At 38.9% G+C, this 62,515-nt stretch overlaps 1 pseudogene; it reads left to right on the top strand.

The window, feature by feature from the left end:
• The first annotated feature begins 7,546 nt into the window (after positions 1-7,546).
• On the top strand, positions 7,547-23,818 carry LOC113926356 (annotated as a pseudogene).
• Positions 23,819-62,515: the final 38,697 nt, after the last annotated feature.

Genomic DNA, 62,515 nt, shown 5'->3' with positions numbered 1-62,515 from the left:
GGAGAAGCAGACTCCCCGCTGAGCAGGGAGCCCAACACGGGGCTCAATCCTAGGACCCTGGAATCATGACCTGAGCCGAAGGCAGATGCTTAACCGTCTGAGCCACCCAGGTGCCCCCCGTCTTTGCAATTTTTATAGAGAGAGTAAATATGGGCTTTAATTTAACTTTTTTTTAGTAACTCATTTTTAAAAGAAACTTTAGATTATTACCACGACCATAAATAGCATGACAGTATTACTTGTCATAAATAGAATATAGGTAGCAAAATACATTCAAGGAAATAAAATCACACTCTTGAATCCTAGCTAGGCATCTTTGCCAGGTAAGGACCCCAGCCTGAGGCTGCTGATTTTAGGTAGACACTAGCTCCAGATTGAGATGTTTCCCTTATATAATTGGAAGGATTGAAAGAGAATAACTTTTTCTACATAAGTCAGTATCAATTAAAACTATGTCCAAGAAGTACCTAAAATGACCTCGTCACATTGCTGTGCATCTCACTTCATGGAAATCCCTGAATAAGAACATGGCCTTAGGAGTGAGGAAGTGGACCCAAGATCCATTTAGGAGGCTCAAATCATAAAAACAGGGGTCAGATTAGAAAGGCTGCTGATTTCTCATGTCAAGCTCCCTTTCCTTTTTCAGATGTTGGAGTCAACCTAGTTAAAGAAAACTTTTCAGCAAAACAATATAAAAATTGAAAGATATGAAAGAATAATAGTCATAATACACACATATTATATAATATATATAATATTTTTCTGTACCTTATCCACAGAAATGGCCAGGAAACAGTTCTTTTACATAAATACATTGCCATGGTTAAGGATCTAAAAGAAGGTGATAACAATGACTACGGGCCCCAAATTCTTTGACTCAACCTTGATTTTAATCATAGTTAAAACTAAGAATCACAAGCTTCTCACTTGAAAACCTTGACAAATGTGTTTTTAGCAATACAAAAAGGTACATTGACCATTACTTTTTGTTTAGAGAGGAAAGAAAGGTTGTTTACTATTTACTCATTATTATTAAAAAATAGGTTAAATCTCTAACTATTCTATGTCTGTGGGTCTCTTTCCTTCTTTTAGCTCATTAAAAGGACAAAAAAAATTTAAGATTTTTTATTTATTTGAGAGAGAGCGTGAGTGGGAGGGACAGAAGAGAGAGAGAGAATCTCAAGCAGACTCCACGCTGAGCATGGAGCCCCACTTGGGGCTCCATATCACAACCCTGAGATCATGACCTGAGCTGAAACCAAGAGCTGAACACTCAACTGACTGTGCCACCTGGGTGCCCACCCCAAAAAAAGAATTTCATAAAAATAGGTTTACCATGGGGCACCTGGATGGCTCAGTCATCTGCCTTCGGCTCAGGTCATGATCCAGAGGTCCTGAGATCGAGCCCCACGTCCAGCTCTCTGCTTGGTGGGGAGCTTGCTTCTCCCTCTCCACCTGCTTGTGTGCTCTCTCTCTCTCTGTGTCAAATAAATAAAATATTTTAAAAAATTAAAAAATGAAAGGTTCACCTTAATAATTTCAAGGGTCTATAACCTTAAGATTCTGATTGTTATAAGAAACTACATTTTAAGCACATTGGTTGTAGGAAATTTTGTTTGTTTAAAGTTATAAACAACCTTTTTCTCAGGAGATTAATTTTCATAACATAACATAACTTGTCATGATGAACTACAAAGACCTCAAAGATTTTAAGAAGGCCATTAATTACATATAGTACAGCATTTCTTATGAGTTAGGAACACCTAAAAGTATACCTTATAAAAGCTACTACTCAAGTAAAATATATAAATACTTTAGCAAATTAACTTGAATACCCAATGAAAAAAATGAAAAAAATCCCAAACTAAAAGAGAACAAAATGGAAAGAGGTGCATAATCTCAATAATCTAAACTGAAATTCATTCAACCCACTTTTCCTTCCTAACAAGGAAATACACTGCAGGAGGCTCTGGATTTCAGCCAGTTGTGTAGGAAATGACAAGGGAGAACTGGATCCTGACCCAGCCCAGGAGCCCAGTATTTATGGTGCTGCTGTGGCCAGAGTATGAAAGGGAGATGGCTGAGCCACACAGAAGGGCCGTGCAGGTGATGCTGCCCTGTGGGGAGGAAGTCTGGTTACTTCCCCTGCAGCACCTGAGCTAGGGCCTGGGGCTGCCCCATTGCAGGGTTTGTTTGTTAGAAGACCAAAGGGCAGAAAGTTGCTACAACAGTGAAAGTGAACCAATTAAGCTCATGTATCTCAAGTCATGCCAGGAAACTGTTTGCAGGAATTAAAAGTCAGTTGCTCAATGAGAGCTAAGTACTTGTCAATTTCTTTCTTTTTTCTTTTAAGATTTTATTTATTTATTTGAGAGAGAGTGTGTGCATGAGCGGGGGGGAGGGGCAGAAGGTGAGGGAGAAACAGACTCCCTGCTGAGCAGGGAGCTCGATGTGGGGCTCGATCCCAGGACCCCGGGATCATGACCCAAGCCGAAAGCAGATGCTCTACCGACTAAGCCATCCAGGTGACCTTTGTCAATTTATTTCTGGAGACGAAATTGAAATGCAGTCCCATCTCTAGATCTAGGTGAAAGGGACTCAGACCCTGGGACTACCCTGTAGGCCCTCCTTTGGGTTCCCCCTCCTCACAATCTAAGCATGAGGAATAGAATTCCTTTCCCAATGTGCCTGCTCCTTTTCAGAGACTTGCACTTCTCTCCCTTGGGTCTACTCTCCAGAGGGTGAACCTGGACATCAGTCTGTGTCCTTAGGCCTGAGGGGTGCCCTAGTGGTGTCCTGTTGCCAGGTCATGGACTTCAGGGTGACAGGGGAAAAGGAGAGGCCCCTCATTCCACCATCACATTCCAGGGGGCATTTGGGTGAGTCCCAGATCTGGAACTTCACACCTGGCCCTCTCCTTCACCGTTTGGAAAGGTCTGAAGATAGGACATACATCATTTAACAGTTTTACCTTGATTTATCACTTTAACTCTTTATATATTTCTACTATTGCCCCTGGCCACACAAAAGTAATGGAAATCATGACAGAGTAAGTTTAATACATTAGGTTTGATAATGAAGGTATGAAAGGAATCCAGAAAAGTGAAATCCAAATAATAAAAAAATTGTGTCAACAGGTCAGACTGATCTGAAATGGAGGCATCTGAGTCCAGTGATCCTCAATCTAGAGAGGAACCCAGAAACAGGTGTGAGCAATTCAGCATCTACCCTGGTCGTTAGTTTGCTAGGACTGAGGTATTAAAATTCCACACACTGGGTGGCAGGAACAAGAGACTTATTTTCTCACAGTCTGGAGGCTGGAAGTCTGAAATCAAGGTGTCGGCAGGGTTGGTTTCTGTCGAGGCCTCTCTCCTTGGCTCGCAGACAGTTGCTTTCTCCCTGTGTCATCACAGGGTCTTCTGTCCATGTGTACCTGTGTCCCAAACTCCTCCTTTTATACAGACCCCAGTCATACTGGATTAGGAAAACCCATATGGCTTCATTTTATTTTAATTACCTCTTCTAAAGACCCTGCCTCCAAATATAGACACATTCTGAGGTATGGAGGGCTAGGACTTCAACGTGAATGGGGGGGAACACAGTTCAACCTCTAACACCTAGCTTCAGGAGATTTTATCTTCAGCATATGCAACACCTTCTGTTTTCATTCTCTACTCAACATGAAACTCTGTGATGCAGACTTTTGTCTTCTGGTGTCATTCCTCGGAAGGAAAGAGCACCACGTGCAAATGACAGTTATCAACCCATCATTAAAAAATAATCGACTGATATTTGGGTAACTTTCAGATGGTCTCTTTGAATTTCAATGGGATTCCTAGATCTAAAAGTCCCCAAATAAAATAATACATATATAATATAATAACAAAATAATTCCCAAAACTGCCCTGTGGAAGACAGAACCCTAATCCCACTGCCCCCAGGTTATGTTCGAGGAGAGGGTTTCACACAGACTGTTCTGCAAACACCCCCATCCTGCAAACACCCCAGATGTACCAGGCTGCCCACATGCCCACCCTGCTGGCCAAGCAGATGCCCCCCTGAGCTGGCCAGCCCCTTCCCTTACACTGATTCTTGCCAGTCTGTTATCCCTGGCGCTGTCAACTGCCCTCCCACTCAGAAAATCAGTTGCTGTGAACAGGCCAGAGGGAAGGAAGACAGGAAGGGAAAGCTAGCTCTGTCAATGTGGGCTGAGGAAACACTGGGGTACACTGATCAAGTTGAGGCCCCTCATCCCTGAGGCTGAGCGATAAGGCTGCCTCTGGAGAGAAGAGTGGAAGGGACACCAACATTGGCATCACCAGACCAGTGACAGGTTCAAAACCCACTCTGCTACTTACCAGCCATACAGCTTCAGGTGTGTTCATGTGCATTTATAGCCACGGCTTTATCATCTACAGGCGCGCTCTTCAACACTTTGGCCACTAACCCTGGGTGGTGTTGAGCACTTGAAATGTGGCTAATCCAAAAAGAAAGAAACTCTAACTATAAATACACACCGGATTTCAAAGACAGTACAAAAAGGAAGAATATATGGGGCGTCTGAGTGGCTCAGTCGTTAAGCGTCTGCCTTCGGCTCAGGTCATGATCCCAGGGTCCTGGGCTCGAGCCCTGAGTCAGGCTCCCCGCTCGGCGGGATCCTGCTTCTCCCTCTCCTTCTACTGCTCCCCCTGCTTGTGTTCTCACTCTGTTAAATAAATAAATAAAAATCTTAAAAAAAAGAAGAAGAATATGGAATAGCTCATGAACAATTTTATGCGGATTACCTTTGAAACTATAATATTTTGGAGATACTGGGTAAAAGATATTACTAAAATTAATTTCATCTGTTTCTGTGGCTTTTTTAAAATGTGACTACTAGAAAATTTTAAATCACCTATCTGACTTGTCTTATATTTCTACTGGAGAGCACTGATCTATAACATGAGTTGGATGGCCATCTGTCCTGGTCTGCCCAGAACAGTCTTAAATCATGCCTAGTGTCCTTATGGAATGATCCAGTTTGGCACTTTTCCTGGATTTTTTTTTTTTTTTTTTAACGAAGTAGTACTAATAGTTGCATTAAAATAAGCTGGAATGAGTTTGCGGATCCGCATGCTAATACCTCTGGCTTCTGCTGTGCTCTCGTTTACGGGTAGAGGAGACGCATTTCGCAGGGAACAGAGGCTGACGTGTGGGCAATTCCTGCAATAACTTACGTCTTTTCCTGACCCTTTCCAGAAGCAATTTTACTTGCACCTCCCTTCCAAGGACACATGCAGGCATGGGTAGATTAAATAAGATGCACTCAGAAACAGGCCTATTTACAAATCTTGTGCATTTGGACAGCTGCAGCTTCTCTTTATGTCGGAACACCACCACAGCTGGTGTGGACACACTGTGAATTATATCCGCATCACAACCGAATCCAAGTGCTTCTCTGACCCACAGTTTTCTTAACTTAGTAAGATCAACATTGTTTGATCTTACTGTTTCCAGGCCTCTGCACTCCACCCAGAACGTTTGGTATTTTCATCCCCAAACTAATATCCACCACATGGCAGAATTTACTCTGCCGTTGCTAAATGCTTCAACATCTGTGGAGAGTTTTTTCAATTAAAAGTATTCCAGTCCATAGAAAGAAGTCAACGGAAAGTACCAATAATTCCCACTTTATTAACTCCAGATGGAACTTTGAAAAAGACTGCAGGCAATTTTATTTTTAACAATTTTAAATAATAACTATATTGAAAAAAATATTTTCAGAAAAATACCAGCGCCATGGTGTTTAAAAAAGAGATATGTCTTAAAAGTTGATTAAAGTATTTGACTATAAAGCATTACAGTATTTGAATATATAGCAAGAATAATGATTCTGTTATTTTAATGATCAGATAATCAATATAAAGTCATTTAAAATTTTTCTTCAGTATACACAAATACACGCTATTTTCATTTTTTAGAAAGAATAGGTATTTGCAAAATGATTTTTGAATCTAATTATTTTACAGATCTGCCACATAATAAATCAATGTGTTGGTTAATACATTGATAATTCAAAAAAATTTTTTTTTAATTTAAGGACTCTTTTTTATTCTCAGAAGTGTCCCAACTCGGTGGTCTACCATTTGGTCACCCAAGCCTAGAGACATCATTACCCCTCCCCCTGGGGCTGTGTCCCAGGTCTGCAGGCTTCTGTGTGAATCGTTTTGCACATATATCCTTCCAGATACATCAGTCCTGCCTGTGGCTTACAGGCCTCCTAAAGCTTCCCATGATATTCCTGTTCCCTCCTTTCCATCCTCACCATCTTCAAAAGCCTCGACAATCAGTGGTGGTATTATCACACTCCATTACTGTGTAAAAGTAGCCATTGGCTAAGAACTGAATCATTAGCATATAAAACTTCTCACCCGATGTGCCTGTTTTAAATAACTCTTTTTTGGAGACTTTATGATATAGTATGGAACCAAAGAAAGTGTCCTTTTCTTTGAAATGACTAAATGATCTCAATTTATAATTTTTATTACCTAACAACTGTACCTTTCAAGTTAGGAGAATACTAATTAAATCAGAGACCTAGTGGTATAATTTTTAATCATTACCTACCTAACTCACCAATATATGTTTTAGCGTTAAACAAAATATAAAGATTAATTCATTATGTTTTAAATATGTTAATTATGCTAGTTCACTGTCATTGTAGGAGCAATGATGTACTGTAATTTCATTTTAATGTATTTTGATTTATGATTTTTTTAAATGCTTGTTTTAAGACATTTCTAAATGTAAGCCATTTTCCAAAAAAGAAACTTTATTTTCAAAAACCTATTCGCTAATCAATTCTAATCTTGGAAAAGAAAAAAAAGTAGAAGGGCAGTGGAGGGGAAAACATTAAGAATTCATTCATTATTCCTAGGGTATTTTCAGAAAGTCTAACCCTTTCATTACTATGTCAGGTGGTTGAAATTAAACTCTCTGATATTAAATAAATAAATAAATAAATAAATAAATAAATAAATAAATAAATAAATAAAATAGGGACGCCTGCGTGGCCCAGTCCGTTAAGCGTCTGCCTTTGACTCAGTCTCCTGGGATCGAGTACCGCATTGGGCTCCTTGCTCAGCTGGGAGTCTGCTTCTCCCACGGCCTGCCGCTCCCCCTGCTTGTGCTCTCTCTCTCTGACAAATAAATAATAATAATAATAATCTTAAAAAAAACAGACATCATCATACTTAAGATGACTTAAGAGTATATAAATGAAAAAGATGACAACATGCTCAGGAAGGTTAAAAGCAAATGTCTTTTATCATTTTGGGTTTAGATTTACATTTTCTAACATGTGGTCTTCCCAGATATTTTATTTCCACACTATTATTTACAATATAAAATAAAGGCTAATAAATCAGTAAAAAAAATCTACCCTGCCTCAAACTCTAAAGGTCACAAGTGACTTCAGAGAAAAAGAAGAATCAGCGTGCTTCTTCCCTTTCCTTCAGTTGTGCTTTCTAAGCCTCTGCTCGGAAGCCTCTGCGCAGTGCACTGCCGCATGGCTGGGGGCGCGCGGCACCGAGGTCCCCGCCAGCCGCCAGCAGCCAGCCTTGCCAGGACTAGCCGTCACAGAGTTCCCCTGGCAGTTCTACGCCAGAGGCAGCGGTATCTGGGAAAGTGCAGAATTTCTGGACCTTTCTACAGCTGTATTCTTTCATGAACTGCAGTCACTGCAAGCTAGTGAAGGCGAAGCTCACTGCTGAGGGGAAAACAGAGGTCCTAGTGAAAAATGTAAAGCAATCTGTGATCTGGGAAATGGTGGTTCAAACTTTCAAGAAAAACTGTCTCGGAGTGACATCAGCTTCATGGCCGCATGAGTCATCCTTTTTGTACCTCCACCTCCATTTCCAACTAGCCAGACAGCCACCAGGACACCTGAGAGATCCATTTATCTGTGCCGGCGGGCGGGTGGGACCTCGTGGGGGCTGCAGACACAGAGGAATCTGGACGGCAACAGGGGGGCCCCGGCGGCGGCAGCAGCGGTAACAGTGGCAGTGGCCCCAGAGGGGGTGGCCCCAGAGGTGGCAGCGGCAGCAGCAGCAGTGGTAACCCCCCAAAGAAGGTGGAGGGTGAGAACGGTGAGTGGACGGTGCCTGGCACCACAAGCTGCAGCTGGAGGGTCCGGCTGCTCTTCAGTAGCGCCCAGATTTCTGAGCGGAGGCCCCCCACGGCTGGGGAGGGGGAGGAGGAGAGGAGGAAGGCAGCCCGAGAACTCTGGAGGAACACATTTCCTGCTGTCAGCCCGGGGGCTCAGCAAGAGGCCCTCCCAGGACCTCTGGGACTCCCCTGCTTGAGGATCCCCGCACTAGGCGGTGGCACACCCAAAGCCCCAAAGGCTAAGCACATGCCTCCCCCTACTCTGCCAACAGCCTTTCTTTTTTGTTGTTGTTCAAATATTCTTTTTAAAAAATAATTTATCGGTTTTTCTTTTCTTATGCCCGCTCCCAAATACAGAGGCCACACAGTTCAAGTAAGAGAAACTAAAGACTTGTGCTAAAGCGCCACCTGCTGGAAAACAAAAGAAAGGCTTCTAATTGCCAACCTGTTGAACTGTCAGAATCCAAGTGAACAAAACCTGACCTAAATAAGAAAATGCGTTCATTATTTCAAGGGCAGCGGCAGAGACCCGTTTCATCAAACGCCAGGTGTCACAAAAAGAAAATGAAGAAAATTCTTCAGCAACCAAACAAAGACAGGGAATATTGTGAACTAACTCATATTCAACAGCTGTTATGAAAAAATTCAACAAGCTAAAATAAAACTCAGAGAGGCAATTCAGTGAACTCAGGGATAAAATTTATGAACAGGAGTACTTTACCAAAGAGACTGAAATGCTAAAAAAGAACCAAACAGAAATCCTGGAACTAAAGAACTCAATAAACAAGATGAAGAAATGCATTAGAAAGCATTGGAAACAGAGTAGATCAGATGGAAGAGAGAATAAGTAGTCTGGAAGATAAGAATCTAGAAATGATTCAGGTGCAAGAGAGAGAAGAAAGATTTTTAAAAAGTGAAGAAATCCTTTGAGAACTATCAGACTCCATTAGCAGAGTCAACATAAGAATAATGGGTATACCAAATGGAGAAGAGGAGGAGAAAGGATCAGAGAAGTTATTTAAAGAAATAATGGCTGAGACTTTCCCAAACCTGAGGTAGAAACTGGATATCTGTGTCCATAAAGCTAATAGAACACTTTATTACCTCAAGGCAAAAAGACCTTCTCCTAGACATGTTACAATGAAGGTGTGAAAAATCAATGATAAAGAATTTTAAAGGCAGCCAAGGAAAGAAAGAAAGTAACTGACAAAAAAGCTCCCACTAGGCCATCAGCAGATCTTCAGCAGAAACTCTACAGAATAGCAGAGAGTAAAATGACGTATTTAAACTATTGAAAGATAAAAACTGTCCATCAAAAATATTCTGATTAAAAAAAAATTTTTTTTTTAAAGAATGGCTTATCCAGTTAAGTTATCCTTCAGATATGAGGAGAAGTAAAGGCTTTTCTCCAGGCAAATGAAAGCTAAGGGAGTCACCACCACTGGATTTGCCTTACAAGAAATGTTGAAAGGAGCTCTTCAAACTTAAATGGAAAAACAAAAGTGCACAAACTTTAATTAAGGTGATAAATAGGCAGTTAAACTTTTAAAACTGTAACTGTATTAGAATAGAGTGTTAATTGTAGCATAAAGGTTAAAGGAAAAGAGCATTACAAATAACTATAGCAACTACAATTTGGTAACAAAATTACAGCATAAAAAGATAATTTATGACATTAAAAATATAAAAAGAAATGAAAAGGATGAAACTTTATAAGTGAATGAAGATAAGTGCCTGTCAGCAGAAAAGGGACTATTTTATTTATGAGATGTTTTACACAAAACCTCATGCAAACCACAGAACAAAAACCTAGAGCAGAAACAGAAACATAAAAAAGGGAGACTGAGAAAATCATGGAAAACCACCAACTCACAAAGGTAGAAAGAGAAGAAAAAAGAAACAATGGAGATACAAAATAACTAGAAGGCAGTAGTAAGTCCTTACATACCAATAATCATCCTAAATGTAAGGGGATTAAATTTACCAATAAAAAGGCACAGAGTGGCTGGATGGGTAAAAAAAGCAAGATCCATCTATATGCTACCTACAGGAGACTCACTTCACCCCTAAAGACACACATAGGTTCAAAGTGAAGGGATGGAAGACAATATTCCATGCAAGCAGAAAACAAAAGAAGGCAGGCATAGCCATGCTTATATCAGACAAAATAGGCTTCAAGCCAAAAAATGTAACAAGAGACAAAGAAAGTCACCATATAATGATAAAAGGATCAATACATCAAGAAGATATAACAATTGTAAATATGTACCTTCCCAGAATCTGAGCACGGAAATACATTAAGCAAATGGTAACACATCTTAAGGGAGAAGTAGACAACAAGACAATAATAGTAGAAGATTTCAATACCCCACTATCAGCAGGGATAGACCATCCAGATGGGAAGTCCACAAGGAAATATTGGACTTGAACCATGCCTTAGAACAAATGAACTTAACAGGCACATACAGAACATCCATCCAACAGCAGCAGAACACACATTCTTCTTACAAGCACACAGAACATTCTCCAGAATAGATCATATGATGGGACACAAAATAAATTTTAGCAAATTTAAGATTAAAATCCAATATGTAACTGTATCAAAGTAAAATGTTGTACACCTTAAATTTACATGTTTATTTTAAAAATGAAAAAAAAACTGCCTTACCCTGCTTTTAACCTAAAATACAGTAACATTGTTTTTTGCTAGTTTATTTAAGTACCATAAATTATGCTAAAGTTGTTGAAAGTGAACTGAGTCAATGAATTGATATGAATTGGTATAAATATATTATGTATTACTATTCATTATTGCATATTTTATTACAAACAGAAGAAGACTGTATCTTAGATTTGAATCCTGGCTCTGCTACTTACAAATTGCATGATCTGAGGCAACTCCTATATCCATAAAGAGTTACAGATTATGCCTGGTTACATATAAAGGAAACCTGAAATGATTGGCTTAAACAAGATGGACATGTATTTCTATCACACATAAACTCCCACAGTCATTTGGGATCCTGAAACTTTCTCTTTCTGCTCTTTCATTTTCAAGTTCTAAGTCCAGTGGCTTTTACCTAAGACTACCTCATAATCCAATATAGTGCCCAGAGCTCCATCCATCACTTTTGTAGTCCAGGAGGCAGAAGAATGAGGGTCAGAAGTCCAACCAAGTTAGGTTCCCTTAACGTACTTCCCAGAATTCCCACACAACACTTACAATTACACCCAGGAAATAGAATGTAGTCTCATGGTTTCACCTAGCTTTAAGAAAGGGTAGAAATTTAAGCCTTTAACTAGGTACACTGATAGTCGCAAATGTAGTAAGAATTACACTCCTTAGGAAGAAGACAAGAACGGATTTTGGGAAGCAACTATCTCTAACATTATATTAATGTTAATATATGTTAATATATTAATAATGTAAATATATTAATATTATATATATTAATATAAAATGGGGTAAATAATGGCTAACCAAATGGTGGGAATCCAGTTCAGGTCTGACGGCCTGAGAACCAGGAGCATCGAGGTAAGGAGAAGATTGAAGTACGGCTCCAGTAGAGTTCATTCGACCTCTCTCCACCTTTTTGCTCTATTCAAGCTCTATTCAAGTGGGTTGAAGGATGCTCACCCACATGGGGGAAGACAATCTGCTTTACTGACTTCACTGATTCAAATGCTAATCTCTTCCAGAAACACCTTCACAGAAACACCCCAAAATAGTGTTAGAACAGATATCTGGGCATCCTGTGGCCCAGTTGAATTGATGCATAAAATTAACCATCATTCCTGCGGAAGCAGCTTGCCTTCCAGAACACGAATCAAGTAAAGCCTTCCTTTACTTAAGATGCATAACAAGCTCACTTAGGGTAGTTTCCACATGAGGGGAGGCCTATTTTCCTTAAGATACAACTCAGCTACCTCTTGTTGCCACAAGACCCAAAGCTGGTGTCATGTATCAGCATCTCCAGGGGGAGCACAAAATCTGACTGCAGGAAATAGTTTGTGCACCAAAGTAATTGCAAGATTTTGCTAATTTATGTTGTCAGAAAGCTGAGGAATCTGTATAAGAATGGATTCTCATGATGTTATATCAAGGAAGATGTATTAAAACACCACATAGAACCAGAATTGTTGAAATGGGTGCACCTGCCGGAAATTCTGGATTTAATGTGCTAGCTCATGCTGTTGTAGATAGCTCTGACAGTTTATTGGGTTTTTGTTGTTGTTGTTGTTGTTGTTGTTTGTTGTTTCATTTTAGCATAGTTGATACATGATGTTATATTAGTTTCAGGCATACAACATAGTGATTCAACAACCATATGTGTATTGCTATGCTCACCATAAGTTTATTTGGTTGGTTGGTTGGTTGGTTGAACCCTGAACTTAATGGAAGCTTAGAGAAACTATATCACTCCATGACCTGTATACCCATCCACCCACTACATCCCCGAGAGGAACCAGAGGACCTTCCCTCCATTAAGACATTGAAAAATGCATTAGGGAGGGGGGCACCAACATCTTTGCAAAGCTCTGTGGTGACTGCCTTCTGTACACCAGATATCAAGGAAGGAAAAGCCACCATTGAGGTGGACTCCCCAGTTTCAAAGGGTGTAAGTGACAGTGTACTAGAATGGCAGAGTTCAACTGGCAGTCCAAAGACAAAGAAGGTACACTAACCATAATGGGAAAGGGATGAAGTAGTCATGAAAATGTTTTGACCCATTGGCATCTTTGGCAGTAGCTAATTGACCATGGTGTCCCTACAGTGAAAGAGGGAGACAGCTTACTAAAATGTTACTTGATCTCTGTAACAGGGAAGTTTCCAGGCCTGTGGCCAGAATCTGGATTTAAGACACCACAATGGAGGGTCATCAACTTTTATCTAGGTTCCATTCACAAAACCAGAGTGCCTTGACTAAAGTATAGGCAGATCCCCTTGAAGAAGGGACCCTGCAGCACAAATACAAGTGTATAAATGAGTCCTTTTTTATACTTTCCCAAAAGTATCTGTGGCCATTTAATGAAGTTACTCTATCCTGGAGAAAAGGGGAAATACCTAGATCTTTGGGGAATTACTAGGCATTGGTTCCAAAGTGACATTATTTCCTGGGCACCCAAAAAAACCATTATGGAATTCCACTGAAAGTAGGGGTCTATAGTAGTGAGATGATAAATGAAGTTCGGGCCAAAGTTTGAATCATGGTGGACCAATGGATTCATGAACCAAACTTATGGGTATTTTCCTATTTTGCAGAATGTATGATTAGAATAGACATTCTGACTTTTGAAACAAGGTCCATTATGATAAGAAAGACAAAGTAGAAGCCCCTAAAACTTCCTCTCCCTATCAGTATACAAACCAATGACAATACACTTGCAGGGGATTTGCAGAGATTTGTACCATTATCAAAGACTTGTACAATGTACGGTACATGCCTACATCTAATTTGCCTCTTTTTCCTATGCAAAGGATGAAAAAGGTGTTCCAAGAATGACTTTGGATTGTCATAAACATAATCAGATGATGGCTTTAACTGTAGCTGCTCTTCCTCACTGCTATCTTTACTAAAGCAAATTACATAGCCCTGGATACACAAGTATTGATTTGTCAAGTGCTCCTTCCTCTACACTAGTTAATAAGGACCACCAGAAGTGGTTTGCTTTTTCCTGGTAGGACCAAGAGAAGATCTTCTCAGTCACATTTCAGGGGCTCATCAACTTTCTTGCTGTCTCCCATAACACGTTTCACATAGAGATTGATCATCTTGATATTCTACAAAATATCACACAGGGCCACAGTATTGATGATTTTGTGATAATTTACTGAATGAACAGACACAAGCGGTATTTTGAATACCTTAGTAAGATAACATGTGAACTAGAATATAGGAGATACACTCCATGAAAATTTAGGACCCTAGCATTTCAGTGATGTTCTGGCACCCAGTGATCTAAAAGCATGTCACTTTCATAAAACAAGAATGGCAAGATATTGCATCTTGCATGGTTACCACTGAAATAGAAGCATAATGCCTGGTAGGCCTTTTGGATTTTGGATTTTTGTGGGTAGTTTGTAGTAGCATTTGAGTATGCTATTCTGACCCACTTATCAAGTGAACCAGATGCCTGTCAGTTTTAAGGTGGGAATCAGAGCAAGAGAAGATTCTGCAGCAAGTTCAGGCTATAGTGCAAGGTGCTCTCCTACTTGGGCCTATCACCAAGGAGATAAAATGATACTTGCAGCATCTGCGGATGTACAGAGCCTCTGGAAAATACAAATAGGGAAGGCATTGCTCAGATCTCTAATGTTTCATAGTAAATTAAAGTCTTCTGCAAATAACAATTTTCTTTTGGAGAAATAGCTTCTGGTTTCTTCCTAAGCCCTAATGAAAGCTGAATATCTAATGATGCTTCATCAAGTGACCATAAGAACTAAGCAGCCTGTCATGAATCAGTGATATCTGACCCAACAAACCATGAGATTGGATATGGATAGCCACAATTTATTATCAGGTGGAAAAGGATTGAAGATCTTGCTTGACATTTTAAATCATAAAGATACAAGTTATAGGGCCAGATAGATAAGACAACTTTCATCAACTGCATTACCTCCTTCCCTTCAAATGATACCTGGAGCCTCAGGGTGGGGGGCGTTCTTTACGACCTGTTGAATGAGAACGGGGGAAACTTGGGCCTGGTTTGCAGATACTGTTACTGAATATGCTGGCTCCAACTGAAAGTGAATGTTTACACAATTATGGGCCCACTCAAGAATTGTCTTGCAGAAGAGTAGTAAAAAGAAATCTTTCCAGTGGAAAATGGGCTTATGTCTATGGAATTAACTAATATCATCATAGATACCATCACCTAGATCGGTTGGACTAATATAAAAAGAAAAGAGCCTAATGATGACACAGTTTTAGTGCCAACTGGGAGAAAACAACCCTGAAAGCATGGGCTCGTAGCTTACAGAATACAGTAAATGCTTTGAATCCATGACCAATAAATGATGCAGTCCCTCCCATAAAATATATACTGGCTCAGGAATCAAGGGGGGTGAAAACGGCAATGGCCCTTCTCACTTTTATACTTAGTAACTCACTCATAAAATTTTCATTTCCCATTCCTGAAACTTTGAGCTCTGCTAGTTTGAAGGTCTTGCTTCACAGAATTCTTTCACCAGACCATGATAATAATTCTATTGAAACAGAAGTTGTGACCACTATTTGGCCTCTTGGAATCCTCATACCACTGAAACTAACAGACAAAGAATGGAGTTATTCTCCCAGTTGTTTGATCCTAGATTCTGGGGAAAGTTTATTCTCCTTCATGGGGCAAGCAAAGTGGATTATGTCTGGAAAATGGGATTCACTCAGGGCTCTTCGTACTTCCACATCCAGTAAGAAAAAATTACAGGAAAACTCAAGCAACAACAACAATGCAGAACCACTAATAATTCAGGGAATTTAGCAATTAAGTTTTGGGTCATTCCACTGGGTAAAAAATCCCAACTTGCTCAGTTCCTGTAAAGGAAACATAGACTGAGCTGTGGAAGAGGGAAGTTATAGGACAGTGACAGCTATTGTCTTTCTTACTTATGAATACATATTAAGTAATTTATTTTTTCTTTTTATAAATTTTTTTTATTTATTTGTTTGTTTATTGAGAGAGAGAGAGTGAGTGGGAAAGAGAAGCTGAAGCAGACTCCATGCTAAGTGCAGAGTCTGATGCAGGGCTTGATCCCTCAACTGCAAGATCATGACCTGAGCCAAAAACAAGACTCAGATGCTTAGCAGACTGAGCCACCCCGGTGCCCCATTTTAACTAATTTCTTAAATCTTCTCCCTTCCCTTAATTTGATACACAATCTTTTGGTAATGGTTAGCGTTCCAACTTGGTGTGTAGATAACAGAGTATTCAGATAGATCTGTGACTGAATTTAAAGAGTAATAACAGCACCTGGAAATACATAGGATCACTGTTGGCACCTTGTGTATCCCTGCTCTGGGGAAAGAGTGAGAAACTCTTTGTACAAAAGATAACTGCAGCTCATTAGGAAGATGTATGGAGTTGTTTTGGATGTAGTGTGGAAGTTCAAACATGTATGAAAAGGCAATTATAAATTGACTGTATCAGTGATTAAATGTACTTTCTCAGCTTTGAACCCATCCTTCTAAATTTTGTTGGGACTCTGCAGACCACATTTATATTTTGCCCACAGGCTCCATGTTAGGCTCCACCAATCAGGGCACAAAAGGGTGGCCAGAGTTTGAAGAAAGATGAAGGGACACACCATTTCCTGTTTCTTGTTTGTTCCAGCTTCTGCTTCCTGTCATTGTCCCCAAGGCAATGGTTCCTAACTCTGGTTGTGGCAGTTTGTTCCAACAGCAGCACTTGATTCACAGACCCAAACTCATCATGTCTCTTCAGAGATGCCAGCCCTAATTGGTGCTGCCTCTTTGGAGGTCTGGGTCCAGCCCCCTCGAGGCTTCCATGAGCTCAGAGACACCAGGATGGTCAGGCAGCCTCCCTACCTCAAGGCCTCCTCAGTTCTTTAGGGTTCCTTCTCCTAGTGTGTAAGTTCTAATAATCCCACCCACTTCCCTTTGTTCCCACAGCCCAAGAAGTGGTAACTGCTTCCTGAAAATCAGAGTGTCCACCTTTCTTAATTTTCAGTTCATCGATACTAGTTAGCAATTGTTATGTAAATTCTGTTAAAATAACTGGTATGGTTTCTGTTTCCTGACTGTCCCTTGACCTAGTGGACAAAATGACTTCGAACTTGGGGGATTTGAGCACAAAACCTGGGTGCACAACACGTGAGCTAAAAAACTCGGTAAAGACATCAGTCCAAGTGCTGTTACAGAACCTGGGCTGGATCGCCCGATGAAAGAACCAAGCAGCACTTGGAGATCTTGGAGGATAGGAGGTTTATTTAACACTGGTTGGCTCAGAGGAGAGTGATCTCCAAAGGTCTGAGCCCCGAGCACAAACAAAAGGGGTAATTTATACACTTCTACTTCTGCATACTGGGCACTCTTGGCACGTGCGCAAAGTGGGGCAGGGAGAGGAACCTGGATTGGTGCACGCAGGAAGCAGAGCAGAGCAAAGAACTCGGAAGAGCCCCGGGGCAAGGACTGGGACTCTCTTGCTGGCTCAGTCGGCCATCTTAGGACACAGATTTCCCTTATCAGTGTTAGTTCCCATAACTATAAAAATGAGAGAGTAGTATTGCTAAAACTGTGAGGATTAAGTGATAAAATTCAAGTAGAACAGGTTTATTCATGAAAATTACAGCACAGATGTACAGGAACAAAACAAATTTTCTATTATAGAACTTAGTTTAGCTCTGAAACACCCATTTCCATGTGGAAATAACTTAATCTTGCCAGCAAACATGATTACTTCTGAGTTAACCCCATCACTTTCAGATTCACCCCAGTTATGTTCCCTTTTCAAAGAGTCTTTCTTCCTGTCCTCTTTCATGGTCTGACTGGTTAGCTCCTGTACTCTCAGGAAACTTAGGTGAAACATGGCACCAGTCCAGCACATCACATCCTATCCTCATGAGCTCCTCAGAGGCTTTCCATCTGCCTTGTCTTCAGTGTATGATTCTGCCCTTGGTCCCCGCTGTGGAGTTCTGACTAGTTCACCCCATCTGGTTGATGCTCAGCCAATTGGGCCACCTGGCCCCCCCCAACCCCTGCACACATGTGCCACCCAACACCCTTCAATTTTGGTTCTGCTTCTTGGGGTCTCCCAAGCTTGCTAGGCCCTCTGCAACCTGGCCTATGGCTCTGGATGGTCAGAGGGCATGAGATGAGCCCATTGCCTCTTCATCCCCCAACATCCCAGGGGTGTCTGTCCCTCCCTCCTCAAGTCCTCCTCCTGGAAGGACCTCAAAGACACTGTGGCTTTGTAGAAAGAGAATAGGCAGAAACTAATAGAAAGGATTTATTTTCACTGCAAAACACATTGCACTATTTGAATTTTCTACCATAAGTGGGTTGTCTCTATTTTATTTTTAAAATGGTACAGAGATTATCTGGGCAGTAGATTATGAATCATTTTTGCTTTCTTATAATATTTTCTTCTAAAAATGAATAAATACTTGATTAATGTGGGGAGGGGCACATTAAAAACTTTCCACAGCATTTGCAGATCCTAAAGGGTCTGGTGACATGTCCTGCATCCCATTCTGCAGTGACTCATCTCAGCCACTGGCCCAGATGAAGCTAGGCAGCCTCAGCACCAGGAAAAACAGACACCCATTTTGGGAAGAGCAGGGCAATTCTCTGCTTCAGTAATTGTGGCTTTTAGTCACACGAGAAATATTGCAGGTTTGTGCTAGATGAGGCTTGCTTCCCATTTATTATACATTATTCTGTGAAGCATTACTCATTATTCCACATTTGTGTGAAAGATAATGTCATTAGTAGGCAAGAAGCAGAATGTGGCTAGGGAGTTTACCAAGAAGAATTGATTCAAAACCATGCTAACTGATTATGATCCTTATTGGAGCAGGGACAGAAAAAGAACTGGTTATGTATTAGCAAAAATCAAATTGTGATTTAAAGGCAGTAATTTAGTTAACCGAATGTATGCAAGTGATTAAAATGCAATATTGCTGTGATTATAATGCAATCAGCAAATTATTAAACTGCAATCAAAATGTAAACAAGTCCTATGTGTCTGCCAGAAGTCTCCTCGTCTCATTATTTTAACTCAATCTGTAAACTAGTTTTTAGTAAATAGACTCTTTCATATTTCTCAGCTGTCACGTTTCATTTTTTTTCTTTTAATTTGCTAAGTGAAAGAAAATATCAGAGGGACATTTTTGAAGAACGTAGTATATCTTTCCAAAAATAATTTTTAAAAGTATACAAATCAGAGTTTTTCAGTATTATTGTACAAAATTTGATTTGCTAAAAGAAAAAAATTAAACATCTTGTTTTCTTGTTTATAACACAAAAATTAAGCAACATGTTAATGAATGATAAGCTTAACACTACTTTTATGATTGGTAGATTAGTTTACAAAATAAGTTTTAAAAGGTCGCACTACATATGTAAATGTACTCAACACTAGCAGTGGATGTGATTACACTTTTTAAAATGTTTTAATGCAGGTGATTATTCAATGTTAAAATTATACCATTTTCAAAATGTAATGATCAAAACAGTGCATTTATTTAAATCACACATGTTGACCACATCCCTAGCTTTCTTTGCTCTGCCTACATTCTTTAAAATATCTTCCTGGTTTTCTGATCATAAATCATACAAAAAAGAAACAATCTCGCAAATATTTCACCCATCTTACCACAGTATGCGCCCCTAAAAGAAAACCTAAAATATTTTTCACGAATAATATCCTAATTTTTATTTTAATTAACATTATAGTACCCATTTTTTTTAAGATTTTATCTATTTATTTGACAGAGAGAGAGAGCAGCAGAGGGAGAAGGAGAAGCAGACTCCCTGCTGAGCAGGGAGCCCCATGTGGGACTCGATCCCAGGACCCCGGGACCATGACCTGAGCCGAAGGCAGACGCTTGACCGACTGAGCCACCCAGGCCCCCAGTACCTATTGTTTAATATAAATTATCATCTCCAGACTTCTTCAGATTCCTATCATGTAAGCTTCAAAGAAGTTTTGTCCCTCATTGGGAAACTCCTGCTAGAAATTCTGACTGTACTTATAATGTTGTAATATAGGTGGGTTGGACTGCCTTCAAGGGTTGAGACACAAAGAGCTATTTCATTTAAGCAAAATAGAGTGTTTCAGAACTGTTTTCTTAGACTAGGGTGAGTCCCAGTGGCAATTATGGTATTTGAGGCTTTGATTCCAGACAGACTACATTGTCTGTCTCTGGAACTGGAACAGCTTAGAGGCATCTTAAAATTGACCTGGTTGTTAAAGGAATTTTAATTTTTTCTTTCTATATCTTCTTTTTTAAAATAACAATGTACCAAGTTAAAACAAACAAAAGTAAAATACAGTCTTTTTTGATTGCAATCTTTAAACACTGAAGAGTTAAATACAAAATCAATGTATAAATATATTAGGTATTCATTTTTTTTCTTTTTCCAAACAAAAAAAAATTTATGAATCTACTTTTTCCATATGTTTGCCTTTTAATTTGCAATACAATTCTGTGGTTTACTGATTCATTGTAAAATTATTAAACATTTGAGTTGTTCCTAGTTGTTATTAATACCTTATAAAACTATACAAATAATGTTTTTCTCACCTTTGAAATAAGTAAACAAAATTAATTGGTGGTGCAATCCATAAAACCAAAAAAAATTAAATCATAACATTAACGAGAGAACTCTTTGAATTTTAAGAACATATTATGTATAAAACAGTAAATGTGCTGGACAATATTCTAAGTGACTTACACATATTCACTTCTAATCCTTCAAACAATCTCACAGAGGTGAGATCATTTGTAGTCATTAATACGGTTACATTTTTACAGATAAAGAAACTGAAGCATGGAAAAGTAAAGCAACATGTCCAAGGTCACACAGATAACATATGAAAGAGCTGAAATTCCTGTTCGGGCTATCTGGTGTCAACATACACACTCTCAACCATTACACTACACTGCCTCTCTAATGACTACAAAAATATAGGATCCAAAAGTAAGAAAGACGAGATTTGGATAGTGGACTGAAAACAGAATTGTAGTAGACACACAGAAAAGAAGGAAGAGAAGAAGGGAGAGAAGTAGGGAGGGTGGGAGAAAAAGGAAAAGGAAGGAAGAGCGGAAACGCAAACCCGTAACGGTGCTAGAAAAGAAGAACTAGGCACCAGTGGAAGAGAATGGGTGAGGAATTCCTAGACACTGGGGCCATGATAGTGAATGGGACAGTGGACCAGTTGAGAAGCTTGAAACCTGGAACATGTCCTAGGAAGACAGTGAAGTAACTGCCTTTGGAAGATTCCAAAGGGGAATAAATATCGGCAAAAAAGGGAAGTCTATCTCAAGAAACTCTGGACCACCATAACAATCATAAAAGAGAAAGAAAAAAGAAGCTTCTACCCAGAATGGGAATACCACCCAGCCAAGTAAAGATGCCTTGACTTGGTTCTTCGGGATCCTTGTCCTGCCTCACTGTGTCATGTCCATGATCCCCTAATATGAACCTGCCATCTACCCCCTTGCCCACCTTACTGACCTGCCTGGAGTCAGCTCTCTCACTCAAGGGAAAAGCCAGTGGAAATATGGACTTGCAAATTGCAGAGAAACTCACACCAGCAACCTGCAGGGGCAGGAGGAGAATCTCCAGATGGAACAATTGATCCTTAAAAGTCCATAGTGATGCAGGTAGCAGAAAAAAACTTAGAAAAAAAAATAATTAAAAAGTTATTAAGTGGATCTGAGAGAATAATGTACAAAAAAGAACAGATTTCATGGGGAAAAGAACGGAAACAATAGACTATCATTTGGGGTAATGGAACTGTTCCATATTTTCACTTTACTTATAGTTACATGACTGTGTGCTTTAGTTAAAACTCATGGAACTGTATACTAAAAGGGGCAAATATTACCCTATGCAAATTATATTTAATAAACATGACCTTAAAAGAGTTCTAATGTGATTGCAAAAGGTTTTTTACATTAAGACTCCTAAGGGGAAAAAAAATAGCATAAGTAAATTAGTAATCTAAAAGACAAAGTAAAAGGGCAAAGTCAGAACTTCCCCAAGAACACAAAATAAAAAGACAAGAACAAATCACAAAGTCCAATATGCTTTTAGTAGGGGAGCTCCATAAAGATTTTAAAGAAAGAGAGAGAGAGAGAGAGACAGAGAAAAGGGAAGGGAAAAAGTAAAAAAAAAAAAAATATTTCTCCCAGCTAAAGAGAGGCACAAGTCCTTGAGTTCACATGCCTAGTCCAAGACCAAACAGGATAATAAATCAAAGACCATGACTTATATGCATCCTGATGAAATAAAAGAACTCAAAAGACAAGACTTCTAATAGCTGTAGTTAGGTTAGAAGATGGGAGAACAAGGATCGGTCTGGCATCAGAATTCTAATTGGCAATTAGGTTGCTATTAAATAATGAATTATCTTCAAAATTCTGAGGGGAAAGAAATGGCTAGGTTTCTCCCCTGGAAAGGTACTGTGTTTCTTTTCCCATACTCCATTAGCCAGTCACTATACCCAGCTCACTTCTCCTTGGGAGAGAAGTATCAAAGAATGCAGGGACAAATGTTAAAATGTTTCTTCTGAAAGGTTCAGGCTAGACCTTCAGCTCTTCTTCAGGTACAACCAGTATGTACCAGCTCAGCCTGTGCTTATGCCAAGACCGCAGCATGCATTCTCTTCTCTTCTTCATACTTCCAATCAGAGGCCACTTCACAGCCCTCTATGAACTCACACATACCACCTTGAATCTTCTGACCACCGTCACTTTTCTTATTAGCATTAGCTGACCTTATATTGTAATTAACCTATTGTAAGTTATTTCCCCACCACCACCACAATGTAAATTCCACGAGAAAGGGGTTTTGTTTATGTCTTTCACTGTTTTATAGGGTGTCTCCATGGAACCTGAAAAATGTTTGCTGAATGAAGAAACAAATATTAATATTGTTTGGAACCAAAGGACTCTGATTGTAATTTATATTTATGTTAAATAATGTTTCTTGTCTTTTTAAAACCTAAGCCTAAGGGAAAGATAAGGCAACACATACTTCCTTTTCCTCTCTGTCCTTTCTCAGTCATCAGTAACCCAAGGCAGATAACCATGATGGAATGTGCCAGTATCAAGAAGCAAATGGAAACAGTTGAGTTTGTTTTCTGTGGTGTTTCTACTCTTCTCATAAGAATGAAGTGCATATGCATGCAATAAGCCATGAAACGCAAATTGTGTAACTTCAGTGATTATGCATATGAGTTCAATGGTTTTATATCTGCATTTAAAACTGGCATTGCACCATATAAAGACAAAGGGCGAAAATCATTCTTAGTAATTAAAAATTTTGGGAGCAGAAAATTTATTTGAAGAAATAATGGCTGAAAATGTTCATAACTTGGGGAAGGAAACAAACATTTGGCTCTAGGAAGCACAGGGAGTTCCAAAGTGGGAAAAGTTATAAATGCCTACCAAAGGAAACAAGAAGAATCTCAAATAAATAACTAACTTTACACCTCAAGGAACTAAAAAAAGAACAAATGAAGCCCAAAGTTAGTGGAAGGCAGAAAATAACAAAATCAGGCGCGTATCAGTCTCCTGGCGGCACCCGCTGGCCTGCATCAAAGCTTTGTTTGATCAGTTTGTCCTTTGGAGGAGCAATTGGGCTGATGTTTTTTGATGCTTGGATGTGCCCTTCCAACATACAACCAATACTGGCCTCTCTTTGCTCTGCTTTTTTTTTTTTTACATCCTCTCACCTATTCCATACTGCATAGTGAGAAGATGAGTGGATGATACCGATGCTATGAGTAACGCTTGTAAGGAACTTGCCATATTGCTTACAACAGGCATTGTTGTCTCAGCTTTTGGGCTCCCTCTTGTATTTGCCAGAGCACATCTGATTGAGGGGGAGCACTTGTTCTCATGGGAAGCACAGTCATCTCTGCAACTATACTGGGCTTTTTCTTGGTCTTTGGAAGCAATGATGACTTCAGCTGGCAGCAGCAGTGACAGGAATTACTGAACTATCGTCAAGTGGACTTCTCATCGTTTGTTGGCCATCCACGCACACAGGAGCTGGGGCAGGGAAGCTGAGTGGCACAGCAAGCCTCCTGGGTATTCTAGGTGCTCCCGTCTCACTTTTATTGTAAGCATACTATTTGCACAGACTTGCTGAAAGATTCAAAGTGTTTTCTCTTTTGGAAAAACTTGACTGATTTCACACTTACCTCTAGCATGCTCTTGTGGTGTCCAGCTGAATTTAAATATTTATGTGTCCCTGTTTAGCTATTTTTTAAATCAGTATACAATGTTAAGCATTTTTAAATGTAATAACCATTTGCATTGGTTAGAAATTAGATTTCTGCTGGCTATTACTGGGCTAAAGGACATCTTTTGTCTTAAAATTATTTAACCTCTGTTGCAAAATGTTCAAAAAGCTTTCAATCAGTCAAGATGACATCACTCCCAATTTTATGCAAACATGCAGACTGTTGGCATACCTTATAGACCGTATACTCAGCACAAACATAGCTGCATTTATACCTCAGAAGGGCCAAGTATCAATGCTCATGCCCTCCATAAGGGTTACTGGTTTTGCTGCCAGGAAGCAGGTGTTTTGTGAAATGAAAATTATTTTATGAAATTGCTGCAAAGGAGTACTTTTCTTCTCAATTGTTAGAAAAATTTATTGGTAAGCTTAAAGGTAAGCGTGTAAAACCATATTTTTGAGATGGTTTTTATTTATGTTTATTATAGTGAAAGTAGAATGAGTTGCATCGTGGGAAGAAATGACGTTGAAATTCCACTTTTTGAATCCTTTTTCTATCTATAAGTGAAATGTTTGATTTTCTATCAGCCTTTCATATTTTACCATGGGTGAAATGGACATACATGGAACTATACTACTGATAAGGGAAAGTTGTATGTTTGCATCATCTAGACCAGAAAACCTTTCCCTGCTTCCTCCTTTTAACTTATTTTATACATTGTATATGTTAAGTAAAATAACTTTTCAAATATAGTTTAATAACACTTTAAATTAGAGGTGTTTATCTCACCTGGAAAGTAATCCCTATGCCATACAAGCCGAGCACCCCCTGCCCCGCAAGGCCTTGACATGATTAGCAAGTGACTTGTTAGTCTTGCAGAGAAGTGATGCGTTAACAATTTAAAATTTAGACCATGGTAATTGTAGTTCTTATTCTCTAAGGTTATATCATATGTAATTTAAAAATATTTAAGACAAGTTTCCTGTATACCTCTCAACTTTTTTGATTTTTATTTCATCATAATAGATACGCTGTTTCCTTTTAAAAGGCATTTATTGTGTGAATTAAAGCAAAGTAGCCAAATCCAGCTGTATAGCAGCTTCAAACACAAACCTGACCAAAAAATTCCCGTTAACCAGGCCTGATCAAATCGTAGTCGTCATTTGCATCTCAACCATTATCAGTACCTTTTTCTAGAGTTAGTTAGGAAAATGTTCGAGTTGGTCCTACAGTATGTTGTTGAGGATATTTGTGTGTTTATTCAGTAAACTTACAGAAAAATTATCTTGCCTTCAGACAAAACTGAGTGATCATGACAACTACCTTTTGTTTTGTAAAGTTTATTTCTCAAGAAAATGAGAACAGATTTTGGGTTTGTTCAGCTTTTTACTAAAGATGCATAAAGGCCACAACCCACGTTGTGACTTTAGCTGTGAGATGGGAGGCAGAATGAAAGATCTGCATGTGGCCGTCCCACTTAGACAGTAGGTTGGACATGACTTGCAGTGTTATAATGACGGAGACCTAAAGAGGAAGGTACAGGTATGCATGAAGTAGCTGGCCGTACAGTGGGTAAATCAGTGCCTGTGATCTACTTGATTTTTTTTTTTTTTTGCAGGAAGTACATCCTCTGGCCCTTCCCCATTTTCTGTTCTAGAATATCAGTGCAGTGCACTGCTACTGTTTTATTCACTTGGCCATAGAGTTTTTTTCTTACAGTTGCATATTCTTTCTGTTACTGATTGCATTGGCAGCATTGTGTCTTTTGTCTTGCACACTAGCTCGACATAGTGTGGTCTCTGATTTCTAGGCTAGTTATTTGAGGTATGAATTTTCCATACCCTATGCACTGATCCTGCATTGCCATTCTTCTATGGAAAGAAAACTTTTGACAATGAAACAATAAAGATTTTAAATATCAAAAAAAAAATCAGAGTGGAAATTATTGAACTAGAGACTAAAAAGACAAGACTGTATTTGGTTTGCTAAAATTTTGTTGATACAAAAATCCTCAACAAAATTTTAGCAAACCAAATTCAACAATACATTAAAAAGATCTCACACCATGACCAAGTGGGATTTATTCCAAGGATGCATGAATGGTTAAACATTCACAAATCAATCAATGTGATATGCCACATTAAACAGAATGAAAGATAAAAATCATATGATCATCTCAATAGATGCAGAAAAAGCATCTGACAAACTTCAATATCCATTTATGATAAAAACTCTCAACATAGGAGGTGTACAGGGAATGTACCTCAACATTAAAGGCCAAATATGACAAGTCCACAGCTAACATCATACTCAATGATGAAAGCTGAAAGCTTTTTTTCTTAGATCAAGGATGTCTACTCTGACGACTTTTATTTGACATAATAGTCCTAGCCATAGCAGTCAGGCAATAAAAAGAAATAAAACACATCCAAATGGGAAAAGAAGAAGTAAAACTGTCACTACTTGTAGATGACATGACATCATATGTAGAAAATCCTAAATACTCCACCAAGAAACTGTAAAAACTAATAAATCAGTAAATAAAGTCACAGGATACAAAATCAATATACAGAAATCTGTTGCATTTCTATATACTAATAACAAATTATCAGAAAGAGAAATTAAGAAATGTCCCATTTACAATTGCATGAAAAAGAATAAAATACCTAGGAAAATATTTAACAAGAGTGAAAGACCTATACACTGAACTGTAAGACATTGATGAAAGAAATTAAAGAAGACATAAATAGATGGGCAGATATTCATGTTCATGGATTGGAAGAATTCATATTGTTAAAATGTCCATATACCTAAAGCAATTTACAGATCCAGTGTAATCCCTATCAACATTCCAATGGCATTTTTCACAGAAATAGAACAAAAATTTGTGTGGAACCAAAAGATCCTGAATAGCCAAAGCAATTCTGAGAAAGAGAAACAAATCTGGAGGTATCACACGGTCTGACTTCAAATTATACTATAAATCTATGTAATCAAACAGCATGGTATTTTATTGGCATAAAAATAGACACATAGATCAATAGAACAGAATAAAGATGCCAGAAACACTCACACATACATGGGTCAATTAATTTATGACAAAGAAGAAAGAGTATACAGTGGAGAAAGGACAATCTCTTCAATACGTGGTATTGAGAACAGTGGACAGCCACATGCAAAAGAATGAAAATCAGATCAATATCTTAACACCATACACAAAAAATTAACTGAAACTGAGTTAAAGACTTGCCTACAAGACCTGAAACCAAAAACTTCCAGAAGAAAACACGGGTTGTAATCTTGACATTGGTCTTGGTAATGAGTTTTTGGATCTGACTTCAAAAGCAAAAGCAACAAAAGCAAAAATAAACAAGTGGGACTGCATCAAGCTAAAAAATTTCTGTACAAGCAAAGGAAACAATCAACAAAATAGAAAGTCAACCTACTGAATGGAAGAAAATATTGCAAATCATATACCTGATAAGGAATTAATTTCCAAAATATATAAAGAAGTTATACAACTCAGTAGCAAAAAAAAAAAAAAAAATTAAAAATGGGCAGGTAATCTGAATAGACATTTTTTCCAAAGAAGACATACAGATGACCAACAGGTACATAAAAAGATGCTCAACATCACTAATCATCAAAGAAATGCAAATCAAAACCTCAATGAGATACCACCGTGCACTTGTTAGAATGACTATTATGAAAAAGACATGAAATAACAAGTGTTGGCAAGAATGTGGGGAAAAGGGGATTTTTGTGCACTGTTAGTGGAAATGGAAATTTGTGGAGACCCTATAGAAAATAGTGTGAAGTTTCCTCAAAAGATTAAAAATAGAACTACCATATTATCCAGCAATTCCACTTCTGGTTATTTATCCAAAGAAAGTGAAAACACTAATTTGAAAAGATATATGCATCCCTGTATTCATCACAGCATTACTTTCAATACCCAGATATGGGAACAACCTAAGTGTCCATCAATGGATGAACAGATAAAGATGTCACACACACACACACACACACACACACACACACACACACACACACACACACTAGAATATTGCTCAGCCATAAATAAGAATGAAATCTTGCCATTTGTGAAAACATGGATAGACCTGGAGGGCACTATGCTAAGTTCAATAAGTCAGACAAAGAAATAAATACTATATAATCTCTCTTATATGTATAATCTAAACAACAACAACAACAAGCTCATAGATACAGAGAACAGATTGGTGGTTGCCAGAGGTGGGGGTGGAAAAATGGGTGAAGGGAGCCAAAAATTACAAACTTCCATTCATGAAACATATTAGTCATAGGGATGTAATGTATAATATGATGCATATATGCATATATGAAATTGCTAAGAGAATATCTTAAATGTCCTTGTCACAAGAAAAAAATTTTTTTTTGTAAGAATGTATGGTGATGGATGTTAACTAACTTATTGGGGTAATCATTTTACAGTATGTACAAATATCGGATCATTATGTTGTATACTTGAAACTAATATAATGTTACATGCCAATTATACCTCAATAAAATTTTTTCACATTTTCCTTACTTAAAAAAACATTAAGTATCAAAAATATAGCAAGTCCAGAAATAGATGATAGAAGAAAGAGAAAAAATTGTTTATGTTGCAGTACCTTTAATGACAGTTTCATGCTATGCAAACAAGGTTACCTGTGCTTTCATTTTGACTGGACCCTATCAAAGATAAACTAAGCCAGGCACTAGTTAAAACATTATGGAGAGATATTAATCAGTAATTACTACTGTAATAAGGAAAAGAGTCCAGCAGGAACTGCACTCAACTTTGATTTGCTGAGAGGTGACAGCACAATTTAAACAATATGAGTAAATAGGGCCTGGGTGAATGGCGCTCAGAGGAGTCAGGAAAGGGAATCACAAAAAGCAGAAAGGGGGTTGGTCATCATGACCTGGCCATCTGAGTTTGCTAACTCCTGCTTATCCTTATCAAAGTCAGGCTCCTACTCTCTCACAAAGACCGGGAGGAAAGGGCCCTATCTTCAGGTGTTGGTTGGAACAAACAGTAAATTCTTTTGACAGCCTTGACCTTTCCCAGGCAGGATAAGGGGGCTGGAGCAGTCATCCCAGAGATGCTGCCTTGAGCTGTTAGAAACTATGCTGGTGTGTGTTCCAGGCTCTTAGTGAGGGCTGCGGGGGCGGGGGAGGGGGGGTGGGGATGACACAATATTTATGTTAAGAGTCTGCTCTTTGCCTAGGCCAGGGCAGAGGCCTAGTCCAGAAGAGGGCCCAGAGGAGCCTAAATAGAGTTGGCCACAGAGGGAATCTGTGTCAGTCTTGGGGATTACCTGGTGGGCACCTGCTGTTGATGCGGGAAATGACTGGGATGGTGTCAGGAAAGAGAAGCTTAGGTCATACTGTGATGGATTCACACACTCCAAAATGGATTTCTCATTCCAAATGAACATTACTTTGTAGGACATATTTTTTTCCAGAGGGATGGCAGCATATATTTAATACATTCCCATTAAAATTTATCCATAAATTCTATGGACTCCTTGCCTCATAGTGCCTGAAAGAACTTTAAAATCATTTCCAACTTGTATTTTAGGAGGGAGAAAACTAAGACCCTGAGATGTGGATTAGTGAGAAGTAGTAGGAAAAAAATGTGTTTCTGCCAACTCTTAATCCAATCGATACAATAAAACGTGTATTTATTTTCTTCCTCTTCTTTCTTCCCCTTACTACCTAAAATATATATATTTCTTTGTTCATTTAATCTTAGAAAGAGCAAAAGCAAGTCTAAGAATAAGTAGAACACTCTACCGCTGCATAAGGCTTTACCAATTAAAAGCATTTTCACTGGGGCGCCTGGGTGGCTCAGTTGGTTAAGCGACTGCCTTCAGCTCAGGTCATGATCCTGGAGTCCCGGGATCGAGTCCCGCATCGGGCTCCCTGCTCAGCAAGGAGTCTGCTTCTCCCTCTGACCCTCCCCCCTCTTGTGCTCTCTCTCTATCTCATTCTCTCTCTCTCAAATAAATAAATAAAATCTTTAAAAAAAAAAAAAAGCATTTTCACCAGTGTTCTACTTGGCCTGCACAATACCGCAGACAGAGTGGCATGCCAGATCACACAACTTCTCTGCAACACCTGGAGACTTTTGGGCTCAGAAGAGCGACAAGACCAGTAACACGTACCTAGTGCTGGACAGCCAGGGGCAGAGCAGTCCCCTAAGCCTCCTCTGATGGTATGCTCTCAGAAATCTGTCTCATTCAGCTCTGGCTGCTATAACAAAATACCACACACGGGATGGCTTAAAAAAAGAGACATTTATATCTCACAGTTCTGAAGCTTGGGAAGTCCAAGGTCAAGGTGCCGTTCAGTTTGGTTCCTGGTGAAAACCCTCTTCTTGGCTGCTTTCTTGCTGTGTGCTCACATGGTGGAGGGAGAGAGATCATTTCTCTGGTGTATCCTCTTTTAAGGCACTAATCCCATTCACGAGGGCACCACCCCCTGAGCTAATTGCTTCCAAAGGCCCCGCCATCACCCTGGCGGTTATGGCTTCAACATATGAATTGTGGGGGGACTCAAACATTCAGTCCATAGCAAAATCCTGGCACCACATGCACATTAGTTAAAAAGTAAGATAAAGTGTAATATCCCCAACTCCTCCTTAGCACACAATGACAGGGAAAGGACAAATAAGTTTTGCAGGATGCTGTCAAATTGTAATGCTTTCAAACTATGCATGTGACATGAAGAGTATTGACCATCTTTGGCTGAATATTTTTTTTAATGTCTTAAACCTGGTTCCTGGCAAACTAAAACTAATTAACACTTATTCCTTTCAGTTTTTATATTTTGATGCTTTAAAATATCAACTTCAATATTGTATTGCTCCATGGTGCAAAAAATAAGCTACTTTAAACATATACTTATATATTTAAGACTTAACATATGGTATGTAATGTCTGATTCTGAATTAAGAAGGTTTTCTCTAAATTCAGCAGTGGAGAAAATCAGCTTCGTAAAAATGGTTTAGAACTAGATGGAAATGTTTTATTTCCGTGTTTCAAGAAAGAAAATTAAGGAGTCTTTGGGATCATTAAACTCTAAATAAAAAGTTCCACTGCTGAGACATTATTTTTTTTTAAAGAGTGAAAACATCTTTCGAGCCAATAAAATGCTATGTAGGTTTGGAAAAAATGACTCATTTGGGGAGTGTGAATGTGACTAAAATATTCAGTGAGCTTCATTCACTACCTAATATGGACCAGTTCAGACGAGCCTGCATGTTTGCTGAAGTAGATAAGCAATGGGGAATCTAACTTGTAGCATTTTTAGAAATCTCCTTTATTACTATGCGGCTCCTTTGGGATATCTTTTATTCATTCACACATTTATTCACTTCACAAAAATCTGTTGAGAGTTAAATCAATCAAAGACAGACCCTCTGCCTGAGAGTCTGGTGGGAAAGACCATCACATCAAGGACCCCACGGGTCAGTCTTGGAGGGAGTGGTGACAGCCAGAACACAGTACATGCAGTGCAAAGAAATTTCAAAATAAGTGCTCTCTTAACTTACATTTTCCCAGAACCCAAGTCTAAAACAAGGGAATGTACATGATTTGGGAGTTGATTCCAGGAAACACCACCAGTAAAGTGTGGAAGTGAGACAGAAAGGGAGAGAAGCCAATAATGGCTGTGGCATAGCACTGTGTCTCCCCTGGGGCCCTTGGAGGCCGGGGCTGTGGGGACACTGGGTGTGTGCTGGAGTCAAGGGTCAGGCCAGTTTGCTACATGGTGACAACTGGGGACAGCAGTTTGGGTAGGGTCCCTGCAGTGTGCTCCGTGGACTTCACATGGGTTTCCCAAACACTCTAGGTGAGCAGGAGACCCGCCTAATATTCCTCACATGGCCCTCTCGGTCTCTTTCGACTCCTAGCCTCTTCATCTTTTGGTACTATCCCTTCCAACTCTGGTTTGGAAGAACACGAAAGGCTTAAAAACAGTCTTAAATTAGCAGTTTTTGCCTTGGCTTTTATTTAATCCAATAATGACTATGCCAGAGGTCCTGGGATGCTGTCAGGAGCACAGGGAGGGGAGTGGCAGCCTCAGCTCGGGATGGTTGGAGAAGGCTTCTTAAGAGGTTTGAGAGGGATGGGGAGTTTGCCAGATAGGGATGGGAGTAAAGACATTTCCAGCACAGGAGAGAACACGTGCAAGGCTCCAGGGTGCCCTAGAAAGAAGAAAACGTGCTTTGTGCCTGGAGTACAGGGTACAGAGATGTTGGATAACAGGTCTCGGGTTAGGTAGAGCCAGATAGCACATTGGAGGGTTGGGAAGGACCACTGCCACAAACAAATGCTCTCCTCCCAATTTGTTGGTAACACTAAAGATTTACATAACCCAAAGTCAAGTATAACGACATAATAATGGAAAGAAGATGGAGAGAAAGAAAGTTGGGGGGAGGGGAGTAACATAGCCAATCCTTCATTTTTCCATAATGGAAATAATAAATACTAAGTAACTAAGTAATAATAGAGATAAGGAGCAACCAAGAATTTAAAATGGCGGCAAAATGTTATGTACAAGTAAGACCATTAGACATTGCGAAACAGGCTAAAAATGATTGCACCTAGGAGTGGGGCTTGGAGGGAGAGGGAGAGACAGTAAGCTGATGGAGGATAATTTGATTTTAAAATATGAATATGAACACGTGTTATTTCCATAAGATTAAGGATAATTTTATTACAACTTCGCAGTTCAATACCTAAATGAATGTAGTTAATCAAGAAACATTATTTGAATGAGACTCTGTAAGATGTGTTTATTTGTCATCTGTATCTCCTGCTAAGAGAACCATTGAATATTCTGACTGGGGGAGCTCTGAAAAGTTTTCTTGCTTCCTTTAAGTTTATTAGAATTCTAGTCAGTAAAAGTTCACAACTCTTTAGTGTGTTAAAAGTTTGCTCCATTATCGGTTTAAATAATTTTCCATAAATACAGTCATTTTGAAGATCAAAAGCCTGCATTAGGATAATAAAAAAATTTTTTTTCACCATTTTCTCCCCAGAATTCAGAATCTCTTTAAAGCTGTGTTAAATGTTTAATCTAATTCAAATTAGCAAGACTGTGTGCTGAAACTTTGAGGAAGAGAGGCCACTAAAAGTATTTTCTTGCTTTTTTGTTTTTACACTGGAAAAAAACTAAACATTAAAGTGTTTTCTGCTAAGCAATCATTAGCCTACAGCCCTTTTGTAAAATTAATTTTATAATTGCATAATTTTATTACACATAGGTGAATGTTATTAACTCTTTACCTAGGTCTCCTCAACAGAACCTTTGATTGCCTGGTGACCGTCTACAAAGTCAGACAAGCTTAACAGAAAGATAGGATGTGCTTATGATGCTCTCCTTCAGTTTGTCAAAAATGTGTCCATGTGTTTGTGTGGGTGTGTGTTTGTGTGGGTGTGTGTATGTGCATGCAGGGCTTTCCTGTAATGATAATGACTGGAAAATAATTGGTGTTTTAAAGTCCTTGTAAAATGTCAGATGCAAAAAGAATGGATAACTTTTTCCTAAAAGTTCCTGTCAGTGGCATTGTATCTGTCACTTACTAGACATTGGTAATTCGATATGCAAAGGTATGTGTATATCTTGTACTGTCATAAATAATAAATAGCCCATCAATACACTGTTGCATAGTGTTTATTACCTTAGATTTAGAATGACAATGCTAATCACTTACAAAAGAGGATAGTTGCCTGAAACAGTTTTTTTCTGTGGTGTCCCTGGATTTCTACCATGATAACCTTGACAACCTTTGATGCATATTTTTACAATGGCTCACCAGAGTTGATTAAAATCACATATTGTGGCCATGAAATAATGCAAAGCTAAGTGACCCATATAGAAACTAAGTTCCATACTATGGCATTGGCTTCATTTGCTGCTAACAAAAGACATGACTTAACCTCACTGTACAGCCAGGTCATAAAACACAGATCATATTACAAACTCTGGTATATTAAGCACCCCAAGGGATGTTCTCTTGATTGCCACCATAAGGGGAAAAGAAAAGAATAAACAAAAAGGATGAAATGAGGCAGTATACTTTTCAACAAAACTAATTGGCAATTTAGGCAAGGAAGAGATTTATCAACAATTTCACGTTATAAAAATCTGCATTATAAAGTTAAGTGTGTCAACTCCTTTTTAGGACTATTGGGCAGTACTTTGAAATCTACTCCAGAAATATTTTATATTTGTATAATTTTATAGTGGGTACAAGTTACTCTTGACTTAATTTTACAAATGTATAGAAAATATCCCCCCAAATAGACAATTTTTTTGACTCAGTGTGATTTGGTAATATGACCTCTGTCACCGTTTGTAAAATTAACTCTTAAACTACCGGATTTTCTTTAGCCCTGAAATTTGCAGCCTTGCCACAAGGTGGCAGTAGGTCTACTGCTTCAAGTAATCAAATACTATCTCTTGAGGTCCAAATTTCCACCAAAAATTTTGTACGAATTCTTGTTGGTATATAAATCCACTGTATAAATCTGTTAAAGCTACCAAACATAACAGACATGGAGAGTACATAAGGCATTTTATGGTCATGTGCCCCAAGGAGATTTGTGTCTATCTGTCCCCAGCTGTGTCCAGCCCCTAAGGATAGTCTGACACCAAGTAACTATTCAACGAACACTTCTGGAGTGGACAAAGAATGATATAGAAAGCTTTCTGAAATGAGTACAATTTGGTACTCATCTTAACAATCATAAGTGTATCATTCTGAACAATAAATTGCTATATTCTATTCATAGGCTTTTTGTCTTAGAGTCAAATCCCTCAAAGGACATGCATCTTTCTGGGAATCCTCAGCCCAACATGCATTCCAGAGATTTCCCTAGAGGGAAAGTCTAGTCGATCATGTTTGTCATAGCTACTCCTTCAAGAATTCTGGATTGAAGTAAAAATGTTCATTTGTATTTCTGGCAATCTTTAATACATCAGAGAGGGGAGGAGGAAGAATAGGATTGGAAGAGCTATCTGGTAACAAAAATACAAATGTTACCATCCAACAGGGCAGAAGCAAATAGTTGCTGACTTCTTCGTGTGTGCCGGATTGTGTGCTAAATGCTTACTGTGTGGTTCCATGCCTTCTTGCTGGGTAAGCCTCAACCTCCTTACCTCTAAGTGAGAAACCTGTTACCTGCCTCATGGAGTCATTCTATCATGAGGTGACTAATGTAAACTGCTTAGCACAGTACTTGGCAACATTCACCAGCTCTAACCAATATTCCAGACATGCATACTCAGCGATGGACTCCAGCAGGTTGACTAACTTCATTTAAGTCACAATTCTAGTAAAATGACAGAACTAAACTTTAAGCCCAGGTCCACCCATTTCAAAGTCCGTGTCTTTGATTTCCCTGCAATAGTGTCTCTGTTCTGTATTAAGAAAATAGTTTTTGACTTGTTTCATCATCAAAATATTACTTTTTCGTTGTGTTCTTTTTAATTTTTTTAAGATTTACTTATTTATTTATTTTTGAGAGAGAGAGTATAAGCAGAGGAGGGGCAGAGGGAGAAGCAGACTCCCCACTGAGCAGGGAGCCCGATGCGGGAATTGATCCCAGAACCCAGGGATCATGACCTGAGCCGAAGGCAGATGCTTAACTGACTGAGCCACCCAGGCGCCCTGTTGTGTTATTTTTTAGTGAATGTTCTCTAATTAAGTGTTTCTTAACTTTTTTGAGGTCACATCTGATAGAAGTTCTGCACTAGTTTCTACCCCCCAAAAAATTGCCAAGACAATCTTGCACATAACTTCAAGAAGATTACATGCCCCCAAAATTCTTGCATGGAACCTAGATTAAGAAAGTCCATTCTGAATCCTCTTTTACTTAAGTATCTTATTTTTTAAATTATTTTCCGATGTTCAGTTGGTGCTTGTTATACTAAATGTTTGTGTTCCCTCCACCCCCCAATTTATATGGTGAAGCCCGAACCCCCAGTGTGGTTGTATTTGTAGATGGGACCTCTAAGGAAGTAATTAAGTTAAATGAGGTCATAAGTCTGGGGCCCTGATCTGATAGGATTAGTGTCCTTATAAGAAGAGATACCAGAAAGTGCTCTCTCTCTCTCTCTCTCGCTCTCGCTCTTGCTCTCTCTCTCCCTCTTTCCCTGAATGCAGGCATTAAGGGAAGACCATGTGAGGACATGAAGGCAGCTATCTGGAAACCAGATAGAAAATCCTCACCAAAAAACAAATTGGCCAGAACATCTGGACTTCTAAAACTGTGAGAAAATAAATTTCTGTTGTTTAGGCCACCCAGTCTGTAATATTTTGTTACGGCAACCCAAGCTAAGGGGGCACCCCAATAAACCTACAACTATCAAACCCACAACTATTCACAAACAAACTCTTTATGGAAATTAATGTTATGTCTTATGTTTTAAGTTTTAAATTTTTTATAGATGCTCATTTGTAGAAAATTGAAATATACAGAAAAATAAAACTAAATTAGCAATTAGTTTTTCCTCTTCTACTGATTAAAGGTAACTACTATTAAAATTTTGTTATGCCTTCTAAAATAGTTTTGATTATGATATATATATAATTCTATACACTTTTTCAGTTAAAACTATACAAAAACATTTCTCAATTTGATTAAAATAGCTGATTTAAATTTCTTCAAACATGAACATTTCTAGATTTAGGTTATTTTCAATTTTTTTACATAAATTTTTAAATATATTTATTGTTACTCTTTGAATGAGTCATGGTATGAGATCATTTAACCCCATGTATGCTTTTCTATGGCGTTTTGATACATTCTTGCAAATCATTTTTCCAAATAAATAAGGTTTTTATTTTTATGAGCAATTTATGCAATACACACACACATACACACACACACACACACACACACACTCGTGAGTAAAATTATGGGTGTGGGGCTGAGCTAGACCTAGGTTTCCCTCTTAGTCCATCTGCTTACTATCTGGTTCCTTAGCTGGTTATCTGACCACTCTCAGACCCACTTTCCTCATCTACAAAGTGGGGTTTATAAAAGTAGCAATTATCTTAAGAGGATGTTGGAAGGATTAAGATGAATCATCTTAACACATCTGACACAGCACCAAGTACATAGCAAGAGCTAAATAAATATTAGTAATATATGTTTACACCAGTGAGAAACATTTTCCTAACTTCAGGATCTCTCTGAAACCTCCACTCCACCTCAAATCATAGGTGTGTCCTATAATTAGGACTCATAACCCATTCTGTGTTTGCTTCTTCTGGAGAATGGTCCTCTTCCTTTGAGTACTCACAAAAGTTGGTTAAATGAATTAGTGCCAGACTTAAAACTGTAGGGTTCTCAACACTTACTAAGAATCAGTATAAGCTAAGGAACTTAAAAATATTAACGCAGATACTTGGGGCCCATCCACAGAGATCCCAATTTGATTCATTATTTTTTTACATTTTCTTAGGTGATTCTAATGTAGAGTCAGAAGTAAGAATCAATACTTTTATTATGAACTCTATCATTTAAATTTGAGGCTTTATAATTAAAATTTGGCCTTTGCATAGGAAAAAAATGCAGTCAATAGGAACTGTCCTTAAGGAAACTCTGACGTTCGACTTAATACTAAGACTTTAAATCAGGCATAATAGATATGTCTAAGAACCAAAGGATACAATTTTGAAAGAAATAATGTATAACAAGGTTGCTCTATCAAATAGAGAGTATCAGTAGAGAGAAACTGCAAAGAAAGGACCCAATTAGAAATTCTGGAGTTGAAAAGTATAATAACTGAAATGAAAAAAAAAAAAAAAAAAAAAATCACTAGAGGGATTTAACAACAGATCTGAATGACAGAAGAAAGACTCAGAAAACTTGAAGATAATCGAAAGACACTATCCAGTCTGGTGAAGAAAAAGAAAAAGAATGAAGAAAAATGAAGAGTACCTCAGAGACCTGTGAACAGCCTAAAGTATGACAACTTATACATGGAGTTCCTGAAGGAGAGGGGCAAGTGAAAGAAGCAAAAAGAATACCTGAAGAAAAAAATGGGTTAAAAAGTTTCCAAATTCATAAAGACATTAATCATTTATGAATTTCAGCCAACCCCAAATAGGACAAACTCAAACAGATTTTCACCTCAATACCATAGCCAAAATGTCAAAAGACAAGGACGAAAAGAGAATCCTGAAAACAGCAAGTGGAAAAAGACTCATTCTGTACAAGGAAGCCTCAATAAGATTTACGGCTGACTTCTGATCCGAACCCATGGAGGCCAGAGAGCAGTGGGATGACGTATTCACAGTGCGGAAAGAAAACAGTCAATAACAGAATTTCTCTCTAGCAGCCCTGCTCTACAAGAAATACTAAAGGGAGTCCTTCAGGTTGAAATTAATGACATCAGACAGTAACTCGAATCCATGCAGAGAAAGCACACCGGTACAGGTAACCACACATGTAAACATAAAGGACATTATAAGTGTCTTCACATGTTAGTCCTTTCTACTTCTATCTGATTTAAAAGACATTTGCATAAAGCAATAATTTTAAAATGTTTTAATGGGCTTATAATGCATAATGTTATTATTTTAATGATAATGATTAAACAAAGGAGGGGGAGAAAGGAGTGCTACATTGGAGCAAAGTTTTTGTATAGTATTGAAATTAATATTTTTTAATGGAGGAAACTAATTGTAATCTTTAGGGCAACCACTAAGAAAATAATTTTATTTTTTTTTAAAGATTTTATTTATTTATTCATGAGACATGGGGAGAGAGAGAGAGAGAGAGAGAGAGAGAGAGAGAGGGAGAAGCAGAGGGAGAAGCAGGCTCCCAAGGAGCAGGGAGCCCGATGCGGAACTCAATCCCAGGACTCCAGGATCATGACCTGAGCCGAAGGCAGTCGCTTAACCAACTGAGCCACCCAGGCGCCCAGAAAATAATTTTAAAATACAGTAAAAAAATTAGTGGATAAAATGGTACAATAGGAAATACCTACTTAACATAAAAGAAGGTACTAATGGAGGAATAAGGGCAAAGGGATGTAACATGTAAAGGAAACATATAAAAAATAGCAAAAATAAATCTTACCTTTCAGTAACTATGTTAACTGAAAATTGATTCAACACTCCAATCAAAATGCGGAGATTGGTAAAATGGATTTAAAAAACATTGTTCAACTAAATGCTGTTTGCAAGAGACACAACATAGGTTCAAAGAGACAAACTGGTTGAAAGTAAAGTGTAGAAATAGTATGAGAACAGTGATCAAAGGAAAAATGGAGTGGCTGTACAAATACCAGACGAAATAGACTTTAGACAAAAATTGTTACTAGAGATAAAGGACATTTTGTAATAATAAAAGGATAGATCATTCAGGAAGATATATAACTGTAGATAAGAAAATAAAATAATAATGAATAGGTAAATTCATAGAGACAGAAGAGTTGCCAGAAGCTGAGAGGAAGTAATGGGTATGGGCAATCTTTTTGTGGTTATAAAATATGTAAAATTAGAATATACTATGAATATACTGCATTTGTGAATATGCTAAAAACTACTTAATTAAACACTTTGAAAGGATGAACTCCGTGATACATGAATTATATCACAATAAAGTTGTTATAAAAACAAAATGCAAAGGCTTCGAAGATGATGTTGTAGTCCCATTATTATCTATTAGGTAAATAAGGAAGCCTGGCATAGCATAAGTGTAATATCAGCTTCATTGTCCTCAGTTACTCTGTTCTTCAACACTTTTGGAGATAAAGTTAACTCCATTCACCTTTGCTAAATAATAACTAAATAGTTGTCACATGTTTCAGCTGTTGACCAAAAGTGGGAAAGTAAAACATGGAATTCTAGTACCTTCTGTAGAGAAAAATGTACTGAACCAGTGATTGAAAGACCAACTGTTTGCACGATATTTCCCTTGCAATCTCCTAAAGTCACCTCTAACTGAGCAGTTGGTCTACTTCCTGGTTATTTACTTGGGAGAAAGGAGACTGAGGATCCACTGTGATTCTTAGATATTGCCAGAACTGGCCATTTCTGGTGGACATTATTCATGATAGAAAATGAATCAACAACCTATTTTCAACTATGTGGCAAATAACCAGATGCCAAATCACCTAAATGAAGTAGCATACTTGGAACTTACTTATCGTAATGAAAATGACCCTCTTATGTATTTCTAAATTTCTTGAGATAGGTGGAAGATAGAACTCCTGGACATGGATACACGTATCTACATATATACCATATGAATGGGAGGCTTCCTCCTAAAATGTGATCTTATTTCCTTCCCTCAATGCCTCCCCCTGATTAATGCCAAAGTTGTTTAACTATCATGTCATAGTGCCTTGGCAGAGGAGAGTTCATATTCAGAAAAAGCTCATGTGATAATAATGTAACATGGAAATATCTTCTATGTCATAGTAAGAATCCAGCTGCATACTAAAGCCCATAGCAGTTGTGATAATGCAGGGAGAACCATTTTGGTGTCTATCAGTTGTCCATGAAAGTTGAGAGTTTGTGTGGCTTCAAGGTTTCTATTAACTTGTTTATGAGCACTAAACACTCACTAAATTTTTAAATAATAGAGGAACCAACTGATACAGTGGAAACAATAGTTGCACATTCACTGATAACTTGATAATGGGATATTTTTTATATTGTTGCCGTGTGTAAAATAAAGCAATGGCTAATCAAACTTTGTATACTAAGTACTGCGTGTTAGGAAGTAGAATCTCCTTGAGGCAGATTTATCAACATTCAATCTGCAGTTCAGCAAACAATGACTGCAAAGAGCAATGCTTAAGCTCTGCAGAGCTACAAAATGCTCTGCCCTCCCAGCTTCCTTCACACGCTACCCAAACGCACAGCCTCATGAGTTCATGCAATCACTTTATCTAAACCCTCCCCCTCTCTGACTCCTTACTATGCTTTATTTTTCTTCCCAGCGTTATCCCCATCTAAAATTATATTGATATTTTTCTTACTTGCATGTTCCTTTCCTTCTCCCGTTAAACTCCACATGCAGAGATTTTCTTGTTTATTAGCTCCAGCACCAGAACAGCACCTGCACATAGTAAGCACTCAGTAATATATGTGCTGGATGAATAAATAAAAGTTCATTTCAGGCTATGAATACAAAACATTACAAACTTTCCTAGTGCCCTAGTTTTACATAAACATGAAAGTCAATGAATTTTGAGCCCTTCACCAGTTAGGAATTTTGGCTTGCTTGTATGGCCCTCAGGCAAACTTTTGTCCTCAGTTAGGGCTCACTGGTGAAAACCTCTGACTCTAATCTACAAGGTCATGCTTATTAGGTTCAGCTATTCTGAAGCCTGGGTGTGTGACATGGACCTTAGGAAGTCCTGGGTTCTAGGAGAAGATTTAATGCAAGTTGATTTATCCAAGCTCAGAGTGAACCAGAAAAATACAGAGGCATAATGGGTAGTAGTTAACATTTGGTGAAGAGAGTGATAGATTATATCTAAATGTTTGTGTTATTTTAAACCTCTCTCATAATTGCATGTTATTTTAATTCCTAGTGGTGAGTGACACTTGCTTGGTAAAATCCCATCTGCTTTCTTCTGCCTTCCGGAGCAGCTGTGTGTTGCTAAAGGAAATTACAAACCAAGCTGAATGGTTTCACTTTAAATTCATGACCACAAAACTGAAATGCGTCTTACCACAGCACAGGACTCCTACTATGTTTCTTTAGTAAGATAATATTCCCATGCCCCTGGGCAACTGTTTCAAACGTTTTTCTTTTCTTCTTTTTTTTTTTTAAAAGATTCATTTATTTAATTGAGAGAAAGAGAGAGCAAGTAGAAGGAAGGGCAGAGGGAGAGAATCTTCAGACTCCCTGCTGAGCACAGAGCCGGACACTGGGCTCAATCTCATGACCTATGAGATCATGACCTGAGCCGGATGCTTAACCAACTGAGCCACCCAGGCACCCCCTTTTTCCTCTTTTCAAATCTCCTCCCCATACATGTTTCACTGAGACTGTAGAAGCCATAAACTAGACACACTTTCCCTGCCCCATCTTTTTCTGTTACAGGGGAAAAAAAATGTTTTTCCTTGTTATGGAATGAATTATGTGCCCTTCCAAAATTCATATGTTGAAGTCCTAACCACGAGTACCTCAGAATGTCACTGCTATAAAATAAATGTTTGTGCACCTCTCCCCACACCCTACCAATCCATGTCGAAACCTAATTCCCAATGTGATGGTGCTTGAAGGTAGAGTCTTTGGGAGGTAATTAAGTCATGAGGACATGGGATTAGCGCCCATAAATGGGATTAGCGCCCTCAGAAAAGAGGCCAAAGAAATCTCCCTTGCCCCTTTGCCATGTGAAGACACAGTGTAAAGTCTGTGAACCAGGGAAGAGGCTCTTACCAGACATGAACACTGCCAGTGCCTTGATCTTAGACTTTGAGCATCCAGAACTATAAGAAACAAATGTTGTTTAAGCCACCTAGTCTATGGTATTTTTTTTCTTCAGATGAATAGGTTTTTTTTCCATAAAAGATTATTCCTTGTATTTGATTATAGCCCCTACAGTATTTGGATCATTTATATTCAGTGTACACTTGCTGTTTTGAATTGTGAATGTGGGGTCAAAAATTCTGGTAGAGCTGAGATTTTTACTCATTACATTAAATGGGTAAAACATTTTATTCCATCTGTTGAAAATACGACTTTACTCCCTACAAAAGGGATAAGAAAGTCACAGGTTCTCAATTTCTGCAAGTCAAGTTCAGTTTTTTCCTGAATCCCCATCCTTCTGGGCTGGGAACAGGTTTAACCAGAGGACCTAGAGGGGAGTTTCTTTCCCTCCCTTCAGGGTTGAAGGAAAGTTGTTGGCTTCCTACACCTTCCAGAACACTGGCTACTACTAACATTTTCACTGTCCAAATCCAGAAAATATGGAGCTCAAAAAATCTTGAGTTGAATTTGAAGACAGCATCTCTGGCAAAGCAAGCCCCCAGGATTTAAGTCTCCCAGGGATAGCACATCATTGTTTCCCTCTGAGATGCCCGTTTCCTAGAATTCTGTATTGGAAACCTCCTTGGCTCCCACTCCCCGTGGCTCCCCTGTCAGTAATATCTGCTTTGGTTCTCCTTCCATTTTTAATAAGTCTAGGTAGAATCTACTGGACTTTCCTCTAGAAGCCTACTTTAAAAATAAAAATAAAATTAAAAAAAACCCTCTGATTTGGTCAAGTTTTTTTTTTTTTTGAAGTGAGATTGAGGGAAGACAAAGTTCTTGGTATAGATGAAAAAAGAAAACATCTACAATTTTATTTATTTAATCCAATAGAAATGCATTAATTTCCCACTCTCTGCCAAGCACAGTTCTAGACATCAGTTGCAGCAATGAACAAAACAATGTTTCTGCCAGCATGGAGCTCATATTTTATGGAGAAGACAATATATAAGAAAATTCATTTATTTGCTTATTCAATTAATGATAGGTGTTTTGAAGAAAAGTACTGGAAAATAAAGGAAGAAATAGCAACGAAAGTAAAATGTAGGTTGTGATGTCAGGAAAGAGGTTGCATTACACGAAGACCTGAATAAAACTATGGCAGAAGACACGTAAATATAGAGGAAAAAGAAATCATTCCAGGACAATGGAAAAAACAAGCCTCAAGGTCCTCATCTTGGCATACTCAAGGACCAGCAAGGGAACAGTATACACTAATACATTGCTCTCATCATAATACGTACCAGAAGACAGTCTCCTCAGCTGTGGTTTGGTGCACATGCCTTTGTCTTCTCTGGTCACTGCTTTCTGTTATCTACTCTCTCTTGAATCACCAATCCTTTCCTCTCTCCTGGATATTTCTTCAAAGTGTGGAAACTCTCATTTGATTCTCTGTCCAGCCACCATTTGATGTCTTGCATCTACTCATACACCATGGTGGCCCCTTCAATTCACTAGTCTGAGCAAATCTAGTCTGGCTCTAGCCCCGCTCATGCCACACAGTCTTGTGAAGGTCACTGGCTTCCCTGCTAGTCTACATTGTAGAAAATTCTGTCTTCATCTCACACAGCCTCTCAGCAGTATTCAGTAGAGTTGCTTTTCCCCCTTCCAGTAACACCCGCTTCCCTTAGCTCCCAGGACTCCACCCACTCCTGTTTTTCCCTCCCACCTTGTCGGAGGCGTCACAACGTACTAGGTAAGACGAAGTGCCAGAAGTGGCAGAAAGTCTCCACGAACTTGTTCTTCAACAATCATCAGTGCCCTGGATTGCATGAGATTAGTGTCATCTATAGCAATACCAGAATGTGCATGAATAAAGAGGACACTCCAGTTTCATGACCTCAAAATTATTACATAAATGTCTAATATGAAAATGTGATTAGTTTATTACAAAGAGGTAGACAAGTCCTAGACAGGTCAGTTGATGTTGCTCTTTATATGGCGTCCTATCTAATGAGATGAAAGTCAAAGTTTAGCTTTGCAATAAAAGCGAACTTCAGATTTGCAAGAAATACCTTTTTAGCCCAGACGGTCTAGAAAGTAGAGCCAGAAGTAAGGATTCAGTTGCTAATGCTTATTTGAGAGGTGCACATCCAGGACAGTGAGGTGAGGAAAAAGGCAAAACTAGGCAAGGAAATATAGGACACACTGTGCTGCATGACACATGACAACACTTGACATCAGCTGGAAAGCAACCTGACTGTCCACATGCAGGACTGGGAGGTAGTCCACAGCAGAGGGAAGGAAGGGCGACTTTATTTGCTCGGCTCCCACCTGCATCCCACTTCTCACTATCCAAGGTTCACTCTGCAGGCAGGTAACTCTCACACTATGGCTCTTGTTGTGTGGCCCCATGGGAGCCAATCCCCACATTCCCTGGTTTTCCTCTGAGTCTGAAAGTGGCAAGGAAACTCAGTATGAGTGAATCATCAAGTGAAAGAGAAGGAGTCAGGGAATCTGAAATAGGACAAGCCCACCTGCAATCTTTGACTTTCTTTCTAACTTCCTTGAGATAGGATCATCCAGACTAAGATTTAGCACCTCCGGAATTAGTTACCTCCTTTTGTTAGGAAGTTTTAACTTATCTTGAGTTAAAATCTGACTCCTAATGATCATGCTTTTATTGCTACCGTCTATGCTACTTGCATTAAGTGCCAGGCAGTGGACTGAGCACATCACTGACACCATCTCATGTATGCCTTACATGAACCCTGTGAAGTTAGTATGGCTGTCTTTAGGACAGAGATGAGGGTAATCAAGCTTAAATACATCAACTAGCAGAGCCAAGTTTTCACAGCTATTGAAGGGTGAGCTGGCACATGAATATGAGCAGCCTAACTTTGAGTTTAGACTGAACTGCTGTGCCAGATGATCACCCTTCACAGCCCTATTGCTCAGGATTTCTTCCCTGGATCACACAGAGGCTTATCGTCTCATCAAAATACAATCCTTCAATATCAGAGGTAGCTGTCATGGCCTAAGCCATGACCCCACAGCCCATTCTTTATTTTCATGATTACCTTGGTCAAGCCATGTCAGTTCTTTAAAGGTTTTTGGAGATCATCTCTTTATACAGCCATTTCCCACCTTTGAGTACAAATGAGGAGAAAAGAAAAATCATCCTCTGTTTTCTGTTTTAATTTGGTCTTTCTGCAAGTAACAGCACACACACACACACACACACACACACACACACACACACACCACTTCTTCAATCTTTTCCCATGGCACCTGGTACTAGAACCTGATATGCAGATTTACAGCTGTGCTTCACAGCCTTTTTTTTTTTTTTGCAGCATTTAGAAGTGTTTTTGTGTTTCTAGCAGAATTATTAAGTGTTACTATATTAAATTCATTTACAATGCTTCTATTTTATTTCCAGAAAATTCTGATTTCTCAAGCGTTGTGTAAAACTAATTGCCAAACCCCAGAACAAGAAAATTAATGTTAGAATAATATTTTCTTTTCTGCTTATTTGAAAAGTTATAACTTCTACATGGTCACAATCTTCATTAATTAAATCTCTGATAGGTACAACACATTAAGTCATTTAAGGTAAAAGTTACATTTTAGAATGGAGAAGTACAGGAAATAGGGTACAGAGCTGTGCAAACTTTGCTTCGAATCTCAGCTCTGTGACTTACTAGATGAGTGCTCTCAGGAAAAGTTACTCCAATTAGCTAAACTTGCTTTTGGCAAATTGAGGATAATGGTTTCTAACTCACAGGATCTGGGGAGAGATGAACACAAGATAACAGTTGTTCTTGACTCAATTTTAATAACCAATGAATGGACTCTATTTTTGATGATGGCTATTCTTACTATACCTTCATAACATTTAAAGTAACAAGCTTTGTTACCCTCAATATTACCCATTAATATCTTTAATATGAAAACATTCACCTTATCAAATTCAAACCTCAAGCACTCCTCACCATACTTGGCAGCTTTATCCATATATTTCCACATAGCTGCATATTCAGAGATGTCCCCTGGGAATTAGCAATGCCCCACATATATTGTTAGGTATTACATGAGAAAAGTTCCAAAATTAATAAATGTGGGAAACCACATGATATTCCCTCTTGAAAATTTACATGTACAATAGCATAATAAAGGTTCAGAGATGCCTTATAGTAAAGAACCGATTTAAATTTGTGCTAATTCAGTGTCTTTTGGAAATTATTTGGCCAGAAATTTTTTTTTTTCATAGAACATCTATTACTATCTCTCTGGACATTAGTGTTACACGGGACCCAGTTTGGGAACACTTCATTAAAACATGTAAAGATGGAGTGACTATAAGAACCATGGAAGAGTTGTACAGAAATAATTATCTGGAGTGTGCTTCCCTGACGCTTAGGAACTCTGAGTCACAATGTAATTATATGGCACTAGCACAGTTGCATTTCTCAAGGAAGTCATTTTCATGCAGATTACTGGTGGGAAATAAAACAGCATATCATGCATAAGGCAATTCTATTGGCTCAGGCACTGTGAAAGCGATCTGTTCACTTTGGTAGTGCCCATACAAATTTCGCTATGTTTTGTTTTTAATAATATTGGCTTAATTTGTGATTCTATATGTCAAATACTGTTTTGCCTTTTAAAAATAAGCAGTCACACTAGGACATTTCATGTATTTTGTAAAGGTAGTTCCTGCTTCCTAGCTGATCAGCAAAGGTGAGCAGGCAAAGACACAGACTTGGAGCCAGAGACCTGGCACAGGGTCAAGCTTTGTTAGTCATGAGCTGCCATACCCTTTGGAGATCAGTCTCCCATCTGTGAGTCTGGAACAAAATAACCTATGTGGTAGCATTTTACATAGCGATAAATTCTATGTACACATAAGGTGTTAGTATCAAAGTCAATATTGCTAGACAGTGGAGAATAAAGATCTACATATGTGTATGAGCAAGAAATAACAATCATGATTACACATTTGAGGGGGATTCTCTTCTTCTTTGCTAATATTTCTAAGTGGGGATTTCTACTCCATTCTCCAAAATGGATCTATATCTGAGGACCAATTTCAGCCTTTCACATTGCTCTTCACATAAAAGTTGATTTATCTGATCAGGGAGAAGTTGGCATCTTTATTTGATTTGAGACGAACATCCATTTGTCTCCTGTCATCTACTGGTTATGATGTTCATTGGGACATCAATGCCCAGCTCCTTGCTCTCTGCTCATGGCTTTCTGCTTTTCTTCTCTCCCAGGTGGCCTCACTGGGCAGGCTGGGACCCTGGGGTGGGGGGCGGGTAGGGGAAAATGAAAGGAGCCTGAAGTTTGAGGTGGACAATTTCAATTCAGAGATGACATTATTAACAACCCTATTTTCTTGCTCCAAATGTAAGGCCACATTCTCCAGTCTAGCTCCACCAGCAATAAAAATAACATCTTTTATTTCCTGGTGTCCTACTTCTCCCCCGGGGAGAAAGAGTGTGATTGGCTTTTCAGAGAGGAATCTAGTGACAAAGAGCATTACTTATAAAAACCACATATCAAGTCTATAACAAAAAAGACAGACCATACCAAGCATTGTTGAGGATGTGGAGAATATGGACCCCTTATATGCTGCTGGTGGGAATGTAAAATGGTATAGTTGCTTTGTTGTTTTGGAAAAGAGGCAATTTCTGAAAATATTAAACAGGAACTTACTAGTTCACAGCAATTCTAGTGAACCAGGTACCCGCTGGTGCCTGACATTGCAGTAACTCTAGTTACTCTACTCTACTAGTTACTCAATAATTCCACCCCTGGAAATTCACCCAAGAAAAATAAAAGCATGTTTCCACACAAAGATATGTATGTAAAAGTTCTTGGCATTTTTATCCATAATAGACCAAAACTGGAGACAATCCAAATGTCTGTCAAGAGATAAATGTGTTAGGGGTACCTGGCCCCCACCCCCACCCCTGAGGAGCATACCGCTCTCAATCTTGGGGTTGTGAGTTTGAGTTCCCTGTTGGGTGTAAAGATTACTAAAAAAAAAATAAACTTTGAAATAAAAAGAGATAAATGCATTTAAAATGTTGCATATACATATATGGAATACTATTTAGCTAAAAAACAATGAACTACTGATACATGCTAAAACATGGATAAATCTCAAAAGTATTATGTCAAATGAAAGAGACTGGATGAGAAGCCCACATATTATGTGATTCCATTGACATCAAGTGATCAGAAAAGGCAAATTCATAGAGTTGGAAAGCATATCTGTGGTTCCCTAAGGCTGAGGAAGAAGTGGGAATTAACTGAAAACAGGCACAAGGGAGTTTTTTGGGGAGATGAAAATGTTCTAAAATTGGATTGTGGTGATAACTGCACAACTCTGTATATTTACTAAAAATTGCTGAATTGTACTTATAATCGGTGAGTTATATAGTATGTAAATGAAAACTCAACAAAGCTGCTAATAATTAGCAAAACCCATAATAGTTTAAAAACTGGTGTGCTTAATATAACTATTGAAATATAGGAATTTTATTTGAAAATATGTCTTCACCCGCACCTCCTCCTTTCCCCGGGCACCTGCTGTCTGTGCGAGGTTGCTTCATTCCATAGTCGCACCGCCCTTGCAAGGGTGCCTGAGCCTGCAGTGTCAGGCACCAGCGGGTACCTGGGCATGCCGGTGGAGGCAAGCGTGGGAGGCAAGGACGACAGCTTCCGGGAAGCAAAATATGTTACCATCAGCTCCATGTTGGACGAGATCAACTGCTGTCTGAACCACCTGGAGGAGAAGAATGACCACGTCCATGCCCGCCTCCAGGAGCTGCTTGAGTCCAACTGGCAGACACACCTTGAGTTCAGCAGCAGCTCCAGGAGATCCCTCGCGATCCCAGTCCCCAGACTCTGGAAGCCCCCCAACCAGGCCCAACCCTGCCTCCCTGGGCTAGGGGCTGTGGCCTGGACACTCACCACCTGGCTTAGATACCTTCTGGAGGGCTGTCCTATAGGTGCCCTGGTGGGTCTGCCTGCCTGGGCCACCCTTCTGGTACTACACTTGGTGTGTTTGGGCCGCCCCCACCAGCCAGCATCTCCTCCTGGGGTCAGGTGTGGGCCTGCCTACCCAATTCCAGGGCACTCCCCACTCTGCCCAGGCCTTGAGCGTCTACATTAAATGGGTCTCTATTTTTTTTTAAAGATTTTATTTATTTATTTGAGAGAGAGAGAAAGCACGAGCAGGGAGAGGGGCAGGGGGAGAAGCAGGCTCCCCGCTGAGGAGGGAGCCGGATGCGGGGCTCCATCTCAGGACCCCGGGATCATGACCTGAGCCAAAGGCAGACGCCTAACCGACTGAGCCACCACACCAAAAAAAAAAAAGAGAGAAAGAGAGAGAGAGGAGGAGAGAAAGAAAAAGTGAAGAAGAGGAGAGGACAGGAAGGGAAGAGGATTTCAAGCACTATTATAATTCTTTGGATGTCTATTGTCTTCCACCATTTAATAAACCATAATAATTGTATAAGAGTGTACCTACAGGTGCAAATTCTGCTACTCGTAAAATACAGTCAGCTGGATTTTTGAACTAATCTACAGGCAGCTCTGATTTGCAGGTCCATTTTGTAGCCCTTTCATGTCTGAGCAGAAGGGTCCAGGAGTACTCCCTACCCCAGAAGCTCTTTCAACATGGAGTTCTGTGAGAGTATTAAATTTGGAGAAATCTTGTTTTTTCAGGATTTTCTTAATTTTGATATGAAATGGGTATATACATCCTTACAACTACTTAATATAGTCTCCAGTGTATGGCACCTTGCTTTCTGAGAGGCTGTATGTAAATTCTCTGGCTAATCCCTAATGCCCTTAACACCCTTGCTAATACTAGCTACATGAAAGACCAGCTACAAGAAATATCTGAGTAAAATAACAGCTTTATACCTACAACGCCTTGAAGAGTGGTATCTCACATTTTCCATGACTTGTTTTTGTTTTTGAAATCAAGAAAATGTTTGTAAAGCTAGACAGAGGTCTGATTCAATAAATTGATAATTTATTAAACAACAGTTCTGAAGCTTAAGGGCCATGCCCAGAAGACTTATTTTCTCGGTAGATTTAAGCACATTATTAATAACAGAAGTATTTTTATATACTGTAGGCTGCAATGATGAACTATTACCTAAGTCCAATAGTTTGTAAGCCAGACGAATAGTCAACACTAAACCTGGAAAGTCGTTACTTAGGTTCAATTGTTATTTTTTTCATGCTCCATGGCTGCAAACTCAGACAGAAACTGACCATGCAGTTGTTAAAGTGAGTATGAAAATGATCATCAGAAACAAGAAGTAAAACACTGACAACTAACCAGCTGCCAATAATTAAAACATTGTGGAACAAAGCCCCATGAAAAGAGAGATTTCAGAATTGCTGAAACTGGGTAGGAACAGGAGAGCACCATGGCCAAGGAAGCTCCCCCTCTGCACCTAAAGCATCTTGCAAGTCTTAACCTCTACCCCAGATTGTCAGACAAATGAAAAATGATCCAGCAAGAGCTTTCCACTGGCAACTAGTAGCTGTGTTCCATAAAACATTTTGAGGAATTGAGGCAGAACATTTATCAGTACAATGTGACTTTTTAAAAGACCTTCATGCTCCTTTTATTTTTTTCATATTCTGGAAGATTAAAAGCTACTCCCTAAGTTGCACATGAAAATGACTTCTATACACACAGCAAAGTTGTCAGATCCATTCAGGATTGTTTTTTACGGGGTATATTTATTTTTCTCCATGACATAATAAGGCCTAAGCCTTCCTTGCCTAGAAATCCTTGAAGCTGTTTTATATTATTAAAATTTTTAATTGTGGTATTACACCTGACATAAAATTCACCATCTTATTTTTAAGTGTACAGTTCAGTAGCGTTAACCATGTGCACCCGTTGTGCAACCCATTTCCAGAATTTTTGTCATCTTGTAAAACTGATACTCTATACCCACTGAAGACTAACTCCTGATTTCCACCTCCCTGCACACCCCCTGGCAACACCATTCCACTTTCTGTCTCTCTGAATGTAACCATTCTAGGTAACTCATTAAGTAGAATCATACAGTGTTTGTCTGTGACTAGTTTATTTCACTTTGCATGTCTTCAAGGTTCAACCATGTCATAGCACACATCAGTACATCATTCCTTTTAAAGGCTGACTAATAGTCCAGTGTCTGTATCCATTTATCTGTCAGTGGACCTTGGGCTGCTTTCACCTCTTGATTATTGTGGATAATGAAGCTGTGAACATGGGTGTACAACTATCTCTTTGGCATTCTGCTTTCAGTTCTTTTGGATACATACCCAGAAGTAAAATTGCTGGTAATTTTATTTTTAATTTTTGGAGGAAATGCCATACTGCTGTCCATAATACTTGCACCATTTTACATTGTCACCAACAGTGTACACGGTTTCCAATGTCTCCATATCCTCATCAACACTTGTTCTTTTCTGTTTGATTTTTTTATAGTAGTCATCTTAGTGGATGCGAAATGTTATTGTATTGTGGTTTTGATTTATATTTTCCTAATGATTCGTGATATTGAGCATCTTGTCACATGTTTGTTGTTTTTGAAAATTTTAAGTTAAAAAACATGGCCAATTGTTATAGGTCAACTATTTTGCTAGTAGATTCCCATTAATCATGCTATTTGTTCAGTGGATTTCCTTTCTTTGGAAGCATTTTCAAGAAATCATGGCTTGAAACATATATACACATCTGCAATGAGAAGACATGTCAAAGTCCTGTGCTTTTATTTTTTATATATTTTTAAAATATTTTATTGATTTATATTTGACAGAGAGAGAGAGAGCACAAGTAGGTAGAGTGGTAGGCATAGAAAGAGGGAGAAGCAGACTCCCGGCTGAGCAGGGAGCCTGATGTGGGGCTCCATCCCAGGACGCTGGGATCATGACCTGAGCTGAGGGCAGACACTTAACCGACTGAGCCCCCCAGGCACCCCAGTCCTGTGCTTTTAACAAGAAACACCATGATCATCTTAACAAACATCTTTCATAAAAAAAAAAAAATCTGTTACAAATAAGCTAAGACTAATGGCTTGAAGAGTAGGCAAAATTCTGTTCTCACACCTGGGTTGGTGGTTGTGTTAGTTTGCTACTGCTGCCATAATGAAGTTCTATGGGGTGGCTTGAACAGTAGAAATTTATTTTCTCATGATTCTGGGTGCTAGGCGTCCAAGATCAAATTGTCATCAGGGCTGATTTCTTCCGAGACCTCTCTCCTTTGCTTGTAGAATGGCCTTCTCCCTGAGTCTTCCCAGGTCTTCCTTGTAAGTATGTCTGTGTCCTTATGTCTCCTTATAAATGCACCAGTCATATTGTGGTAACCCCCCCCATGACTTCACTACCTTAATTATCTTTTTAAAGACCTGTCTCCAAATACAGTCACATTCTGAGGTACACAGGGATACGATTTCAACCTATGAATTTGGGGGGACATAATTCCCCCTAACTAGTTGTAGCAGATGAAGAGAAGATAACACACTTCTGGTTGGAACCCAGCTGAGAGACCAGACTCCAAATCCAGCTGGGAGGAAAGCTGTGTGGCAAAGCCTGTTATGGAAAACTAACACTACACTACTCAAATCGTTACAGATGGCCTTCCTAACATTGTGTGGGGCTGTGCATAGAGAATAAGAGTCCATAGGGTCCACAATAGCCAAACTGTGGAAAGAGCCAATATGTCCATCGACAGATGAATGGATAAAGAAGATGTGGTATATATACACAATGCAATATTATGCAGCCATCAAAAGGAATGAGATCTTGCCATTTGCAACAACGTGGATGGAACTGGAGGATGTTATGCTGAGTGAAATAAGTCAATCAGAGAAAGACATGTATCATATGACTTCACTGATATGAGGAATTCTTAATCTCAGGAAACAAACTGTGGGTTGCTGGAGTGGTGAGGAGTGGGAGGGAGGGGGTGGCTGGGTGATAGACATTGGGGAGGGTATGTGCTATGGTGAGTGATGTGAATTGTGCAAGACTGTTGAATCACAGATCTGTACCTCTGAAACAAATAATGCAATATATGTTAAGAAAAAAGAAGAAGAAGAAGATAGCAGGAGGGGAAGAATGAAGGGGGGGAAATCGGAGGGGGAGACGAACCATGAGAGATGATGGACTCTGAAAAACAAACACAGGGTTCTAGATGGGAGGGGGGTGGGGGGATGGGTTGGCCTGGTGATGGGTATTAAAGAGGGCACGTTCTGCGTGGAGCACTGGGTATTATGCACAAACAATGAATCATGGAACACTACATCAAAAACTAATGATGTAATGTATGGTGATTAACATAACAATAAAAAAATTTAAAGAAAAAAAAGAATAACCCTAGAAAATGAAAAAAAAAGAGTCTGTAGGGTCAAGAAAAACAGAAAAACAGAATCTGTCTTCTTGGAGCAGCAAAAAGGAAGACCCTAGAGAGAAGAAGGAGTCACTCTCTTTTGTATTTCTATGGCAGTGTTTGCTGTAATGACTGACACTAACTACCAACCAAAATTGGCTTCTAACCTGTTGTGGGCCCCCCCTCATGGCTTTGTCTCTTCCTCAGCCTTGCATCCTACCCATTTTGTTCTTTTTCTGTGTATTTTACTTGGGCTACTACCTTAGAAGGGATGCTTTTTCCTACTTCCTTTAGGGGAAACATTAATATTTGTACTGTGCTTAAACTGCCCATCAGGCAAAAACATAAATGCAACCCATTACCCAAGTAACGGAATTCTTTCATGCATCATGGAATCTATTTCAGTCTTATTAACATAAAGACCTCCATGGCTTTCTGAGCAGGCAATACCTGTTGGAAGTTGAATTTATTTAAATAAATATATATTTTATACATAAATATTAGTAATAAATTTAACCCAAAAAGTGAAAGACCTCAACATTGAATATTATAAGACATTGATGAAAGAAATTGAAGAAGACACAAACAAATGGAAAGATAGTCCAGGCTTACAAATTGGAAGAGTTAATAATGTTAAAATGTCCCTACCATCCAGAGCAATCTATGGATTCACTGCAATCCCTATCAGAATTCCACAATGGCATCTTTTACAATCCTAATATTTGTGTGGAACCACAAAGACCCCCTAATAACCAAAAGTCATCTTGAAAAAGCCAGAAGCATCACACTTTCTAATTGCAAACTATACTATAAAGCTATAGCAATCAAAACCATATGGTATTGTCATAAAAATAGACACAAGGATCAAGGGAACAGAATAGAGATCCCAGAAGTAAACCCATGCAGATATGGTTAATTATTTTTTGACAAAGGAGCCGAGGATACACAGTACGGAAAGAACAGTTTCTTCAATAAATGATGTTGGGAAAACTGGATAGTCACATGCAAAAGAATGAAACTGGATCACTATCTTATACCATACACAAAAATCAACTCAAAATGGATTAAAGACTTGAATATAAGACCTGAAACCATAAAGCTCCTAGAAGACACAGAGGGTAAGTTCCTTGATACTGGGCTTGGCAATGATTTTTGGATTTGACACCAAAGGTAACAAAAACAAAAATAAACAAGAGAGACTACATCAAACTAAAAAGCTTCTGCACAGCAAAGGAAACCATCCACAGAATGAAAGCAACTTGTGGAACAGGAGAAAATATTAGTAAACCACATATCCAATGAGGAGTTACTACACAAAATGTATAAAGGCCTCATACAACTCAATAGCAAAAAAAAACAAGTAACTCAATTAAAAAATAAATAAAGGATTTGATTAAATATTTTTCTGAAGAAGACATACAAAGGGCCAATGGGTACATGAAAAGACGTTCAACATCACTAATCCTTAGGGAAAGACCAATCAAAACCACAATGAGATATCACCTCATACCTGTTAGAATGGTTATTATCAAAAAGACAAATGGTAAGTGTTGGTGAAGATGCGGATAAAAGGAAACCTTTTGCAGTATTGGGGGGAATGGAAATTGGTGCAGCAGTCACTATGAAAAACAGCATGGAGATTCCTCAAAAAATTAAAATCATAATTAAAATTATGATCCAACAATCTCAATTCCGGTCACATAGCCAAAGGACATGAAAGCAGGATATTGAAGAGATATGTGCACCCTCATGTTTATTGCAGCATTGTTCACAATAACCAAGATATGGAAACAACTTAAGTGTCCATCAATGAATGAATGATTGAATTATATATCTATATAGTATGGAATATTATATAAAATATGTATAACAGATAAAATATATAAATTATATAATTTTAATTACAAATGTTTATTTTATTATATATTATATATTTATTATATATAAATAAAAATTATGTATATAGTATAGAATATTATATAAAATATGATATATTATTCAGCCATGAGAAAAAGGCAATCCTGCTCTTTACAACACCATAGGTAGATCTTGAGGCCATTATGCTAAGTGAAATGAGTCAGACAGACAACTACAGCATGGTTTCATTTATATGTGGAATCTAAAAAAAGAAGTCGAAGTCATAGAAATAGCAGAAATTGGCTCCAGTGCTAGGGGCTGGGAAATGAGGGAAATAGGGAGAGGTTGGTAAAAGGGTATAAACTTCCAGCTATAAGATAAATAAATTCTGGGGATCTAAGGTAAAACATGGTGACTATAGTTGATAACATTGTATTGTATAAATAAAATTTGTTAGGAGAGTAGACTTAAATGTTCTCACCAAAAAGATAAATATGTGAAGCAATGGATGTTATGAATAACTAGTTGGGCAGATTCGTTTTACAATGTATGTGTTTACTGATTCATCACAATGTACACTTTTTTTTAAATTTTGTTATGTTATGTTAGTCACCATACAATACATCATTAGTTTTTGATGAGGTGATCCATGATCCATTGTTTTCGTATAACACCCAGTGCTCCATGCAGTATGTGCCCTCCTTAATACCCGTCACCAGGTTAAACAATCCCCCCTCCCACCTCCCCTCTAAAACCCTTTGGTTTCTCAGAGTCCATAGTCTCTCATGGTTCATCTCTCCCTCCAATCCCCCCCGATCATTTTTCCCTTCCTTCTCCTAGTGTCCTCCATGCTATTCCCTATGTTCCACAAATAAGTGCAACCATATGATAATTGACTGTCTCTGCTTGACTTATTTCACTTCACATAATCTCCTCCAATCCCATCCATGTTGATGTAAAAGTTGGGTATTCATCCTTTCTGATGGTTGAGTAATATTCCATTGTATATATGGACCACATCTTTATCCATTCATCTGTTGAAGGGCATGTCAGCTCTTTCCACAGTTTGGCTATTGCTGCTATGAACATTAGGGTGCATATGGCCCTTCTTTTCACTACATCTGTGTCTTTGGAGTAAATATCCAGTAGCGCAATTGCCGGGTCATAAGGTAGCTCTATTTTTAAATTTTTGAGGAACCTCCACACTGTTTTCCAAAGTGGCTGTACTAACTTGCATTCCCACCAACAGTGTAAGAGGGTTCCCCTTTCTCCACAACCTCTCCAACATTTGTTGTTTCTTTCCCTGTCCATTTTTGCCATTCTAACTGGTGTAAGGTGGTATCTCAATGTGGTTTTGATTTGAATTTCCCTGATGGCTAATGATGATGAACATTTTTTCATGTGTCTGTTAGCCATTTGTATGTCTTCTGCAGAGAAGTGTCTTTTCATATCTTCTGTCCACTTTTTGACTTGATTATTTGTTCTTTGGGTGTTGAGTTTGAGAAGTTCTTTATAGATCTTGGATACCAGCACTTTATCTGTAGTGTCATTTGCAAATATCTTCTCCCATTCTGTGGGTCGCCTCTTTGTTATGTTGACTGTTTCCTTTGCTGTGCAGAAGATTTTTATCTTGATGAAGTCCCAAAAGTTCATTTTTGCTTTTGTTTCACTAGCTTTTGGAGATGTATCTTGGAAGAAGTTGCTGTGGCTGATGTCAAAGAGGTACTGCCTATGTTCTCCTCTAGGATTTTGATGGATTCCTGTCTCACATTGAGGTCTTTCATCCACTTTGAGTTTATCTTTGTGAATGGTGTTAAGAGAATGGTCAAGTTTCATTCTTCTGCATGTGGCTGTCCAATTTTCCCAGCACCATTTATTGAGAGATGTCTTTTTTCCATTGCGTGTTTTTTCCTGCTTTGTCAAAGATTATTTGACGATAGAGTTGAGGGTCCATATCTGGGTTCTCTATTCTGTTCCATTGGTCTATATGTCTGTCTTTGTGCCACTACCATGCTGTCTTAGTGATCACAGCTTTGTAATATAGCTTGAAATCGGGCAACGTGATGCCCCCAGCTTTGTTTTTCTTTCTCAACATTTCCTTGGTGATTCGGGGTCTTTTTTGATTCCATACAAATTTTAGGATTGTTTGTTCCAGCACTTTGAAAAATGCCATTGGAATTTTGATCAGGATGGCATTGAAGGTATAGATTGCTCTGGGTAGCGTAGACATTTTAACATTGTTTATTTTTCCGATCCATGAGCATGGAATATTTTTCCATCTTTTTGTGTCTTCTTCAATTTCTTTCATGAGTGTTCTGTAGTTCCTAGAGTACAGATCCTTTGCTTCTTTGGTTAGGTTTATTCCAAGATATCTTATGATTTTTGGTGCTATTATAAATGGAATCGTTTCTCTAATTTCTCTTTCTACAGTTGCGTTGTTAGTGTATAAGAAAGCAACTGATTTCTGTGCATTGATTTTGTATCCTGCCACTTTACTGAATTGCTGTATGAATTCTAATAATTTGGGGGTGGATTCTTTTGGGTTTTCCACATAAAGTATCATGTCGTCTGCAAAAAGAGAGAGTTTGACTTCTTCTTTGTCAATTTGAATACATTTTATTTCTTTTTATTGTCTGATTGCTGTTGCTAGGACTTCTAGTACTATGTTGAACAATAGTGGTGAGAGTGGGCATCCTCGACATGTTCCTGATCTTAAGGGAAATGCTCTCAACTTTTCCCCATTGAGGATGATATTCGCTGTGGGTTTTTCATAGGTGGATTTTATGAACTTGAGGAATGTTCCCTCTATCCCTGTACTCTGAAGAGTTTTAATCAGGAAAGGATGTTGTTTTTTGTCAAATGCTTTTTCTGCATCAATTGAGAGGACCATATGGTTCTTCTCCCTCCTCTTATTAATGTGTTCTATCACATTGATTGATTTGCGAATGTTGAACCACTCTTGCATCCCGGGGATAAATCCCACTCGGTCGTGGTGGATGATCCTTTTAATGTATTGTTGGATCCTATTAGCTAGGATTTTGTTGAGGATTTTGAAATCCATATTCATCAGGGATATCAATCTGAAATTCTCCTTTTTGATGGGGGTCTTTGCCTGGTTTGGGGATTAAGGTTATGCTGAGTGAGTTTGGAAGTTTTCCTTCTGTTTCTATTTTTTGAAACAGCTTCAGGAGAATAGGTATTATTTCTTATTTGAATGTTTGGTAGAATTCCCCAGGGAATCCATCAGGCCCTGGACTCTTGTTTTTTGGGAGGTTTTTGATCACTGCTTCAATCTCGTTACTGGTTATTGGCCTATTCAGGTTGTCAGTTTCTTCCTGTTTCAGTCTTGGCAGCTTATAGGTTTCCAGAAAGGCCTCCATTTCATCCAGATTGCTCAGTTTCAGTTTATTGGTATATAGTTGTTGATAATAATTTCTAATAATTGTTTCTATTTCCTTGGTGTTCGTTGTGATCTCTCCCCTTTCATTCATAATTTTATTAATTTGGGTCTTTTCTCTTTTCTTTTGGATAAGTCTGGCCAGTGGTTTATCGATCCTATTAATTCTTTCAAAGAACCAACTTCTAGTTTCGTTGATCTGATCTACTGTGTTTCTGGTTTCTAATTCATTGATCTCTGCTTTAATTTTAATTATTTCTCTTCTAATGCATGGCTTAGGCATCGTTTGTTGCTTTTTCTCTAGTTCTTTAAGGTGTAGAGTTAGTTGGTGAATTCGGGATTTTTCTATTTTTTTGAGTGAGGCTTGGATGGCTATGTATTTCCCCCTTAGGACTGCCTTTGCAGTATCCCATAGGTTTTGGACAGATGTGTTTTCGCTCTCATTGATTTCCATGAATTGTTTAAGTTCTTCTTTGATTTCCTGGTTGATCCAAACATTCTTGAGCAGAGTGGTCTTTAGCTTCCAAGTGTTTGAATTTCTGCCAAATTTTTTCTTGTGATTGAGTTCGTTTTAAAGCACTGTGGTCTGAGAATATGCAGGGAATAATCTCAATCTTTTGGTATTGGTTGAGACCTGATTTGTGTGGTCTATTCTGGAGAAAGTTTCATGTGCGCTCAAGAAGAATGAGTATTCTGTTGTTTTAGGGTGGAATGTTCTGTAAATATCTATGACGTCCATCTGATCCAGTATATCATTCAAAGCTCTTGTTTCCTTGTTGATTTTCTGCTTAGATGATCTGTCCATTGCTGAGAGTGGAATATTGAGGTCTCCTACAATTAACGTATTGTTATCAATATGACTGTTTTATTTTGGTTAACAGTTGGCTTATGTAGATGGCTGCTCCCATGTTGGGGGCATAGATATTTACAACTGTTAGATCTTCTTGTTGGATAGATCCTTTAAGAATGATATAGTGACTGTCTGTGTCTCTAATTACAGACTTTAGTTTAAAATCTAATTTGTCTGATATAAGAATTGCTACCCCAGCTTTCTTTTGAGGTCCGCTGGCATAGAAGATGGATCTCCATCCTTTCACTGTCAGTCTGGATGTATCTTTAGGTTCAAAATGAGTCTCTTGTAGGCAGCATATGGATGGGTCCTGTCTTTTTATGCAATCTGCAACCTTCTGCTGTTTTATGGGAACATTTAGGCCATTCACATTGAGAGTGATTATTGAAAGAGATGAATTAATTGTCATCATGTTCCCTGTGAAGATGTTGTTTTTATAGATTGTCCCTGTAAATTTCTGTTGTGTATCACTCTTGGGGTCTTTCTCCTTTTATAGAACCCCCCTTAATATTTCTAGCAGGGCCAGCTTAGTGGTCATATATTCTTTCAGTTTCTGCTGGTCGTGGAAGCTCTGCATCTCTCCATCCATTCTAAATGAAAGCCTTGCCGGATAAAGTATTCTTGGCTGCATGGTCTTCTCATTTAGTACCCTGAATATGTCTTGCCAGGCCTTTCTGGGTTGCCAGATCTCTGTGGATAGGTCTGATGTTATTCTGATGTTCCTCCCTCTGTAAGTAAGGAATCTCTTCCCCCTAACTGCCCTTAAGATGGTTTCCTTGGTTCTAAGATTTGCAAGTTTTACTATTACATGCCGGAGTGTTGGCCTGTTTTCCTTGATCTTGGGAGGGGTCCTCTCTGCCTCTAGGATGTGAATGTTTATTTCATTCCCCAGATTAGGGAAGTTCTCAGCTATGATTTGCTCAAATACATCTTCTAGTCCTCTCTCTCTCCCCACTCCCTCCGGGATTCCAATTATTCTGACATTGGAACACTTCATGGTGTCACTTATTTCTCTGATTCTATTTTTATGGATTCTGAGTTATTTTTCCCTGGCCTCCTCTTTTCCCTTTTTATCTATTATATTGTCTTCCAGGTCGCTTATTCATTCTTCTGCCTCAGTTACCCTAGCTGTTAGATTATCTAGATTGGATTGGATCTCATTGATAGCATTTTTAAGTTCTGTCAATTCAGCTTTCATTTCTGCCCTTAGAGACTCTATGTTGCCCATTAATTGATTTCTCCATTCTAGCCATTGTCTTCACAATTGCTAGCCTGAATTCCATCTCTGACATCTTGGTTATATCTGCATCCATTTGTAAATCTGCAGCATAAGTCATGATCTCTGAGTCTTTTCTATTTTGGGGGCTCCTCCTCCTAGTCATTCTGTTGATGGGTGTTTGAGGGAATGTATAGAGTCTAAATTATTGACCAGAACCTAAGCAAGATGCACCTGTTTTCTAGGGACCTTAGGGGTTGCTGGCCTCTTGTTTTCCCAGCCTGTCTTCTGGGGGAGGGGCCTGCCGTGCTGTTGCTCAGGCAACCCTGTTTGGGTGGAGTTGCCCTGCCCCCCTGAGGCGGGGGATGGGCTCAGCCGGAATCAGTTTTTTGGGGCTTTTGTTCTCTGGGGGCTTTCCATGGTGGCTTTCCGCGTCTCTTCCACGAGTCAGAGCAGAAGAGACCGTTTCCAACCCTCTGCCTCAGAGCAGAAGGACGGCAGTCTGTTCAGTGAGCTCTCCAGGCCACACTGTCTCCGTTTCTGTCCGTGCTGCTATAAACTGCAGCGTCCTGGGTTGTGCGCCCCTCCGCAGTGCTCCTAGTCCTTTCTCCAGGTCAGAGCACGTCTCTGCCCTTTGTGCTTCTAAAACTGCCAGCCACGGGGCGCCTGGGTGGCTCAGTCGTTAAGCGTCTGCCTTCAGCTCAGGTCATGATCTCAAGGTCCTGGGATCAAGCCCCGCATCAAGCTCCCTGCTCAATGGGAAGCCTGCTTCTCCCTCTCCCACTCCCACTGCTTGTGTTCCCTCTCTCGCTCTCTCTGTCAAATAAATAAAATCTTCAAAAATAAAATAAAATAAAATAAAACCGCCCAGCCGCTCCCAGATTGCACGTGTGACCCCACCACTCTGGGTTTCCTCCCCGGGGGCTGCCCTAAAGTCCTTTCCCTGCAGCTACTGGTCCGCGAGTCTGTGCCCTGTCCCCAGAACGCAAGGCTGTCGCTCACCGGAGGTGTAGATCCCCACGGCCAGGCTCCCTCCTGCTGGGTTTATCCTCCGATATCTGCCTGCGGAATCATGGCTCCCCGCTTCGTACCTCGAAACCAACCGCCTGCTATATTCTTTTTGTAGAAATCCAGATCTTCTTACATCTCAGGCTGGTTTTGTGGGTGCTCAGAGTGGTCTGGTAGATATCCAGCTCAATTCTGGGACCAGTTGAAATAGGGT

This window comes from Zalophus californianus, chromosome 4 (assembly GCF_009762305.2).
Source record: "Zalophus californianus isolate mZalCal1 chromosome 4, mZalCal1.pri.v2, whole genome shotgun sequence".
In the NCBI taxonomy this organism is placed as follows: Eukaryota; Metazoa; Chordata; class Mammalia; order Carnivora; family Otariidae; genus Zalophus; species Zalophus californianus.
This window is presented reverse-complemented; position numbering and strand designations above follow the sequence as displayed.